The sequence below is a fragment of the Vicia villosa genome, linkage group LG6, assembly GCF_029867415.1.
Source record: "Vicia villosa cultivar HV-30 ecotype Madison, WI linkage group LG6, Vvil1.0, whole genome shotgun sequence".
In the NCBI taxonomy this organism is placed as follows: domain Eukaryota; kingdom Viridiplantae; phylum Streptophyta; class Magnoliopsida; order Fabales; family Fabaceae; genus Vicia; species Vicia villosa.
Genome location: NC_081185.1, coordinates 165,586,155 through 165,641,055, shown reverse-complemented (window position 1 = coordinate 165,641,055; position 54,901 = coordinate 165,586,155). Strand labels below are relative to the sequence as shown.

At 36.5% G+C, this 54,901-nt stretch overlaps 3 protein-coding genes across 10 annotated transcripts; all 3 read left to right on the top strand.

The window, feature by feature from the left end:
- Positions 1–10,243: 10,243 nt before the first annotated feature.
- LOC131611011 (uncharacterized) lies at positions 10,244–20,158 on the top strand. 5 transcript variants are annotated; one of them, XM_058883130.1, is made up of 5 exons: positions 10,244–10,445; positions 10,554–10,640; positions 16,071–16,189; positions 17,203–17,304; positions 17,646–20,158. In XM_058883130.1, the coding sequence occupies exon 5, from the start codon at positions 17,700–17,702 to the stop codon at positions 20,151–20,153; it is 2,454 nt and encodes an 817-aa protein (XP_058739113.1). In that variant the 5' UTR covers positions 10,244–10,445; positions 10,554–10,640; positions 16,071–16,189; positions 17,203–17,304; positions 17,646–17,699; the 3' UTR covers positions 20,154–20,158. The 5 variants fall into 5 exon arrangements, with proteins under 5 accessions (XP_058739113.1, XP_058739114.1, XP_058739111.1 ...); XM_058883128.1 differs by having other exon boundaries at positions 10,247–10,454; positions 16,027–16,189; XM_058883127.1 differs by having other exon boundaries at positions 10,248–10,454.
- Positions 12,354–13,873, top strand: LOC131615246 (uncharacterized). The gene is made up of 4 exons (XM_058886717.1): positions 12,354–12,740; positions 12,804–12,956; positions 13,062–13,154; positions 13,712–13,873. Exons 1-4 carry the CDS (start codon positions 12,354–12,356, stop codon positions 13,871–13,873), a joined length of 795 nt encoding a protein of 264 aa, XP_058742700.1.
- A 787-nt stretch (positions 20,159–20,945) lies between the features above and the next one.
- Positions 20,946–26,889, top strand: LOC131611012 (uncharacterized). Of its 4 annotated transcripts, XR_009286738.1 has the most exons (13): positions 20,946–21,227; positions 21,322–21,630; positions 21,715–21,831; positions 21,932–22,240; positions 22,317–22,574; positions 22,661–22,735; positions 22,815–23,101; positions 23,205–23,352; positions 25,953–26,069; positions 26,156–26,266; positions 26,366–26,447; positions 26,537–26,632; positions 26,718–26,889. XR_009286738.1 is itself a non-coding variant. In XM_058883132.1 (7 exons), exons 1-7 carry the CDS (start codon positions 20,958–20,960, stop codon positions 22,836–22,838), a joined length of 1,362 nt encoding a protein of 453 aa, XP_058739115.1. In that variant the 5' UTR covers positions 20,946–20,957; the 3' UTR covers positions 22,839–23,181. The 4 variants fall into 4 exon arrangements, 1 of the variants encoding a protein (XP_058739115.1); XR_009286739.1 differs by lacking the exon at positions 23,205–23,352; XR_009286740.1 differs by lacking the exons at positions 25,953–26,069; positions 26,156–26,266; positions 26,366–26,447; positions 26,537–26,632; positions 26,718–26,889 and having other exon boundaries at positions 23,205–25,944.
- Positions 26,890–54,901: the final 28,012 nt, after the last annotated feature.

Sequence of the window (54,901 nt, the reverse complement as noted above, 5' to 3'; positions counted from 1 at the left end):
ACTCGCAAAGAGCGACTTAGGCAAAAAAGAGCGTCTCGGTGAATCGAAAACCCGAAAGGGCGATTCAGGCAAAAGTTAGAGACATAAAAAAAAAATAATAAATAATCAATCCCGGTAAACTTAAAACCCGAAAGGGGTAGTTTACGCAAAAGTTAGGGATATATGGCAAGTAACTGTGTTCAGGGCAAACTTGATCATTCAAAATCCATAAGCGGAGTATTCATCAGCAGTAGGTCATCTTCTACAAAGCACGAATACAGCGCAACTTGGAGTGGAAGGGAGAGATAACGGTCGTCACGTTTCATCGTAGCCCTTTTCCCGAAAATTACCAATTTCCAACTTTGTAAATACTCCATGGAATCAAGCATTTGGCTGATTACCATTCCATATATAATAATTTGAGCCTTGTGCTTTTCCTTTGCAATCTAGTCTTATTCAGTTTCTTGAAATGCATTTTAAATTTTAAACAGTCATTTTCTTGAAACAAATGTTTTCACAAAATAAAAATGAATTTACTTGCAAAAATAAAGGTGAAATTTCTTCCTAAGGTTTACAAACAATAGGAAGAATGCAAACAGTTGCTCCGAGAACGGTTGAGACTCCGGGAACCAGGATTTCCCCATGAGGTCGCTTTGCGAACATCTCCCGATGACGGATCTTCACTTCAATTCATATTACTCACTTCGGACAGCGGACAACTGATAGCCAGGTATTCCCAACAGAGTTCGAACTACAAGAAGAGGACATCTTCTGATCCACAAGAATTCAAGTCGTATCTTAGGATTTTACATCCGCGACAATTCTATTCACATTCACTTTACATTTTATAATTGTCATAATATTCATGCATACATTACATCATAACTGCGTAGTCGAATTAGGCTTTTAATCATGAGAATGCCCGAGTCATGAGGGCATGAACTCAAGTTTCCCCTGCAAGTCCTGGAGAAACTTTTTCCTTCAAGACAACAACCCATGTAGAGAGATTTCCCCAAACAAGTCAACAGATGGTAGTCTCCCTCAAGGAGATAGTTTGTTCACTTTTGGAATCCCTCAACTGAGAATCTCCTGCAGAGCAACGCTCGACAGTCTTTTTCAGATAAGATAGTCTGCTTCACATTCCGGAACTCCCTACAGGTCTGGTATTTCCCCAGCAAGGTCAGGTGATGCCACTTCTTGTCAAAGAATAATCCAGAATCTCCCAGCAGATCGACAAATGATTCCCCAACAGAATCAGTGAATGGTAGTCTTCATCCAGAAGATAGTTCATGATCCCCAGCGGAGTCAACAAATGGTAGTCTTTCCCCAAGGAAAGACAGTTTGTCTGTTAAATACTCAAGAGATCGACAAATGGTAGTTTCTTCAAACAGTTTGTCCGTTTCAGGGATGTTTAGTTCCCCACAAAGTCAATAAATGGTAGTTTTCCCCTTTGGAAAACAGTTTGTTGATTCCCCAGGCACCAATCGACGAATGGCAGTTTTCGCCCCGAAAACAGTTCGTCCGCCTTAAAACAAAGTCATTAGCCCCTCAAAAAAAGCATGGGCCCATATGACAATCTTTCAAAGATGCCAGGTCAAAAGGGAAGATGGTGAAGTTTCTTTATTTACCGTCAAATGGTATCTTACCTCCAAGTGCTGGTAAGAAGTTTGATGAGGAAACAAACCTTTGAAGTTTCTTTATTTACCGTCAAATGGTATCTTACCTCCAAGTGCTGGTAAGAAGTTTGATGAGGAAACAAATCTTTGAAGTTTCTTTATTTACCGTCAAATGGTATCTTACCTCCAAGTGCTGGTAAGAAGTTTGATGAGGAAACAAACCTTTGAAGTTTCTTTATTTACCGTCAAATGGTATCTTACCTCCAAGTGCTGGTAAGAAGTTTGATGAGGAAACAAATCTTTGAAGTTTCTTTATTTACCGTCAAATGGTATCTTACCTCCAAGTGCTGGTAAGAAGTTTGATGAGGAAACAAACCTTTGAAGTTTCTTTATTTACCGTCAAATGGTATCTTACCTCCAAGTGCTGGTAAGAAGTTTGACGAGGAAACAAACCGTTGGAAATTTTCTCTTTATCTGAGATATTGTCCAAAAAACACAACTAAGACCAGTTTCGAGATATGGACATCCGAAACAAGGGGGAGGTTGTTTACCTTTTTCTAAGTATCAACACTTAGTTAAAGAAGATGGATTGCGCATCCTACATTGCCATCCATTCGCCAGAATCCACATCAAGTATTTCTACAGGAGTTTGTCTCCTCATCCCCGCCGAGTGCGACAACGGGATCAAATCATGCAAAGATTTTATCAATTACAACATCTCAGGAGCGCCCAAAATTCGGGCATTCTTTGATATTTAAGTCTCTTTTACGCAGGAGAGATCGAGATATCAATCTCTCTCCCTCCAGATAAAAGAAACTTAAATAGGGGCATCTGTCATACCCTAATTTTTGACCCCCCTGAGATGACATATCTTCAGGATTTTTCATCAGGTCAAGACGAGTACCCAGAGCAGTCATTTCTCCATCTGGTACCTAATCGAGGATGCTCAAAAGACAAGAAAGCTCAGGCAAAGGATCAATCAATACAAAGATTAATCTCTAATACAATCATGGGGCTCAAGAATTTCACTTTTCTCATCTATGATTGATTAGACATCCAGTCATATGAGTACAGGTCTACTCAAGTCACCAGATTAGGGTTTTGAGCCTATCAAGGACTGAAATCAGGGATCACATTTGGGAAACCCTAAAAAGCCCCAGAGGGTCATTCAAAGACATCAATCATCTTCAAAAAACTCATATTACAAGATCTACTGGACATCACACTTCAATTCAAAGTCTACAGTCATTATTTTCACATGGTCGACAAATTAGGGTTTTGACCTAATTCACCAAGATAGTTGACTTCTGATCAGGGCATGAATCCAAAACTCAAGACATGATTCAAGGATCTCTACTACCTCAATATAATCCATTCATATCATCCATTTGGGGAGAAGATCTTATTTCTACACAAAAGCCCAAAAATTCACTTTGTCAGGAAAAAGTCAACTGTGAAGGATCATCATTGACTTTTAAGATTTTTGATCAAAAAATGACTTTCAAGGATCAATATCATCCACATATGGATGTCAAAGTCATTTGGCCAAAGAAATTCAAAGAAATTCATCAAGGAGCAAAAAGTCGGGAATTAGGGTTTTTGAAGGCATGGTGAGATCTCAAAATTTCACCTACACAACTCAAAAAACTTCCAACATGAAAGTTGTAGATCTTGCAAAATAAAACAACATCTTACAAAGGAACTTTTTTCAAAAGATCAACCATTTATGAAGTTTTGGAGATTTTGAGGTTTAGGTCATAAACACTTAGAAATTTTTCTAAGTGTTTTAACCTAGTTTTCTTCCAACTTTGACCTCATTTTTCACAAATTTCCCAAGTGATTCTGAAGAAGACATAAACTAATGATTTGAAGTAGATGTTTAGGGCTTTCCAAATTGTGTTCAACCTTCTCCAAATTCAATTTGAGCTAGGAGTTATGCTTGTTCAAAGTTGGCCTCATGAAGTGAAATTATAGGTCATGGACACTTTTTGACTTTGCAAATTTTGTGCAAATAACCTCTCTTATGGATGCTACACGACCCATAACACATCTGAAACCATGCCATACATCCATTTTCATCATTGCATAAGGATTAGAGAAGATTCCAAAAACAAATGCATGTGATTATGTAATGATTGCATTTTTGAATTTATGACAAATTGGTGATTCATCAAAGGAATCTTCTCCCAACCAATTGGAGCTCATTTCTGCAGCAATTTGGTCCCCTAAGATCAAGCAAAATCGAGGGCTAGGGGATTGATCAAATGGAATCAAAATTCCCATCATTGCATAAGAGATATTTGCAAACTTTCTTCATGGCTAAGAAACCAAATCAACTTCACTAAGCAAGCTCACACTCTCACTCAGTACTGAACCAATTGCCTATAAATAGAGGCCTCATTCTCATTCAAAAAACACACCAAAGCAACCATATTACTTGCTTTCTCTTTCTCTCCTCTTGTTCATTGTTTTTCAAAGTTCTTTGGCAAGAAGATTCGTTTTCTTCAAACCAGAGCTTATCTTTGGGAAGTGAGCATTCTAACATCTCAAGGGAGGTCATTTGAGGTGATCCAAGCACCTGGATCACTTCTGTAAGTGGAGGAACACCATTGTTGCTCTCACTTTGGAGCATTTGCAGTTGGAGGTCCATGGAGTAATTCAGGAGGTTCTGAGCCAAGCCAATCATCCAGGCACACTCCTCAGGTCCTAGTGAAGCTAACCAGATGGCTGCAGCTCATCTGTAACTCCAAATTCAACAACCTCCATGTTCACTTGAAGCTGAAATCGAGGGAGGTCCATAGAACAATTCAGAAGGATTCAGGCTACAACAAGCATCCAGTTAGCATCATTGAGTCTCAGGGAAGCTATTGAGATCATTCATTCAAGCCCAGGTGCTCTCAATCATCCTCACGACCTCCACTTTCAGAGGTAAGTTTCTGAACTCCACCTCTCTAATTTAAGTACTCTTTGTGTTAAAGCTCGATTCTATCTTGTTCAGCATCATCAGAGGATTGAAAACCCTCTATCATTGTTCATTTATTCATCTTGTGCATCATTTAATTTTAAAATTAGGATTTATGTGTTCTTCGTGTTCATGATGAAATTCGTTAGTTACACTTAGAATAAATGAATTCTGAGCCCATAGTCATGTTCCTTGTCCAAAAACGAGTGAGATTGATGTTTACATCATGCCATTTAGTTGAGAAACCAGAGAGTTAGGAATTTGAAAATCTTTGAGCTCGAGGAAGAAGATGAACATGGCGCGCGCAAAATTTGAATCTTCTGGCTTGTTTTAAAATATATTATGTTGGATGCGTGTGAATAACAAACTGCGCGCGTAGCCCAGATGGTGGGAGTTTTGGCCAATGACTTGGAGGGCGCGAGTTCAAGCCCTCTAGGTGACAAAACCATCTTTTTATCACCTTTTCCACTTAATTTCTTCACAACTTTAACTAATTAGTTAACCTATCAAATTAACTCCTTTTTAATTCATTTTTTATGCACTTATTGATTAATATATATATTTTATAAATAATCAAAAAAAATCATAAAAATATTATTTATTTTATATGTTTTGATTAGGTTAAAAATGGTTTGTTTTAAGTATTTTAAAATATATTTCAATATATGTTTTCATTAAAGTTTCAAAACCTAATATTTCATAAGTGTTTTAGTGTTAAAAACCCTAATCATTTAGGTCTTAATTAGGTATAGATTTTGTCTGTACTTCAATTAAGTTGACTTTTGTCAAAATTCAAATTATGTTCAAACTTCAAAATAAACAGACGATCGAGGTTTTCAAACAACAGAACCCCGTATCTTTTCAACTGTTTTCATAAACAGTAAACCATTTTTTAACTGGGCCTCTAATAGAGTGTAAGTCCCAAAAAACCTTCTCTTCTTAGCTTGTTTTCAAAACTGTATTTTCAAAATCTTCTTTCTGTTTTCAAAAACATTCTTCTGGTATTTGAAGGGCATTATTCCCGGTGAAACTCTTCAGATACCTATGTGACCTTTGTCCATCTTCACTTCTTCTGTTTTCAAAAACCATTAACTGTTTATCATATACATTCAACTGTTATCAACAAAAACAATAAAAATACTGTTGAGGCTCTGTACATACTTCTTCAATGGCCTCCACTCCATCCAGGTTAGGCTTTACAAGCTTTCAATTTACAGTCTTTATTTAAATTACTGTCAAATATAAACTGTGCATATATTAGTTTAGAACTGCGTTTGAGTATAAACCTTAGGACAGTTAAACTATATATATATTATAGGAATATGACCTAGGATTGAGAATGTCTTCCCGGTGAAGGCTCTTTCCTAATTAGAGATCTGTAGTTCAAACCCCCAAGATGAATTATTCCCGGTGAAACATCTTGGCAAAAACCTTAGAATCCAAATAAATAGGACACATCCACCCAAAGAGGAATTATTCCCGGTGAAACCTCTTACCCATTTGCTTAGAGCCAAAATAAGTTCAAAACTACATAGCTTTCTCTTGTGCTATAACAAGGACCCTCGATTAGCCTCCTCTTGGGCTTTGTACAAGGACCCACAGGCTTCTTAAAAGCATTTCCAGCTTCCTCTTGAGCTTGTATACAAGGACCCATCAGGTTTCTTATAAACATAGGAACAGGTCTTTAGTCACCCTTTAGCCTACCCTGGTGAGTTTCTTCCAATTTAAACCAGACTTTAAACAAGCTAAGTTTGTCTCAATTTTGCATTGAGTACATTTTTGGAATGAGAGACCTGGACAGTCTCTGTCACCCTTATCTTCATCAATCCTCCTTAGTAGAGTCTAGGATCTATGTTTGGTCACCCTCAGCATTGAGTCAGCCTTCATCTTGGGCTTTAAACAAGAAGTCTCCACTAGATAATCTTTCTGCCAATCTTTTCATCCTTTAAATATTTAATGGAGTGCTACCTCAATCATTTCAATAAAATCCCTGGAAAGGGTTAGCTTCCACACATTCCTTCATTTTAATAAAAATCCCTGGAAAGGGTTAGCCTCCAAAGTCAATTAAAATCATTCCTTCATTTCAATAAAAACCCCTGGAAAGGGTTAGCCTCCAACATCTGTTTAAAATTAATTAATAAACAATTTCATTCTCTTAGGAGATAATTTCCCCAAAAGAGTCAAAACCCCTGGAAAGGGTCAGCCTCCAAAAACATGATAAAGTCAGTCTTTTAACAGACAAATTCACCAGCTGAGTCAAAATCCCTGGAAAGGGTTAGCTTCCAAAGAAAAACAGTCTTTTAATAAATAAAATCTCCTCAGTAGAGTCAAAACCAACAAAAACAGTTAGCCTCAACCTTGGGCTTCATACAAGGCACCAAACAATAAAACTCCCCTGTCAAGAGTCAGCCTCAACCTTGGGCATTGTACAAGGCAGATAATAGAGTCTCCCCAGTAAGTCCTTCATTACTCAGTAGCCACAACCTTGGGCTTTGTACAAGGCAGATAAACCATATTTTCATGTGTCAAAGATTCCTAACACTTAGGATCTTTTCCCCATAGAGTCATCCATACTCAATTCATTAAAAAGAGTCCGCCACAACCTTGGGCTTTGTACAAGGCAGAAAATAATGTTTTCCCTAACTAGAGTCATAGTATAAAAAACCCAATTTTTTCAGCAGTCAGCCACAACCTTGGGCTTTGTACAAGGCACACAAATAGAGTCTCCCTAAGTAGAGTCAGCCTCAATTCTGGGCTTTGTACAGAACACCAAATAAAAATCCATCAAATAGACTTTCCCTAAACAGAGTCAGCCTCAATTCTGGGCTTTGTACAGAACACAAAAATACCCTGTAATTAATCCCCAGTGGAGTCATCTCCCAGAGTCAATAATATTAATAAATCAATCAAAAAGCCTCAAGCTTGGGCCTCATACAAGCCAGCTAAAGTCAAATCTTTTATACAGTAGATAGACATAGCTTATCTCCATAGAGAGATATTTTTACTACTCTACCACATTCAAACAAACAAACATTTCATTTCAATTTTAATCAAGTCTCCCATTTAGGATTTTGAAAGGCATGAGCTGGCAGTAAAACCCAGACATGTGGTAACTTTCCCTAATTTGGATGAGCATCTTTCTTTCATTTAAGAGGCATTTGACTGGTATACTTGCACATACACAAGTAAGGTCCCCCTCTTGAATGAAATGAATTCAGTTATTCTGTCACTCCTTTAAATGTTTGTGGTAGAATAGTACAAATACCTCTCTGTAGAGATAATTTCATGTCTCTTTACTGTAAACAGAGATTTAATTCCAAGCTTCAACCTTGAGCTTCAAGCAAGGCACCAAAAAATAATTAATTTCCCTAGTTAGTTCCCCGAACTACATTAAGCTCTGACTTCCACTAGGGATATGTAGGCATGAGGTTCACAAGGAATCTCAGCGAGCTAATAAAATACCAAAATAGTCAGTTTGTCTGTCTGTCTGTCTTTTCAAATCAATTCAATTCTCTCTCCTAATACAAAGGAGAAACTTTCCCAATCATTAGCAATAAACACAAACACAATGACACAGAGAAGGTTCCTGTAGAGTACTACAGATATGTAGGGTGTTTAAACACTTCCCTATGTATAACCGACCTCCCGGACTCCAGAATTTCTAGTCTAGGTGTAAATCCCCACACTTAGCAAACTCCTAGGGTTTAGTTGAGATCTTTTTTCCCCTTTCCTACTCGTAGGACAAATAAGAAAGTTCGTGTGATATCGTAGGAAGAACTGAAATAAAATTCATCCCACCACGGGCGCATTCTCCTTCCAAATTTCGCGTGAAGGGTTTAGCGTGCCGTCCTCCCAAGTGAAACGGGGAGGTAAAAAAAACGACCACCACACCTCGTAAGCTATCGTTGCAACGGCCAATATAAGAATCACCAAGATTAATAGAAGAATGGAACTCACCAGACGAGATCGAATCCTCAGCCGAACTAGCAAAAGAGCCTCTGACATTCGCCTCCTTTGAAGAAACCTTTTTGGGAGCGATGCACGCAAAGTAAGAGGGTGTCGCACCTACTTCCTGCCCCAAATCAGCTACCTTCTTTAATTTAAAAGTCCTTTTCTTAATCTGCCGCGGAGAAGATTTTTTTGATTTGGTCAATAAGTCTCTGCAAGCCTTATCAAAGGAAATAGGCCCACCCAGCTCCTTTTGGCCCAACTCCTCTAAAACTCTAACTGGCCCATGTAACTCTATGTCCGGTCCACATACTTTAGATGGCCCCACATTAGAGAAATCTTTATCTATCGAATCCCCCACTCTACTAAAATCCTCACAAAACACATCATCATTAATTGCTTTGGACAAATCAGCCTCGGAAGAATCGCTACAAGCCCTATCAAAAGAGTAAAAAACCACCTTTTTCTCCCTAGACTGATTCTAAGACCTTTTAGGTGAAAGGATGCTACTAACACCTAGGTTTCTTTCTGCAACAGAGAAGCTAGCATCACCCATCCCATCACTGCTTCCAGACTTCGAAGGGTCAAACTCCGCCGCACACTCCTCCCCTACATCCCTCGCTACAAACTCATCCTCCTCCGACTGAGACGACTCTGAACCTTCATCATCCCTATCTCTCGACACAAACATCTTGGGATTCACCCAACCACAGTCTTCCAAAATAGCGATGGTGAAAACCAATCCTTCAATCTCCACATTAACACATTCTTCCACCTTACCAAAGCGACTGGTTTTTAAACAAATACGGGCAACATCCATCCTGGATTTAAGAGCTGTACCTTCATCACACTTGACATAACAACCAAACAAGTCAGCTATCATCTTGAAAAAGTTCTCCTCCCATGCATAACACGGTACACCTATGATCTTGATCCAAGTCAATCTTTCTTTATCAACATCAGAAGGATTCCAAGGTTTGATAGAACGGAACCAAAGCTGCCACCATTCTTTTCTCTCCTTAATGAACCCTTCGATCTCACCCTCTATCAGATCCTCCAGCAGACAGAGATTAGGACCCAAGTAAGTGCATTTTTTTAAAAATATGTCTAATTAGGTCTAATTTAAATATAATAAATTTACTTGTATATCATGCCCCACATTCTAAATTTTCTTGTTTTGTCCTTAGTTGTATGTGGTTTATTGTCTCCTTATTTTCCTTTATTCTTTGTTAGATTTTTTATGTTTCAATACGTTACTTCTTATACTATTTAAATAGTTAAATTTTATTTAATTGACGAGTTTTTAATTTCCTACTATTATATATTTATTTTACCCTTAAAAAAGAACTACGTCTTAAAGGTATTAACTCTCACACGTTGATTAATAAAGAGACATTTATAATGATAAAATATATTATTAATGTTTTGTTATTTTCATTTTTGAATTATAAAAGATAATAAAATGATTTAGTAATGTGTTTTTTTATTTTCGCTTTTGAATTATAAAAGAAAATAAAATGATCAAAATTTGGAAGAAGAAAATGATGATAATTTTTTTACACAAACTCCTAGTTAAGTAGCCCAAAGGATCAAAGTTAACTAATTAAAGATTATAAAATAATTTAAAATGGACATATTTACATCACCTCCTCTCTACGTATCTAAAAGATGAAAAATACAACACATTCATATATTTAAGAGACATTTAATAATTATAAAATCTAAGATATTTATTTTTACAACTCTTCATCGAAAAAAAACTCAATAACTGTTCAAAAACAACTATATAAGTATTGTAAGTGATGTATTAAATCTTAAATCATAGAGTAATACAATAATATCTTATTTGTTAGTTACGGTAGAAAATATGGTTAAAATTATTAATTTTGTTCTTGTGATCATCATTTTTTCTCTATTTCTTGTCATAACAAGCGTTGACGGTAACTTTGGTAACTTTTTTTCTTTTCAAAATTTCTTCTTTCCTACTTACATAATATTTTATCCTATTTTAGCAATATTAACTTTTATTCTCTTTTTTACAACTATAGAGTACTTATGTGAGAGTGATGATGATTGTCTCCCAACTAATAGTGGTTGCAAGACTCCTTTGATACCTATTTGTATTTTCCGTAAGTGTAAGTGTATTTGAATGACTTAACATATGAGATGATGATCAGGTCCTATAATAATAATTAAGTTGTCCTTAGTTATGGTATTGACATCTTAATTATAGTTTGATTTTTATTTAGTTATTTTTTAAAATATTATGGACTATAGTATATGGCTTTAAAATAAGGTATCAAAAATATTATGTAAACTATCTTCTTATCGTCTATTAGAATATTTTTCATATTTATGTTTGTTAAGAAATGTGGTTGGGCCTAACTCATCCCTACAAAACTGGTTTGTAGGGTGAGAATTGCCCCCACTTATAAGGACATGTTCAGGCCATATATTGTCCGATGTGAGACTCTTAACACACCCCCTCACGCCCAGGACTAGACAACTAGAGCGTGGAAATAAATGGTGGGTGGCCCGATAACGGAAACCATGGAAGGTGGCCCACCAGATCTTAAACGAGGCTCTTGATACCATGTTAAGAAGTGTGGTTAGGCCTAACTCAACCCTACAAAACCGGCTTGTAGGGTAAGGATTGCCCCCACTTATAAGGACATGTTCAGGCCATATCTTGTCCGATGTGGGACTCTTAACACACCTCCTCACGCCCAGGACTAGACAACTGGAGCGTGGAAATAAATGGCGGGTGGCCCGATAGCGGAAACCATAGAAGGTGGCCCACCGGATCTTAAACGAGGCTCTGATACCATGTTAAGAAATGTGGTTGGGCCTAACTCATCCCTACAAAACCGGCTTGTAGGGTGAGGATTGCCCCCACTTATAAAGACATGTTCAGGCCATATATTGTCCGATGTGGGACTCTTAACAATGTTGAAAATAGTTTTTGTGTTAATTTAAAGACTATCATTTAATATTTCTATCATTGTTTTTTATACTTTTTGGTTTTATTGCACTACAATTTATATTACTCGTACCTTTTAATTTATTTCACAATTATAAATACTTTGTTTTCCTTAATACTATATGGAAAACTAAAATGTCAGAGTAAAAATATAATAACGTAATAAAATAAATGCGCAAGTCTTGATTAATTTCTTTATTTTACTTATTCGACTTTAATTTAATAGATTTGGTCGTGACTCTATAAACTAACTGATACAGCTAAATTTGTAGATCAAGATTATAAAGGAAAAATGAATAAAAAAAGATGAATTTTTTACTACTCCTTATAAAGTTAAGGAGGTAATTTATCATAAATCACGTTTACCGATGAAATCTTGTCACGTGAAAGTAAAATTTTATAATCAAATATTAACTTAAAATATTAAAGAATCAAAATTAAATTCAGAAAATAATATTTAACTTGATTTTTGGATGAGTATAGACCGGGTCAGGTTGATGTGCATAAGGTATATCCTTATGCACGGTGCATAAGTCTCGTACGAGTAATATTTAAATTATTCCGAGTAACATTTTAGTTAGAAATGCGTAATAATATCATAATCCCAGAATAATATACAAATTATTTGTACACATCTATTAATTATGAGTAATTATTAATTATGAGTAATAATACACTATTCTGAGTAATATTTACATCATTCTGAGTAATATCGAATTTTAACTATTTTGAGTAATATATTCATTGTTTTGATTAATATTTATACTATTTTGAGTTATCTGTATATCATTTTGAGTAATAAATATAATACTTTGAGTAATATAAACAATATTTGAGTATTTATGCACCGTGCATAAGGATATACCTTATGCACATCAACACATCCCAGTATAGACCTATATGTTTGGTGGGATGCATGTACAAGGCTATTTCAAAACTTCTAGTTGGTAGGTTGAAAAAGGTTCTCCATGCGATTATCTCTCCTTCTCAAAATGCTTTTGTGTCGGGTAGACAACTTCTTGACGGAGTGGTGGTTGCAAATGAGGTTGTGGATTTAGTCAAAATAGAGGGAAGAAGGAGTATTTTATTCAATGTAGATTTTGAGAAAGCTTATGACAAAGTTTCTTGGAATTTCCTTAGGTATATTATGGATAGAATGGGGTTTGGTGTATTGTGGAGGACATGGGTGGATATCTTGGTTTTCCATAGTAAGATGTTCGTTTTGGTGAATGGGTGTCCAACAAAGGAGCTTGTGGTATAGAAGAGATTGAGGCAAGGCGACCCCTTATCGCCTTTTCTTTTTGTTTTGGTGGTTAAGGGCCTAGCGGGTTTAGTGAGGAAATCAGTGGAGAATAGTGAATTCAAAGGTCTTGATATTAAGGGGGAGTGTGAGGTGGATATTCTCCAATTTGCAGATGACACACTTTTAGTGGGTGAAGGGTCATATAGGCATGTTTTGGCTATCAAGGAGGTTCTTAGGGCTTTCGAACTTGTTTCGGGGCTTGGCATTAATTATCACAAGAGTAAATTGATTGGTTACAATGTTAGTAAGAATTTTTTGGATGCGGCTTCTTAGGTTCTTTCTTGCAAGGTGGAAGAGGGGATGTTTACTTTTATTGGTATTGTCATTGGGTGTAATCCGCGTAAGGTAGCGACTTGGAAGCCTCCTGTAACTAAGTTGAAGAAGCGGCTTTCGGGTTGGAAGAATCATTTCCTTAGTTAGGGAGGTAGAATAGTTCTCTTTAAGTCAGTTCTTAGCTCTCTCTAGATTTTTATTATGTCTTTTTACAAGATGTCGGCTTTGGTGACTAAGGAAATTACTAGCATTCAAGGTAATTTCTTGTGGGGAAGAGGGATGGAGGATAAGAGAAGAGGATCCGTTGGGTGAGTTGGAAGAGTGTATGTCTACTGGTGGAAAAAGGAGGCCTTGGCATTAAAAATATTGTGGACTTTAATTTGGCGCTTCTAAATAAATGTAGGTGGAGAATTATTAAAGGAGAAGAAGTTCTTTGGTTTAAATAGTTGAAAGCGTGCTATGGCGATTTAATCATGAAGACTTTTTGTGGATGTATGCTTCCTTTATCCTTTTCTACTTCATCTTCTTCTTCTTCTATCGCTTCTTATTGGTGGAGGGATTTGATTGCAATTGGGAAAGTTGGGGTTGGAGATCCTATGGAGTCATATTGTCGTTTTAAAATTGGGAATAGGTTTTCTATCCCGTTTTAGGAAGCGTTGTGGTTGGAAACGGTTTGTTTAAAGAAGGATTTTCCGGAATTATATGAGAAATCTAGTTTGAAGAAGGTGGCGGTGGCGGGTATGGGAGGTGGCGGTGGCGGGTATGGGAGGTTGGGTGAATGGGGTATGGACTTGGGGGAATTGTGGGATTAATTCGTTGGATTTAGCCGATCATAATCTTGATTCGGATATGGAATCCTTGGTTGTTTTGTTGGAGGGTCGTGGACCGTGTTGTGCAGAAGGTGATGGGTGAAATGGAGAGCCGAATCGGATGGAGTTTTCTCCGTTGCATCTTGCTATAATTTTTATGTCGGTTCTGGTATTCCTTATGGTCCTTTTAATAGATGTGATGTGGCATTACGTTTGGTGTGGAAAGCAGAAGTTCCATTCAAAATTAAGGCGTTTGGTTGGAGACTCCTTGTGAATAGGATTCCAACAAAAGGATTTACTCTCACATAGAGGCATTATTTTTTTGGTAGATAATTCCAAGAGTGTTTTTTGTGGTGTCGATTCTGAAAGTAGGAATAATTCTTTCTTTACTTGTTCTTCGGTTAAGGTGGTTTGGAGAGAGGTGGCTATGTGGATTGGAAAACCGTATGGAGGTGTGGAGGAAGATTATTTTTGTGGTTTTATGGATTGGTTCTCTTTTTGTAAAAAAAAAAATAAAGTTAAAGAAGGTAAACTAGGTGTAGTTTGGTTTGCAACTTTATAGACTCTTTGGCTATATAAAAATTGGGTTTGTTTTAGGAATGAAGGGTGAAATGTGGATAATACAATTTGGAGCATTAAGTTTTTGGTTTGGAAGTGGGCGTTTGTAGGAGATATTACATATCCCATTTGTAGTTTTTACGACTTTAACAAAGATCCTTTGTTATTTATTTCACAGTACTAATTGGTGTGTAATCTCTCGGTTTTGGCAGGGTCGTCTCCCCTTTCTTGATGTAAACAGGTGTTGAGAACCCTTAGTTCTCCTTTTAATATAACTTGCTTACTAAAAAAATATAACTTGATTTTTGAGTAATAAGATGTTTTTATATTAATTGTGAGTAATAATTTTCAATGGGTGAAAAAAAAGAATGTTGAATACTTTATAAGTGAGAGGAGACATAGACCAAATGCTTTAAGATTTTAAATTAATATATAATTTTAAAATTTTATTTTATGTGGCAAAATTTCATTAGTATATGTCATTTGAGATAAATTACCCCCTAATTTTACAAGGGATAGTCTAGATCTCACAAAAAAAAAAACATATGTTTTCATTAACCTCAATATACTTAAATAGTTAAAATTTTCTAGAAATAAATGATCATGTGCCATTTCTGAAAAATAACACTAAACAAAATAGTAAGGCTGGTATGTTTTGGATTGCTACCTGTTGGATTATTTGGATGGGGAGGGACTTTCCTTTGTTTCAAGATAAAGTATTTAGTTTAGAAGAAGCCTTATTTTCTATTAAGGTGATTACTTGGAAATGGTATATTGTAGGCAATAGTTTCTCCAGTACTTGTAGTAAGTATGATTGGTTTATTGCCCTATTATAATTTGTGTTAGTTTCTCCAGTACTTGTAGTAAGTATGATTGGTCTACTGCTAGTTTATAATTTGTGTTTATTTGTAAGGGTTAGAACACCTCTTATACTCTTTTTGATATTGAATCATCGCTTTTAAAAAAAAGTAATAAATTTATTTTAATTGCACCCCTTTTAAAAACTAATAGCAATATATAAGTAAAGCTATTTTTTTCTTTTTCTCTTGGGCTTTAAATTGGGCCTCCTAACAATACGCTTGGTCCCTTGAGGAACCTTGTCCTCAAGGTTCATTGTTGAATTGCCATATGAGATAATATAATTAGTTGGTGAAAGGACCAGAATTCACTACGCCAAATCTTTCATTTAGCAGCGCAGCTACGACAGCGCTTTGAGAGAAAGCGCTGCTATAGCTTTCGCTAAAGACAAAAAAAAACAAGCGGAAAAAGCGCTGGTATATGGGGGCTCTACGAAAGCGCTTTTTAAAAGCGCTGGTATAGCCTGGGATACGAAAGCGCTTTAGAGAAGCGCTGGTATAGGGTGGGCTACGAAAGCGCTTTCAAAAGCGCTGCTATAGGGGTAGGCTACGAAAGCGCTTTTCTCCTAAAAAGCGCTGGTATAGGGGGTGCTTCTAAAGCGCTTTTCAAAAGCGCCCTCGTAGGTATTTTAAAATTAAATTAATTAAACTAATTAACACAGAAACACGTTTTGCCCCAATTAATTTCTCGTTCTCTCTTCTTCTCCTCGCGTCTGAATCCCTAACCACTTTCATCCACAGTTCTCTGACTGTCCCTTCGCCATGACCTTCATCTTCAATTGCAGCTACGGCCATCACTCCACCACGTTCTCCCTCTTCCTCTGGTTCTCCGTCTCCGCCTCTGGTTTGTCGTCTCAGCCGCTGGTTCTCCGTTCTCCCTCCGCCTCTGGTTCGCCGTCACCAGGTACAATATTAGTGTGTGCTATATAGAAATTATGTCATATTTGTATGGTATTAGTGTGTGTTATATTTTCAATCAGTATTGAAGTTATGCTTGTAGTGTGTGTGCAATATAGAAATTATGGAAGGACAAAACCAGACTGAGAAAGTACATGAAACGCATACTTGCCTCATGGAATCTTCTTCAAACATGAGTAAAACAATTCTTTTCCATAATGAAAAAAATTATCATTTAGCCACAAGAGATTAACACTTCGACTTAATATTAGCATAGTTATGTTTGTGTTCTCTTCTGCTTCTATGTTGTAACTGGGAATTGGATAATGGCACTGTTTTTGACATTTGAAAGATGAATGCAATCGTTTTCTATGCTAATACTCACATTAGCATAGTTATGTGTCGGGTTTGAGTATAACTATTGGTGGTTCTTTTTTGCTAAGTGTTTGATAATCCATATATTGTATTAGATTGGATTTGAATGATATTGTGCTTCTCTTTGAGTTTTGGTTTTGGTTCATGTTCATGGCTGCCTGAGTTCGTTGTGTAAGACATGTTTGAAGTGAACTTAAGTCATATTTTGTATTGATTCAAAGGTGGTTGGAATTGATCTCATGTTTTGAAGTGGAATTAAGTCATATTTTGTATTGATATTATTTGATTTTGATTCTAAAGACATCGTTGAGCTTTGATATTTGAATATGCATGATTTTGGTTGATCGATAGATCTTTTGGCTATGGTTGAGTTTACTTTCTTTCATCTTGAACTTGTTTGAAGTGAATTTTCAGAGCCAATTTATACGTATATCATGGCTGTCCGGGATGTTGGTTTAGGGATTTAGAACTTGTTTTGAACCCAATTTATCATGGTACAATGTGACTTCTTGCATCTTGTTTCATTTTTTGTTTGAAAATTGTGTTAGTTTGTGAGTTTACTTGAATTTGAATTTGAATGCATTTGAAAAATCTTGTTCTCATTTTTATACTCTTCAATTAAGTTTTTTATTTTATATTTTTTAGGAATGTCTTTGCTAGAAAGGGGTTACTTGTGAAGAGTGAAAGTTTGATCTCATTCAAGAATCTTACATTGTGTGGGTCTAGAAGTTGCTTTCTACTATACAGGTAATTAATTGTTCTCTCTCGCCAAAGTAATATGTTGCTTTTTATTGCTTCTGATTCATTCCGTGTATCCTTTGCGTTTTGACAGAAACGCATTATACCGTTTTGTTCCTTAATAATTAGTTGTTTTTGTTTAGCTTAATTAATTAAGACATGAGTGTAATACTCATTATTCCGACATGTGAAATATTCTCTGATTTTTAAGTGATGAACTTACTAACTTTGTAACTTTTAGATTATATTAAGTAATACTCATTATTCCGACATGTGGAATATTCTTGATGTCAATTTCGTTAATCGTTAAGTGATGAACTTACTAACTTTGTGAATTGAATTCGCCATAGGGGTTACTTGTGAAGAGTGAAAGTTTGACCGTTTTTGTTTAGCGTAATTAAGACATGTATAAGACATGGATGAAATCAAACCGATTGTCGAAAGAGTACGAGAAAGGGGTATGGGAATTCGTTGAGTTTGCGGTTGCGCACTCCGAAGACCCGCTTCGAATGCTGTGTCCTTGCTCGGGTTGTTGTTATGGGGGTAAGGTTGACGGGAATAAGTTGGCATCCCATTTACTACGGTTTGGAATTGATAGAAGTTATACATGTTGGACAATGCATGGTGAGAAAAGTAACGGGAATGCTGAGTCGAGTTGTAATAGGAAGTATGCTTCAAACGACGATTGCACAGACACATACGATTGCGATCGAGTCGAAGAGATTGCAGAAGCGCTTGAAGAAGATCTTGCGGATTGTCCCAAAATGTTTGAGAGGTTGGTAAGCGATGCAGAGAAACCGTTGTATGATGGTTGTTCAAAATTCACAAGATTGTCTGCGGTGCTAAAGTTGTACAACTTAAAGGCGGACAATGGATGGTCGGATAAAAGTTTCACAGAGTTATTAGCCCTTATGAAAGATATGCTACCAGAGGATAATGTTCTTCCCAATCGACCGTATGAAGCCAAAAAGATGTTGTCCTCTATTGGCATGAGCTATGATAAGATACATGCATGTCCAAACGATTGCGTTTTGTTTCGAAACGAGTATGCCGCGTTGAATGAGTGTCCTAAATATGGTGCCCCTCGATATAATACAAAGTTTTCTCCTACTAAAGTCTTATGGTATTTTCCTATAATTCCGAGATTTAGACGCATGTATCGTAGTGAGACCGATTCAAGACACTTGACTTGGCATGCAGATGAAAGAATTATTGACGGAAAGTTACGACATCCGGCAGACTCACCACAATGGATGAAAGTTGATACTGATTATCCTGAATTTGGAAAAGAAGCAAGAAACCTTCGGTTGTCATTGTCTACTGATGGAATGAACCCGCATGGTATTCAAAGTATCTCGCATAGCACATGGCCTGTGATTCTTATGATCTATAACCTACCTCCGTGGCTATGTATGAAGCGTAAGTACATGATGTTATCTATGCTAATTTCTGGGCCTAAACAACCAGGGAATGATATAGACGTATACTTGGCACCCTTAATCGAAGATTTAAAGTTTTTGTGGGAGAACGGTGTGGAGGTTTACGATGGGTATAGGAAGGAAAGTTTCAACTTGAGGGCGATGTTGTTTGGAACAATTAATGATTTTCCAGCATACGGAAATCTATCCGGGTACAGCAATAAAGGTCAAAAGGCGTGTCCTATTTGTGAAGACGAAACCGATACGACACGATTGGAGCTTTGTCAGAAGAATGTCTTTCTCGGCCATCGTAGATTCTTAAATTCTAATCATCACTACCGTGGGTGGAGAAAAGCATTCAATGGAAAGGCCGAACATGGTACAACCCCGCCTTTTTTGTTAGGTGATCAAATTTTTGAAAAGGTGAAAGATATGAGCACTCAGTTTGGCAAGCCTTTTGCACATTCACTTGTCAAGGGTGGGTGGAAGAAGAAGTCAATTTTTTTTGAACTTCCATATTGGAAGTCGTTGTACGTAAGACATTTCCTGGATGTTATGCATATTGAAAAAAATGTATTTGACAACGTCATAGGTACGTTACTCAATATACAAGGAAAGTCTAAGGATGGCCTTAACATAAGGAAGGACATGGTAAACATGGGAATGAGAACTGAATTGGGACCCGTGACGAAAGGAAGACGAACATATCTGCCACCTGCTGTTTACACTCTATCTAGAAAGGAGAAGAAAACATTGTGTAAGTTCCTCAGTGAAGTTAAAGTTCCAGAAGGCTACTCTTCAGATATTAGAAGACTTGTGTCCATGAAAGACCTCAAGTTAAAGAGTTTGAAGACGCATGATTGCCATGTTATAATGGAACATTTTTTACCAATAGGTATACGTTCTATTCTGCCAGAAAAAGTAAGAAGCGCAATAACTAAGATGTGTTTCTTCTTCAGGTCTATTTGCAGTAGGGTGGTCGATCCCGCGATCTTACCAACATTGCAAAAAGAGATAGTTGTTACTTTATGTGATCTTGAAATGTATTTTCCTCCCTCGTTTTTTGACATAATGGTTCATCTAGTCGTTCATCTTGTGAAAGAGACACAATTGTGCGGACCAGCTTATATGAGATGGATGTACCCTGCTGAACGTTATATGAAAATATTAAAAGGGTACGTGAAAATTAGAAGTCGACCGGAGGGTTGTATTGCCGAACGATACGTTGTTGAAGAAGCGGTTGAGTTTTGTACTGAATATCTGTCAAATGTTCAATCAATTGGACTCCCCAAATCTCATATTGTCGAAAAAAAAGCAGGAAAAAGGCTAATTGGAAATAAAGTTGTGACAGTATCAATGGTCGAACATTGTGTAAGTTCCTCAGTGAAGTTAAAGTTCCAGAAGGCTACTCTTCAGATATTAGAAGACTTGTGTCCATGAAAGACCTCAAGTTAAAGAGTTTGAAGACGCATGATTGCCATGTTATAATGGAACATTTTTTACCAATAGGTATACGTTCTATTCTTCCAGAAAAAGTAAGAAGCGCAATAACTAAGATGTGTTTCTTCTTCAGGTCTATTTGCAGTAAGGTGGTCGATCCCGCGATCTTACCAACATTGCAAAAAGAGATAGTTGTTACTTTATGTGATCTTGAAATGTATTTTCCTCCCTCGTTTTTTGACATAATGGTTCATCTAGTCGTTCATCTTGTGAAAGAGACACAATTGTGCGGACCAGCTTATATGAGATGGATGTACCCTGCTGAACGTTATATGAAAATATTAAAAGGGTACGTGAAAATTAGAAGTCGACCGGAGGGTTGTATTGCCGAACGATACGTTGTTGAAGAAGCGGTTGAGTTTTGTACTGAATATCTGTCAAATGTTCAATCAATTGGACTCCCCAAATCTCATATTGTCGAAAAAAAAGCAGGAAAAAGGCTAATTGGAAATAAAGTTGTGACAGTATCAATGGTCGAACGGGATCAAGCGCACTTGTATGTTCTGCACAATGAGATTGAGGTTGAGCTGTATGTTGAAATGCACAAGGTTGTTCTCCGAGATTTAAATCCAAATAGAAATGAGAACTGGATAGTACGAGAGCACAATCGAAGTTTCATACCGTGGTTTAGGGATCATATTTATTCAAATTATCGTTCAGATCCAGCTTCAGTGACATAAAGGTTGAGATGTTTAGCCTATGGTCCAAGTGTAATTGTGCTTTCTTATAGCGCATACGCAATTAATGGATACAAATGCTCCACCTGATACTGAAGCAAAAGAAGTTGCACGAGGCATCACCATTATGAAGGGAATCATTCGACATAGAGACCAAGGATTAGTATACCGATTGGAATGGAATTCTGAAAATCAAGCAATTGGTCCTAATTCTGCAAAGTTGACAAGTTATATTGGTACACTTGTTCGTATGCATATTCTGGTCTCCGTAGATAAATGGAATATGAAAAGTTTAAAGTTGGATGCGAAAAAAAAAGCGATTTGGGACGAGCTTCAGGTATATATCATATACGGGTAATTGTTGTTATTATCTTGACGATAAATTGTTTAAATTACTTATACTGACACACTATGCGTATGTTTTTTTGCAGAGGACTTTTGAGATACCAGATGATCGTAGACGCTACATACTTAGTTTGGCCGGCAAAAGATATAGAGGGTGGAAAGCTTTTTTGACAAACACCTATCTTAAGGATAAAGATGGAAACTTTCTTGAAGAGGCACCGGGACGGCCAAAAAAGTATGAGATCTTCATTGGTGAAAAAGATTGGGCTGAGTTTGTAAAGCAAAGAGATGAAGACTTTCGGAAAAGGAGTGCCACGAATAGTGCGAGAGCATCAAAACCCGCGTATCCATACAAAAAAGGGCGTTTGGGATATGCACGCTTAGATGATAAAATTGTAAGTAAATAGAAATGTGTTTTAATTAATTGTCTAAATGTGCATGTTTTATTTGACGATTTTATCATTTGTGTCAATGCATAGTTAGAGGAGACTAAAAGTGAGGAACCTTCACTTCCTGTACATGTGTTGTGGAAGGAAGCTCGTGTGGGCAAGAATCAAGCTGTCGATCCCGATGTTCAGAGAGTTTATACTGAATGTGTAAGTATAATACTGTGTCTTTAATTAAATCAAATGTTTTTTAATATATAAATGATTTTTTATCTCCACTAATAATTATTGAAATGTAAATGAATTACAGGAGACCTTGTCGCAATCGGTATCCACCAGTGAGGGAAGCGTACTTAGTAGAGCACTAGATGCTCCTGAGTATCCCGGTCGGGTGAGGGGTAAGGGTCATGGTGTGACTCCAACTTCTTTTTACAAGAGTCCTAGGAGAAGATCAAATCTTACCAATGAAGAAGTGTTGCAAAAGTTGCAGGAATTGCAAGCACAAGTCTCTGAATTGCAAAGAGATAAAGAGATGTATATGAGAGAAAAGTGCAACACTTCATCGGTGAAAGAAACTAGTGATAAGGCTAGTATCAACTGTCAAAGGAAATTTCCCGAGGTAATTATAAATTTTTTTCCTTACAAATTGTTCTATTTTATTAATGATAATGACTTTATATTTACTATTGGTTTAGGGCATTTCATCTTGCCAACTATACTTATCGGCACCGAATTATCGACTAGTTGGCAAGGGAAAAGTGCACAACACTTTGGGAGATTTACTTCACCATAGACCGCTCCCGGATGGACACCTGAAAGTATCGGTGGATGTTGTAGTAGATCATGATGCGATGCTATCGGTACCTGACATGGTCTCAGAGACGACATTGCTGCGAGATGCAATAGGATCATTTGTTGAATGGCCCTCGGAGCTCATTACCATTAGTGATGAGGTATATTGAAAACGATTATGAATCATTTAGTTTTCGAATGTCAGTTCTAAACCGTTTATTAATTATTTTTTACATTTTAATTTTAGACTGCTCCTATAAAACCCGCAATTAAGGGTACAGGGATTTTACAGGAGGATGAGTCTGTTGCATCACTAAAAGAGGTACATTTAAAGTGTTAATATATAATCTGAATCTAAATCTGCATGATTTTATATTTTACTTAACTTATATGATTTTTAGGCATCCGCTCGGGACTCACAATAAGTGACGCAGCAAGTTCGTAGCGTACCACCCACTGGTCCTCCGAAGCCAGCGGCAAAAAAAGGCGGTGCTTTTGTGCCTCGATACCGGTCGACGCTCGCAACAATGATTGATATGTCTGATTTGAAGGATGGTGCTTTACGTGAAATCAATATGGATGAAAGTGTCTTCGGTATTGAATTCAATTCACTTATTACAATTGATGACTTGGAAGAGATTTTTAGGCATGATCAACTAGGCGTCAGTAATATGCACTCATACATCCGGTAATATTCACGCATCCGATATATTATTTAATTAGTCCCACAATATAATTTATTTACACATTTCAATGAAAATAATCTAATGTTTATTATGTTTTTATTTAAGGTTGTTGTATGACAGAGTGTTGCGCGGGACTCCATTGTCTAACAGAATCTGTTTCGTGTCTGTAGCAACCTGCCTAAAATTTTAACTTAGAGAGTCGCCACCTATTCTGAAGGGCGAATAGGAAACCCTACGCAGTATAGAGATCAGGGTAAGTTACTATATTCAGGTCGAGGGAAGGTGTTAGGCACCCTCAACCCTTTCCTATTGGCTTTGAATCTAAGGCAAAGGTTTGATGGCTAAGAGTATTAAGGTAAGGAAATGAATAAGGGGGAAAGTTGAGATTTTAGGGTGGGGGACTCGCCTTGTTGCCAAGTGCCTACGTACCTCCTTATGGAGGATCAGAGTCTACGTAGTTCGGGCACAGGATTGTACGCCTTAGAATTGAATTTGATTATGGAAGTGTTTGAAGTTATTTTGAAGTTGTTTTGAAATGCGAAGTTCGAAGGTATTTTGAATTACCTTATCGTAGTTGTGAACATCGCAGTGTTTGAAGGGATGTAAATCCATAGTATCGTGGTTTAGTGTTTTAGATGTGGTTTTGGGCGTACAACCCTGCTTTAATATGGCACTGTTAGATGCGGTGATCAATAGATTTGATCAGTATAGCTAACAGATTAATGGGCATTGCTGGTTACTCAGATCGATAGATTGATCGTCGCGGGCAGCAAATTGAATGTGTTTTAATTTTGTATTTTTTATCTCTTGTCTAATGCGACCAATAGCTTTAGTCGGGTCGAGGAGAGAATTGAATAAGAGTTAATGTTTTATTGTTTTATCTCTCGTCTAATGCGACTAATAGCTTTAGTCGGGTCGAGGAGAGAATTATTCAAGAATTAATCGAATTAATATTCTTGCCAAATGGCAATGGGATCGGGCAAACCCTAATGCATATTACCTTTATAGGGTTTTTATTGTGATTTTTTTAATAATTAAAATGGATTAAAACAAATTACTCGAATAATCGGAAAAATAATCGGGGAAATAATTCTAAGTCCTAATTATAATCCTAATTGTATTGTTAATATGATTTCAAAAATAAATTATGTGTATGATAATAATAATGGTTAAAAAACCAATTAGAATCATATAAACAATATGGCAAAAAATGAAATAAAATAAATAATAGATGAAACCTGGGTATGATTCAGTATGACGCGCTTTGGGAGGGTCCACCGTGAGCTTGCAGCCTGGGACGTTAGACCATGATCTGGGCACGATCCAGTGGCTGCTTGGTGAGGGTGTGTGGTAGGAACACGCACGCTAGAATCACTGGATCGGAAGGCATATGTTAACAAAGAAACTAAGAAAAATATATGTTGGACGCTGGGATCGAACCCAGGTCCCTTTGATCCCCAGTTTCTCTCCAAAGCCATACGGGCTACGTTGGTTTGTTGTTACTAACATAACTTCAATACAAAATATACTAAAATACGAATGAACCAACACTAAAAAAAAGAAACGCGCGGTACTGTTCTCCATCTTCACCAATTTTCTGGAAACGAAACCAGACCTTTAGCGATGGTTTTCCTTAGTGTAGCTACAAAGCCTGCAAGTTCCAAAATAAACAATATGCAATAGAAATTAAAAGTGAGAGCATGGTTCAATTCGTTTCGGTCCTCTGAATTTATTGGTGATATTCTTTTGGTCCAATTTTGCCTGGATTTTAAAACCCCAATTCGAAGCTTAGAACCCTAGCCATGGCGGATTCCTCTGTGTACGTTCAACGTCCAATTAAACTACTCAGATACCTTGCAAACATCGACCTGAACACAATTACGCATTTAAATCACGTTAAAACTGCATGATTATCGAAATCGAATGTAAAAAATATCACCAAACCGTGAATGCCATGGCCATGATTCTGGGCACTTTCATGTGTTGCAAATTGCTGGGATTAATCAGAGAGCACCGGGGGACATGTTAGAATGCCTTGTTTGGTTTTTGTCCGATTAGAACCATGACTGCAAATTGTTGTTTGACGTGAAATTTTTTTTGTTCTTGAGTCCGATTCTGCAGCGGCCAAATCCCCCCTCTGTATGCAATTGTTAGTTTCTTATATATCATTCCATTAGGTCAACAAAAATCAATCCAAATCCTTTGTAATTGAATAATCAAGATTTGATTTTCAGGGATTCCAAACTTACCATTCTTGATCCCTTCTTTCGCGTTTCTTAAAAGCTCCCTTTTTTATTTTTCCGTGATTTTTTGTATTTACTTAATATCTTAATCAAATAATTACAAACTAAAATAATAATTGACAACTAAGCTTTGATAATTCTAATCCTAATAAAATAGTTAGTAATAATATTTAATACTAATAATTCTAATACTAATTACTAATAATAATAGTTAATAATAATAAAACTAATTATTGTTACTAATAATAATAGTTAATAATAATAAAACTAATGATAATTATAAAACTAATAATACAAAACACTAACAAATCATAGTTAGTAACAATGAAATTAATAGTAATAATATTATGAGAAATAATAAAAAGAATAATAAAAATGATTAAATGAATAGAACAAAATGGGCCCAAAGCAAATTGGCTCCCGAATACTTGCTACTCACACCTCCATTTTATTTTAACCGGTTTATAAGGGAATTTTATAAGAGATCGAGTTTAATAATAGATATATTAAACCCTATGGCTCTTAATTTTTAACACCCTTAATAAATCAACAAAATGTAAATTATATCGGGTAAATTTTGGGGTATGACAGTGTCTTCCGCCCATTGCAGCGGAATGGCAATTGCTTCGGAACCGGAATCAGTTAGACAGCGCTTAGTCGATAGATTCATGTCCACCGGCAATACAGAAAGTCTGCATCTTTGGGCGTATAATACCCGACCAGTAGGGTTAGTTTCTCATTCTTTGTTCATCTAATCTCTGTTTCTTTTGTGTATAGCAAAATTTTCATATAACCTATTGTTTTAATTTATAGAGCACATTGGTTGCTGCTTGCTATCAACCCTATAAGGGAAGTCGTGTATTATCTAAATTCGGTAAATGGTGAATGGACCAATTATCCGGCTATGAAGGACATTGTTGATTTGTAAGTGGGATCGTTCTAAATATATATTCGTGTATATTTATATATTTACTTATTTGTGGGATTGATCTAAACATATGCTTTTATATATTTGTTAATTAGATCAATACAAGTGTTCCGAAGTCAACGGGACGCACAGGTATCCCGGACTAAATCAAACAACATTACTTGGATCCAAGTGCAGGTACATTATTTTTCACAATTTTGCTTATAATATTTATGCTACTTGATAAAACAAGACAACTATAGAATCTTATTTGTTTTTCCATGTAGTGTCCGCAACAGCGAAACAGTTACGATTGCGGATACTTTGTTTTGAGGTTTATGAAAGAAATCCTTCAGGCGAATCAATTAGAGATTCCGTTCACGGTATGAATTTATAACTTAAGATAATTTCATATAATTTATTACATTTAAATAAATATATCATTCATATTATGTTTTTGGTTTGTAGTACCTTGATGAATTCCGTGCTGCTGGGTACCCGAGACTTAAGTTGGAAGAAATCAAAGAGGATTTGTGTCAATTTTATATTAAGCAATTTTTCATGTAGGATTTGTGTCGATTTGAACTATAATATTATTGATGTTGTAATGATGTATATATATATAATTTTGGATATTATAATGGTATTATATTAGTATATATATTGTCTTACTGATGGCTGAAATAATATCGTCGAAAATAAATTACAGGTCGAAAATATTACAGGTTGAAAACATTACAGGTCGAAAATATTACAGGTCGACTGGGAGGATTAAATTACAGGCTGCACATTAAAATACCTCATTTAGCAACGACAACGCTTTTAAAAAGCGCTCTTAAAGGTCCACCTACTAAAGCGCTTCTTAGTAAAAGCGCTGCCAAAGATTATTAAAAAAGCATAAAAAATTAAAAAAAAACGCAACATACGAAAGCGCTTTTGGAAAAGCGCTCTTATAGGGGGGGCTATCAGAGCGTTTTTTCCAGAAAAAGCGCTTTCATAGGGGGGGCTATCAGAGCGCTTTGCTGGAAAAAGCGCTCTTAAAGGGGGGTCTACCAGAGCGCTTTTTCCAGGAAAGCGCTCTTATAGGGGGGGCCTACCAGAGCGCTTTTTCCAGAAAAGCGCTCTTATAGGGGGGGTCTACCAGAGCGCTTTCAGAACCGCTTTTGTATGCTACGCCAGCGCCAGCTTTTACAGCGCTTTTAAGCGCTTTAAAAGCCCAAAATAAGCGCTTTTAAAGCCCCAGCGTGTTGTAGTGATTAGAACACATGGCATAACATGGTGGGCTAAAGAGATGGCAAAATTAAAGGCATAGAGGGGTGGCTCACGTCTATGAAGTAATTTGTGTCTGAATGCAATGACATTGAATTTGGATCCAATAATATAGACTAATTGGGGGACAATAAAGTAGGATTGAATGGTATGATTAAGGGTTTGAGTTAAGAAGAGAAATTCCAGGTCTCTAGTTGCTTATGGTAGCTTGTGCTTGATTAAAGTGGATTTGTGAGTTGGAAAGAGGGACTAGTGAGACCGGTGATAGAAAAAAAGTCGACAGGATTTTGAATGAGTGGTAGTGGTGTAGAGTTAGGAGAAAGGATGATGTAGGGCTGTTAATCACGTGATCATGTGGTTGTAAATGCAAGGATCCTGTGGTGGTCTTAGTTTGCATGTTCTGAATTCTACTTGAAAAATATGATGAAATTACTATTACGAAAAAAAAGACATTACCTTGGTTGAATTAGGGATTTTACCTTGGTTGGGTGGGAGAAGTATCGTAGAGTGTAATTGAAAGTGCACTACTTTTCCTCTCGGGCCAATGACCTAGCTTGAAAGTGTGTCACTTTTACCCTCGGTTGAATATGAATAATAATAAATGGGACAATTCAAAAAATAAACAAAAGTAAAAAATACAAGAGATAGAATTCAAAGTGTGATCCCTAAGTCACTTTTCTTGTCGTCTGGTTCACCTAACTTAGTGAATAGATCGATTTTAAGAAAAATGGCGCGCCTAGGGATTATACCTCGGTTGTTTGTTGGTTGAGGTAAAAGTTTTGTCACGAAATATATTATTTATTGTAGTGAATATTTGGAGCTTGGGGGTGTTTGGTCATTAAAACATATTTTTATTTCTCTCTTATAAGTACAATATCGGGGAAATCCAAATCTGCCTTTAGTTTCTCTTCCTTATATTCTAAAATATTGTCTCCAAAATATTCAAGAACACTTCCTTCTCTTTTATTTTAGCTTTGATTTGTTTTTAAAAGCTAATGTAGTATCTTTCAAACTTCTTTTAATGAAATTATCCAGACTTCTTGTTGATTGATTTTCTGTTTGTGATTTTTTTTCCAGATTTTGTGCGATGTGTAAACTTTTTTCTGAATTGAGTATGATTTTTTCTGTGTCTTTGGAAAATATCACTTAAACCTATTGGAAAAGAAGAAAAGTAAATGTTTTGTTTTCTTCAAAAGAAGGCCTTAATACTGAAATTTGCACCATTTGATGTATTCTCGATGAAGGCATGAGATCCAAGTCGTAGCCATTTTTCCAACATAAATTTTCACTGTGAAGCATCCAAAAAATGTTTAGATAATATTTTTAGAGACCTTTCTAGAGATTGTTTGTTTCATATAAGGTTGTAGCCAAAGGAGTAAGTCTCTCCCACATAAAAAAGGTAAGATCCTTTCTCTTATAGTAACATGAGTGTTTCTAAGATTTTTTTAATAAGGTCAAAATTTCTTGTGTGTTTCGTAGAGTGGTATATGTAGAATCCAATGTTGTGTATCTTGATATATAGTTTGGGATTGTTGGTGGAGCCCGGCCCTGCATGGCTATAAACGTAATCCTTTATATGGAGGAGTGGTATGTTCTCTTGTGCCAAAACTCAACCAAGTGTAGAAACTTGTATCAGTTGCGAGGATGATAACTAAAAAAGCATCAAATGTAAATTTCTAGGAACTAGTTTACCACATGAAATTATGGTAAGGCAGAACTCAGATGTCATATAGAATGTCGTGACATCTGATCTGACATTAAGAAAACAGACAAGGTAGGAATACATAATCAGTGAAGATAATAAAGAACAAAACAGAATTGTTCACCCAGTTCGGTTTAATCAATCTACTCTGGGGGCATACCAAGCCAGGGATAAAGTCCACTATTAGCTGTATCAATTCAGAGCTAAACTCCCAGTTTACAACTCCTCACTTAATCACTACCCAATGACCCCTCTACCTAGGCTCTCCCTAGATATGGAATATCTCCATTCCACTCCCAATCACAACAATGATGTCTAGTAGCCAACAACTAAGCCACTGCATCGACAACCTAATTACCAACATTCTAAGCAAACAAATAAACATAACTTAGAGTTGCTTCAAAGCTTCCTCCAAGAACACAACTCCACTCATTGCTTCACAACCTCTGAGTGAGTAAAACAAACCTCTTATCTACAGGCTTCGAGGCACAAATCAGTGACCTTCCCACAAATCGGGAGGTTCACCTACACGGCTAACCCTAAATATTACATATTATCAATACTCGGTTAGCTTCCAAAACTAGGTTACAAAGCTTCTATTTGTAACCTATTCTCAATTGGACTTGGGCCTTCAATCACAACCTTATTTGCTGTTAGAAATCAGCAGAATTCTTCTGCTAAAAGAAATGTCTTCAATCATAAGTTTCCTAAATTATCTCCATAATTAGAAACTGCATAATCTTCAATATTTTGACTTGATTCTTTTGACCTTTAAATCGTGACAAACTGACATAACAAACTATTGCTAAAATTGCTCCACAATATAAGCTCCAAGATATTCTCCACAAATATCTCCAAGATATTTACCACAAATGTCTCCATAAAATATGCTCCAAATAAAAATAATAAGTTGTTACACTTTTGCAACAGATTCTCCTATGAAATCTTTCAACATTTAGTTTCCTAAATGTTCTCCTTATATATAGCTCCACATATGATTCAATGTTTTAGGAATATTCTGTTTCTGTTATAACAAAATCCAAACTGTCAGCTTAAATCCGGATGTCACGATATCGTCTTCGACATGTTATTTCAGCTGTTGAAATATTTCAACACAACATGTTTTTCCTTTAAATAGAACTTCAACCTGCTTTCTCTTACAAGTTATAATTCTATTTAACCTATTGCTACTAAATTAGTTTTACCAAACATAAAGCCAATTTGAAAACATCTACAATCTCCTCCTTTGGCTTATTTTGGCTAAAACTAATTTACATAACCTTTGTATTACAGAAACATAAAAAAACACAAGGTTTTAAACATTACAATTCAGTAGCAGCAATTTAGAAGTCTTCAGTAGTCAGTGTTTTTGATATTTCAAACTTTACAAGTGACAGTATTCAGTCTTCTTTTATGATGTTGACACATCATACTAGGACATCTTTCTGGCAGGTCCAGCTCCAATGTTCTCTCTTTCTTTTAAGGATCCCACAGATCACACAAAGTTTCTCCCCCTTAAAAGTTGCTCTTCAGAGATAACATAACATAACCACTTCTCCCCCTTTTTAGCCATAATAAGACAAGGGCTTGTTTGAAGGAGAACTCACTATAGCACAGGAAACATAGCATCACAGATATCATCTTCATAGAGAAAGAGAAAACTGAGACCATGATGCACATGAGGAAGAAAATACTAAATGCTCCCCCTCAAACTGAGAACTGTGCTACGACACAAATTGACACAACATCCTCTTTTAGAGCATAAGAGGATACTCACTAACAAAGATTTAAGCGCTTGGATTATCTATTTACAGACATAGAGAACCAGACCTCTATATTAGATAATTCAGAACAAAAGACAATCAGTATTCATGACTCTAGACTGATTCAATAACTTGGACTATCCATAGAGACAACAGACCTCTATAGAATGACTTAGAACACAAGAAACAATATGTGTTCATGACTCGAAACAAGACTCTAAAATTGAAAAGAATATCTTTGCAAAACAACTGCAAAGAATGACCTCAGACTTAACAATGTCTGAACACTACCCGAATACCCTATACTTGTCACAATTTGACAAACATAACCTAGACTCTAGACTTTTACTCATATCCAAAAGAAGAACGTGAGAGATGCACAAGGAATGACACAAAACAAAAAAACTCTAGAAACCTGAGAAATTAGAATAATATACCTAGACTTTAACTAATTTCTTGATCAAACGATGTTATATGAAAAGGAACTGCAACAGGTGGACTTGTGCTATGGTTGGAACATGCACTATATCAGAACAAGTGATATACACCATCAATACATGTTTTTAGGTGATACTTCAAAGAATGATCCTTGTTGGTTTTCAAGGATAAAACATGTCTTGAGTTATGTTCTGACATCTTGAATGACATTGTTCTTCTGGCTTAAAGATTAGTCTTTGAGAGACTTTCCATTTGATTAGAAGAAGAATAACATTGTCCTTGTTGATCTTCATACTCTCTTACTCCCCATGAGTTATACAAATTTAAGACATCTTTGATGTTTGTCCTTGAGCACCCTTCATTTGGAATTTGCCACAGTTTCCAAATTTAGAATCTTCAGTTTGCTTGCTACACAAGATTCAGATTGCCATACTCTGCAACTTGAAGTAGAAGAAACTATAATTATATAACCATAAATTAATCTTCAGTAGATAAGCCATAACCTTATCTCTCTGGTGTCTTCAATATTAGCGATTATGTATTTTCAAGTAGAGCTTTTTCTTTATCACATACTTCTTCTTTTCATACAATTATTGCAAATATCCAGCTCCCATCAAGATATTTAACAGTAATAGTATGCTGCAACAGATACCATTGCCAATCTTCCTAAACTTGTGAAGATAACAGTGAACATTAACATTTAGTTCACACTAGTCCATGAATTCTTCATACAAATACTCAGCTCCCGACAGAGTATAATAATCTTGCATTCAGGCTGCACATCTAATAAGTACTAAGTCTTCCATCAAAGTACTTACCAGTTAGTCAGTTAGAATTTACTACTCACACTAGATCATTCTGATTGATTATCTCTTCACATTTATATATTTTCCTCTTGGAAAAAACAACAACAAATATAACTGAAGACCTTGAGATTATGTTGTAACATCTGATATGACATCATCCTTCATGGTTCTTGGTTAACATCTCTAACATCTAATTCATAACACTTGGGCTGGAAACAATAGAGTGTAAATAGCAGCAACATCAATACATATCAAGGAATAGAATAGCCAACATCTCAATAAGCTTTTCTTCAGACTTTCATTCTGATTTTGAGATGATGGATGCCATAGTCTGTACCTATAGAGGAGATTCCCTCATTTAGGTTTCTGGAACAGACTTAGTTATGACATAACAGTGAATTTAGTCATATTCTTCTGAGCCATCTGACTTCATTGATTCCAAACAACACTACCCTTTCTAGATAACAACTAGGGCAATAAACATCTGTGACCATATTTCACTGTGGTTTAGACACAGTATTTAGCTCCAACAACTGTTCTATGGTCATGAATTAAAATTCACATATTTGGTTCCTTTGATCAGAGGTAAATACCAGATATAAGCTCATCTTGATTTAAACATAAAGGATCAGAAAGGAGTACCTTCATGAGTCTTCTTTAGCACTGAGCTTTTACTTCTAATCTCCCACAAAATAAGATTTGGAGTAGAAGTACATGTTGATCGTGTCCCGATCAACTTATAATCAGATGTCTCCTCTTCCAGATCAGGAGTAGGTTCCAAACCAATGTTCTCACACACCATTAGCTTAGCACCAGAACATCTATTCTTCAACTGATAGCTGCATACCAGTACTACATTAGTTCCATCTCCTTGGAACACATCATCCTTGAAACTCTTCAAGGTTCACATATGCAGATAGATATGGGAATCGTTGATCAATTGATGCCCATCAACTCTTATAAACCATGCCTTTATGAGTGGACTTGAGAGAGAACTCAAGTATATTTGACACTGTTACTATAGTTGTAAAGTTCTGCCATACGTTATGTTGGATATGCATACCCCTAGACTCCTTCTAACACGGGGTGGTTGTATCAGAGACTATGCAGCGGAAAATAGTCATATATCAACAGAACTTACGCAATGATTACTTCATGATTCAATTGTAAGCACGACATCCAAGGATTGAAAGTAAATCAACCCTACAATACGCTTGCTTTTGCACCAAGCAACAAACTAGACCTAACCAAAATTAAATCCTGATCATAATCCTTAATTACAGATATTACCTTATCAAAGTCTTCACTCCCGTATGAAGCTTTTGATAATACTTTTCTCTGTGTATAATTGTCATACCCCAAAATTTGCCCATACTATTTCTCTCATTCAAATTCAAATCAAGACACAGGGCTCAAAGACATCCCTCCTAAACAATGTTCAAGGAACTAGGGTTTTGTTGTTCTGAGGAAAAATCAATGGATAAAAAGCTCCAAGACATCTCATAGGGCTTATGATGTTTCAAACTACCTCCATGACAAATTTCAAGTCTCGATTCAAAAAGATTGATCACTCAATTGCTCAAACAATCAATAATCGACTGGTTGATCTAAAAGTCAAGCTGTGGTCAAAGTACAATCAAAACTCCTGATTTTTTGTCAACATCCCCATATTGAAGTATCATTCACCATTTGATCAATAATTGATCATGGTTCATCAAGGAAAGATCAAAAATCGACAATTCCAAAAGTTTCTAAATTAGGGTTTTCATAAGAAAAAGTCAACTGAACTTTGACCGGCCATAACTCCTACATGGAACATCAGAAATTTTCCATCCAAATCTCATTTTGAAGATAATTGAATTCTCTATAAATTTGTCTCTCACATGCTAAGTCTAAAAATGCTTCATTTGAGATATATGGATCAAAAGATTATAGGTCCTTTTTGAAAGTCAACCAAAAGCAGTTTTTTGTCAAAGCCAATATTATCAAGCTAAATTCTTCAAATGGAAAAATGTTTCCAAAGTGGCTTGTAAAGGACATCTTGAGGTTTCCAAAAAGTCCTAGAACGCCTCCATATCTTAAAAATTGAGGGAGATATGCCTTGTCAAAGTTGGCTAATTTTGGAGAAAATAAATGTGAAGTAAAAGGCTTCAAAATGGATTTTCTTGCAAAGAGTCCAATCTTTTTTGGCCCAATATTGATCCTCAAGTTATCCAAGACTTTAAATTCAATTATCACGAATTTACTCAATTTATTTGATTTATTATGGATTTTTATTCATATTAAAAGTGATTAAATTCAAAACAAATCATTTAAGGAAAATGGCAAAAAGATTTGATTTGCTTTTGTCTCCAATCAATTTCAATCATCAAAATATCTCATAATTGATGCAAAATTCGTGCAAAAGGAGATTAGTGAAAAAGATTGGAAATTTGGCCAATTCAGAAAGAATCAAGTAGACTTGGCCCAGAATTTATAACCTAATTCCTTCTATCATATAAGCACAACAAACCCTGATGACCAGGGGCGAAAATTCTGCAGTCCATAGCCTTGGGGAAGTTCTTAAAGTTTCAAGAAAAAAGCCAATTCGTTTTTGGAGTTGTAGTCGGATTCAAGAGGTTCTGAAGATTAAGTTACGTTCCTGAAGCAATAAGGAATCTCTCCCAAACGTTATTGAGCCCTGAAGCGTTGCAAACACAAGCCCAGAAGCCACGGTTCGTTCAAAATTTTTTTAACCCTATTTCAACAATTTGCAGGCCTATAGAAACACAAAAAAACCGTGGGCGTAGCTTCATGTCTTCGCGAGGAATAAGAAGACTGGCTGGCGCTATTTTGGTTTGAATTTTCAAACAACGTTTCTTTTCATTTATTTTGTTTAATGTTGAGACATTTAACAACGAATAACTGCAGTCTGGTTGGTAAAGGCGCTTCACATAAATCAAAGGGGGAGGGGTTCGATCCTTATCCCCAACATATATTTTTTCAAAAAACCTCTTTGCAGGATCCTACGCACTGAAGCCCCCATGGTCCATCATACGCCCTTATCATCATGATCGTCCAATCATAGAGCCAGCAGATCCAACGCCCTGGGAGACGTATATCTACCATGTGCCATCAAGGACCAGCAACACTGAATCCAAGCTGAGTTCTCTCTTCTAATTTTTATTTTTACATAGTTGTTTTTTATCTATTTTTTTTACCTTTTATTTTGATTATTTATTTTGCTTTTTTTATATAACTTTTTATATATTATTCAAATAAAACCCTTAACAAAAAAAAAACTTTCTTTTCTTTATAAAATTATTTTAATTAAATTAAGTTTTAATAATGTTTTTTTTATGTGATTCAATAATTAAATTAATTATTTAATTAGTTTAATATTTCTTTTAACTGATTACAATACTCAATAGGGTTAGGATATTTAATCGAAATTTTATTTCGGCCGATTTAATTAGTTAGGTTGAAAACCAATAATTAATTAATTCGATTTTATTTATTTATTCTATTAACTAGGGTTAACATGTGCCCTAATCAGGGTTTGTGAAGATCACGCCTACGCTAAAAAATATTTCTTTGTGCATTCTTTTCAGGGCAATCTTCAGATACCTCCCGACTATGCGCCATGCCTTTTACGAAGCTAAGTCCCGACTTTTATTTTCCTTTATTGTTCTTTTAATAATTATTTGCCTTATAGAATTATTATTAGGGTTAAACCCTCGGAATTCAATGAACTATTTTACACTCACGTGTCTTGCCTCTTTGCCATCTTTCAGGGTTAACCTCGAGGCTACCTTCGACTACAAACCATATCAGATCAAATAAAAAAGCTAAGTCCTTTTCATATTTTATTGTTATTATTTATTTTCTTTTCCCTTCCTTTTTTATTTTTATTAGGGTTAACCCTAATTATTATTTGAATTGATAATACACTCACTCCTTCTTGTTTATTTTTCCCACCTTTTCAGGGTTTGCCAACCGCCAGAGCTCAAACAAACAGTAACCCTAAAACTCTAACCTCTTTTATTTTTCTGTTTGATTATTACTTATATCAAACCTGTTGGTTTCTTTTTCCCTTCCCCATATTCTTATGTATCTGTTACTGGTTTGTATTGATTGGCCTCAAAGGCACTTAAGATTGTTTTTGTATTTTCTGCCATGGTTAGTAATTTAGGGAGTGCAACCTTGAACTGAATTAGAGCCATTTAATTATAAGATAATATATTTCGAATTGAATCACATGATTGTTGCACCCACGCACACTTTTTGGGTAACCCCTCTTGTTGCCTGTTGCCTTGTTGCCTTGTGTTTTTTGCAGAATAGCCATGTCCCTCGAATATGAGGATACCTCAACCATGTTGCCTCGATTAAGATCATAAGTACCTAATGATGCTGCCTTCGATACACTAAACATGATCTCGTCCCTCGGAAGTAGCCTACGAAAGGCTGAGGTATCCTCTGGTTGCCTAAACGAAAAAGGATATTCTGATCCTTTCCTTAGACTACCTGCCTTCTCAATGGCAAGGGACAGTCTTATGGTGAACGAACTCTCGATGACCCTTCAACCTCCAAATGAAAGGCTTCCTGCCCTCTTATGTCATGGATAGACCCTTTCACCCTGAAAGGCTAAAGAACATTTTTCATCTAACCAGGTAATTGCCCCTAATTGCTTTGCTCTGGATTAAAATTCTTTTTCTATATTTTTTTCATAAAACTTCAATATGGCTAAGCTCATTTACGAGCTAAAGTCCGTATTCTCTTCTTCTACATTTCTTTCAAACGAGCAAAGCAATTAAGAGCCCATGGAAAACCATGGATGCAAAGGGTGCCTTACACCTTCCCTTTGCATAATTACCCCCCGAACTCAAAATTTATTTAAAAGGTTTTTTTCTGTTCTTTTAGCCTTTCATTAATTTGGATAAAATAAAAGTCGGTGGCGACTCATGCTTAACCGTCACATTTCGATAAAAAGTCAGTTCACCGTATTACAATAATGATTGAACAAAATAATCCAAAGTCTTCACTCTTGCATGAAGTTTATGAATTTAATCTTCTTGTCTGAACATCCTTATCTTCTTTAATCAAGAAGGTACAATGGCTCTTGGTCAGGTTGGTCTAGTCTTCCACAAACAGGTCCATCCTCCACTTCAAGGGACCCTACAATATGATCACTCCTTGTTCAAAAAATCTTTTACCTTGTACACAACCAGAAAGTATCCCCCAGGGATCTCATCCAGATTCAGACAGGATGCCTGCTTTGATACCAATTGAAATTATGGTAAGACAGAACTCAGATGTCATATAGGATGTTGTGACATCTGATCTGACATTAAGAAAACAGACAAGGTAGGAATACATAATCAGTGCAGAAAATAAAGAACACAACAAAATTGTTCACCCAGTTCGGTTAAATCAACCTACTCTGGGGGCATACCAAGCCAGGGATGAAGTCCACTATTAGTAATATCAATTCAGAGCTAAACTCCCAGTTTACAACTCCTCACTTAATCACTACCCAATGACCCCTTTACCTAGGTTCTCCCTAGATATGGGATATCTCCATTCCACTCTCAATCACAGCAATGATGTCTAGCAGTCAACAACTCAGCCACTGCATCGACGGCCTAATTACCAACATTCTAAGCACACAAATAAACATAACTTAGAGTTGCTTCAAAGCTTCCGCCTAAAACACAACTCCACTCATTGCTTCACAGCTTCTGAGTGAGTAAAACAAACCTCTTACCTACATGCTTCGAGGCACAAATTAGTGACCTTCCCACAAACTGGGGCGTTCACCTACACGACTAACCCTAAAGATTACATATTATCAATACTAGGTTAGCTTTCAAAACTAGGTTACAAAGCTTCTATTTGTAACCTATTCCCAACTGAACTTGGGCCTTCAATCACATCCTTATTTGCTGTTACAAATCAGCAGAATTCTTCTGCTAAAAGAAAGGTCTTCAATCATAAGTTTCCTAAATTATCTCCATAATTAGAAACTGCATAATCTTTAATATTATGACTTGATTCTTTTGACCTTTAAATCGTGACAAACTGACATAACAAACTGTTGCTAAAATTGCTCCACAATATAAGCTCCAAGATATTCTCCACAAATATCTCCAAGATATTTACCATAATTATCTCCATAAAATATGCTCCAAATAACAACAATAAGTTGTTACCCTTTTGCAACAGATTCTCCTATGAAATCTTTCAACATTTAGTTTCCTAAATGTTCTCCTTATATATAGCTCCACATATGATTCAATGTTTTAGGAATATTTCGTTTCTGTTATAACAGAATCCAAACTGTCAGCTTAAATCCGGATGTCACGACATCGTCTTCGACATGTTGTTCCAGCTGTTGAAACATTTCAACACAACATGTTTTTCCATTAAATAGAACTTCACCCTACTTTCTCTTACAAGTTTTAATTCTATTTAATTTATTGCTGTTAAATTAGTTTTACCAAACATAAAGCCAATTTGAAAACATCTACAATCTCCCCCTTTGGCTTATTTTGGCTCAAACTAATTTACATAACCTTTGTATTACAGAAGCATAAAAAACACAAGGGTTTAAACATTACAATTCAGTAGCAGCAATTTAGAAGTCTTCAGTAGTAACTGTTTATGATATTTCAAACTTTACAAGTGACAGTCTTCATTCTTCTTTTATGATGTTGACACATCATACTAGGACATCTTTCTGACACATCATACTAGGACATCAATGAAATAAACATACTTTGCGAGATGATCAATAATCACCCAGATGACAGTGTGACCAAAAAAGTTAGGAATATGTGTTATGAATTCCATGGTAAATTTTTCCCATACTTGATTTGGGATTGGAACCTATTGTATTAACCCTTTTTCTGTTGATAGTTGTTATATTAACATGTTGAACATATTTTAACAAAATCTTTTGCATCCTTGTAGAGGCCAAGCCATGAAAAAGACCTTGATATTCTTGTGACTGTCGGTTTAACAATAGAATAGCCTATGGTTGGTGTGTTATGGTATTCATAAAGGAGTGTCTTTCAAAGTTCTTTGAAATCAGGTACAAATAATTTATCCTTGAAGTACAATAAATTTTGAGAACTTCTACCACTTTTGTTAATTGTTATCCTATTCTTTTATTTTTCAAGCACGTTTTGAAATTCATTTTGTACATAATATTGTTGGAGCTGATATACAAGATTCAGGATTAAAAAGAACAAGGATAGTAGAAAAAAGTAGTCATGTTTATAAAAAATTTGGAAATTAAATCCTTGTAGTTTTTAAATTTCCAGCTCAAGGTTTTTGATACAAGATTTGAGCTACAAGATTTCATCATAATTGTAACAAAGACCTTGAACACGTCATTCTTGTAATTGTAATTGTAATTGAAATTTTGATAGGTTTGTTGTGGGAAGTTTGGGTGGTTGGTATATGGATGTGGGTTTAGGATTAAGAGTATGTAGTGGGAAGGTTAAAATTTGGGTTTTGGAACTGGGGAATTTATTAAGGTGGGGTTTGTACATTTGAATATAGTAGAGAAGGGTTTTTTAACTTTGAATTTGATATCTTTCATTTTGGCTTCAATGAGTTTGACAAGTTCAATTTCTTGAGAGATTGGAATTTTTATATGAATAACCACCTCATTTCTAATTTAAGGTGGTAAACTAGAAATAAAAAAATTAAGAATAACTTCTTCAAGCAATCTCATGACATGATTTCCAGCCTTCTCAAATTTAGTTTGGTATTCCATAACAGATCCTTCCAATTTCAATGAGTCTGTGCATTTGAGGTGGGATTTGTGCATTAAAATGGATTAGAGAAGGGTTTTTGAAATATGAATTTGACATCTTTCATTTTGGCTTCGATGGTTGACAAGGTCGATTGCTTGAGAGATTGGGTTTGGTATATGAATCACCATCTCATTTCTAATTTGAGGTGATAAACTAGAAGAAGAAAAATTAAGAATAGCTTCTTCAAGCAATCTCATAACATGATTTTAGCCTTCTCAAATTAAGTTTAATAATTAACAATAGAAACTTCCAATTTCAACTTAAATAATTCTACCTGATGATTGGTAGATGTGGAAGGACCAAACCATAATTATAATGTTTTGTAAATGAAAACAAATATAAAAACATATGATTCTGGTGCATCCATTTAAAATATCATTAAATCTCACCCTTCATGTAAAGTGAAGTTAATGATATATAATTTTAAAAGGGGAGTTTATAAAAATTGAAAAAATATTCTACTTCTGTAGCGGGGAAAATCTGAGATTGAATGAGTTCTTTGCATCGCAAATGAAAGAAGGGATCCAAATCGGATGGAAATCGACGAGTATGCCACTAGCTCTCTCACGCGGAAAAGATCTCATTATATCAATCAATTTCAAAATTGTGGGGTATCGCAACTCACTACAACAATTAATCGTGTCAAAGCTTTGAAAGAAAAGCCACTAAGGGCAAACGATATCTTTTAAGAAAGGTTTTTAAAAGATATTTTACAAACATAAGAAGGTTTTGGAAAAAGGGAGAAGATTTTGAAAATCTAAGAAGGGGAGGAGATGAAGAGGCTATCCTAATGCGTAAAATAAAAGCTAAGGAAAGAAACGGTCTAACCAAAGAAGAAACCAACACTTGACATTAAGAGTCAAGGTAGATTTTCCATCCTTTAGACTATCAATACTAAACCAACACATTACCACTCGGGGATCCAGATGAACTTATTATCTTTAGTACCACTTTGCATTAAGCACATTAAAATTCTGACGAAAATCGGGCAGAGTAACGGCTGTTTTCGAGTAAAATCCTTATCACGACGCCTTGGAATTAACCATCAAGGGCTTTCAAGGAAATACCTGCACATACAAACAGACAACAATCCAATGCCAGACAGACAGAATAATGACAGAGTAACAACAGAATAACAGGGTCCAGGGGTACTAAGTCCAAAAGTCAAAGTTTCAAAAATGCTCGGGATAGTAACCAATAGTCCATAGGGCCTTAAGTATTTTTAGATTTTTGCTGTTTATTAGTGTTTTAGTACAAAAATAGAGTATTGTCCAAGTGGACAAAAAGAAAATAGCAGAAACATAAACAAAACATCCAAATGGACAAAGAGAAAATAGCAGAATGTAAACGTCCAAGCGGACAAAGAGAAAATGGCGGAAACATAAACATGATGAAATGATAAAATAAAGCATAAAGCGAGAAATAAAGAGCAATATAATAAAGTGCGGAAATTAAAGTCAATTGTTAGATGTTAAAGATAACCATCTTGAAACTTGTCAAGTATGTTATCAAAGTTAGTAATAAAGATCGATGGTGAGTGAAGGATGTTCTCGGATTTAAATTCAATGGAAATTTATCAGAAGCTTGATAAAATCATAGTGACTACACGATAAACTTCCATAAGTCTTAAATCAACTGCATAAAATTCTCTTCCATGTTTGATCTTTTTTATTCGGGACACGAAATATTGCGCTATGTTAAGCAGATCGCCAAGTGATTTATGTAGAAATCACCCTGTTAGAACAAGATTTGTTCTGATCAATATTCTTAGTTTTGATGATAACAAGGATATGAATTTTGTGTGAGATAATGTGGTACTCTAATACATTGCAATTTCCTTTTCAAGAAATATATAAAGAGTATGCACAAATCAGCGCTCAGAAGCTTTGTCTCAGAAGGTTCAGCATGCAACATCATAACATGGTCTGGCAAGACATCAGAAGATGGTCAAGGCAGAATCAGAACATGGGTCTATGGAAGCATCAGACGAACTTGACATTAGAAGCAGAAGCACTGAAGTTCTCATGGTATCACGCTCAAAAGCACTTCAAGGTCAGAAGACAAGAAGATGCTATGCACCAAGCTGTTTGACTCTGATGATATTCAAATGTTGTATACACAAACATCATATCATAAGAAAGTACAGGTGGCAGGCTACGCTGACTGACAAAAGGAACGTTGGAAGCTATTAAAGGCAACGTCAGTAGACACAGCGTGAACAAGGCTCGAGGTAGTTGACAAAAGCGTGAAACATTAAATGCAATGTTGTACGGAACACGCAAAGCATTAAATGCTCCCAACGGTCATCTTCTCAAGTGCCTATAAATATGAAGTTCTGATGAGAAGCAAGGTTGACGATTTTGCTAACAATTAACTTGATGAAACGCTGATCAAATTCAAAGCTCAGAAACTTCATCTTCACCAAAGCTCACTACATTGTTGTTGTAATATATTAGTGAGATTAAGCTTAAACGTTAAGAGAAATATCACTGTTGTGATTATAGCTTTACAGAAGCATTTGTAATACTCTTAGAATTGATTACATTAATTTGTAAGTAACTAGAGTGATCAAGTGTTGATCAGGATACTCTAGGAAGTCTTAGCTTGTGTTAAGCAGTTGTAATTAGAGTGATCACGTGGTGGTCAGGATACTCTAAGAAAGTCTTAGCTTGTGTCTAAGCATTTGTTCCTGGAGTGATCAGGTTGTGATCAGGATACTCTAGAAGACTTAGTCGTGGGCTAAGTGGAAAACCATTGTAATCTGTTGCGATTAGTGGATTAAATCCTCAGGTGAGGTAAATTACTCCGTGGGGGTGGACTGGAGTAGTTTAGTTAACAACGAACCAGGATAAAAATAACTGTGCAATTTATTTTTATCGTCCAAGTTTTTAAACTACACTTATTTAAACCCCCCCTTTCTAAGTGATTTTCTATCCTTCAATTGGCATCAGAGCGTCGGTTCTAAGGTGCAAGCACTTAACCGTGTTTAGAAAAGATTCAGGAAGAGAAAAACGCTTCAGTACAAGATGGCTGGTGAAATTTCAACAAATACATCTGCATCTACATCTGGCTCTGCTGAGCAATATAATGGTAACAATGGTTATACTAGACCACCAGTATTTGATGGTGAAAACTTTGAATACTGGAAAGATAAACTGGAAAGTTACTTTCTTGGTCTAGATGGTGAACTATGGGATCTTATGATGGATGGTTACAAACATCCAGTGAAAGCTAATGGTGTAAGGCTTACCAGGCAAGAAATGGATGATGATCAGAAGAAGCTTTTCAAGAATCATCATAAATGTATGACTGTTTTGCTGAATGTTATCTCTCATGCTGAGCATGAGAAGATATCTAACAGGGAAACTGCCTATGATATATATGAGTCATTGAAAATGACCCACGAGGGAAATGCTCAAGTCAAAGAGACAAAAGCTCTCGCTCTAATCCAGAAATATGAAGCCTTCAAGATGGAGGATGATGAAGATATTGAGAAGATGTTCTCAAGATTTCAAACTCTGACTGCTGGATTGAGAGTTCTAGATAAAGGCTACACCAAGGTTGATCATGTAAAGAAGATTATCAGAAGCTTACCCAGAAGATGGGGTCTAATGGTGACTGCATTCAAGATTGCCAAGAATCGGAATGAAGTTTCTTTGGAAGAGCTTATCAGTGCCTTGAGAAGCCATGAAATAGAGCTGGATGCAAACAAGCCTCAGAAGAAAGGTAAGTCTATTGCATTAAAATATAATGTTAAAAAATGCACTAACGCTTTTCAGGCTAGAGAAGAAGATCCTGAAGAATCAGAATCTGAAGAAGAAGATGAACTGTCCATGATCTCCAGAAGGGTAAATCAACTCTGGAAGAGCAAGCAAAGGAAGTTCAGAGGCTTCAGAAGTTCAAAGAGATTTGAACGTGAAGAATCTTCTGGTGACAGAAGATCTGACAAGAAGAAGGCTGTCTGCTATGAGTGCAATGAGCCTGGACATTACAAGAACGAGTGTCCAAAACTTCAGAACGAGAATCCCAAAAAGAAGTTTCATAAGAAGAAAGGTCTTATGGAAACATGGGATGATTCTGAATCAGAATCAGAATCAGACTCTGAAGGAGAACAAGCCAACTTCGCGCTGATGGCTACAGAAGATGATGGATAAGAATCTACATCAGAATCAGATTCTGAAGAGGTATTTTCTGAACTATCTAGAGAAGAGTTAGTTTCCACTTTAACAGAACTTCTGGAACTCAAGGCTCATCTTAGTATCAAATACAAAAAGCTGAAGAAGCAGTTTGAATTTGAAACTAAGAAGCTGGAAGTGGAAAATTCTGAACTGAAGGAAAAAGTTTTAAATCTATCCAAAGATAGTGGATCTCCTTCTGAAACAGAAAAATCCATTCCTAGCATGAATCATATTCTGAAAGAATATGACTCGAGCTTCAGAAAGTTCTTATCTAGAAGTATTGGCAGAAGTCATCTTGCTTCTATGATATATGGTGTTTCTGGAAACAGAAGGTTTGGTTTTGGCTATGAGGGTGATACCTCACATAAATTTGAACCTGTTGATGATCTGAAGATCACATACAAGCCATTGTATGATCAGTTCAAATATGGTCATGCTCATGATATTAGGCTCACTTCACATGCACAGAAGTTTAACACTGTTCACACCAAGAAGCATGTGACACATCCTAAGAAATATCATGCTGACAAACCTAAAGAATATCATGTTGTTCCTCCTGTTAAATATTTTGCTAAACCCAAGTTCAATCAGAACTTGAGGAAAACTAACAAGAAAGGACCCAAGAAATTGTGGGTACCTAAGGAGAAGATAATTTTTGTTGCAGATATCCTTGGCAGCAAAGAGGACAAAAAGAAAAATGTCATGGTACCTGGACTCTGGGTGCTCGCGACACATGACGGGAAGAAGGTCTACATTCCAAGACCAGGTGCTTAAACCAGGTGGAGAAGTCAAGTTTGGAGGAGATCAGAAGGGCAAAATTATTGGCTCAGGAACTATAAAGTTTGGTAACTCTCCTTTCATAACTAATGTACTTCTTGTAGAAGTGTGGTGGTCGTTTTTTTTACCTCCCCGTTTCACTTGGGAGGACGGCACGCTAAACCCTTCACGCGAAATTTGGAAGGAGAATGCGCCCGTGGTGGGATGAATTTTATTTCAGTTCTTCCTACGATATCACACGAACTTTCTTATTTGTCCTACGAGTAGGAAAGGGGAAAAAAGATCTCAACTAAACCCTAGGAGTTTGCTAAGTGTGGGGATTTCACCTAGACTAGAAATTCTGGAGTCCGGGAGGTCGGTTATACATAGGGAAGTGTTTAAACACCCTACATATCTGTAGTACTCTACAGGAACCTTCTCTGTGTCATTGTGTTTGTGTTTATTGCTAATGATTGGGAAAGTTTCTCCTTTGTATTAGGAGAGAGAATTGAATTGATTTGAAAAGACAGACAGACAGACAAACTGACTATTTTGGTATTTTATTAGCTCGCTGAGATTCCTTGTGAACCTCATGCCTACATATCCCTAGTGGAAGTCAGAGCTTAATGTAGTTCGGGGAACTAACTAGGGAAATTAATTATTTTTGGTGCCTTGCTTGAAGCTCAAGGTTGAAGCTTGGAATTAAATCTCTGTTTACAGTAAAGAGACATGAAATTATCTCTACAGAGAGGTATTTGTACTATTCTACCACAAACATTTAAAGGAGTGACAGAATAACTGAATTCATTTCATTCAAGAGGGGGACCTTACTTGTGTATGTGCAAGTATACCAGTCAAATGCCTCTTAAATGAAAGAAAGATGCTCATCCAAATTAGGGAAAGTTACCACATGTCTGGGTTTTACTGCCAGCTCATGCCTTTCAAAATCCTAAATGGGAGACTTGATTAAAATTGAAATGAAATGTTTGTTTGTTTGAATGTGGTAGAGTAGTAAAAATATCTCTCTATGGAGATAAGCTATGTCTATCTACTGTATAAAAGATTTGACTTTAGCTGGCTTGTATGAGGCCCAAGCTTGAGGCTTTTTGATTGATTAATTAATATTATTGACTCTGGGAGATGACTCCACTGGGGATTAATTACAGGGTATTTTTGTGTTCTGTACAAAGCCCAGAATTGAGGCTGACTCTGTTTAGGGAAAGTCTAGTTGATGGATTTTATTTGGTGTTCTGTACAAAGCCCAGAATTGAGGCTGACTCTACTGAGGGAGACTCTATTTATGTGCCTTGTACAAAGCCCAAGGTTGTGGCTGACTCTAGCTATGGAAAACATTATTTTCTGCCTTGTACAAAGCCCAAGGTTGTGGCGGACTCTTAAATAAATGAATTGAGTGTGGATGACTATATGGGGAAAGATCCTAAGTGTTAAGAATCTTTGACACATGAAAGATATGGTTTATCTGCCTTGTACAAAGCCCAAGGTTGTGGCTACTGAGTGATGAAGAACTCACTGGGGAGACTCTATTATCTGCCTTGTACAATGCCCAAGGTTGAGGCTGACTCTTGACAGGGGAGTTTTATTGTTTGGTGCCTTGTATGAAGCCCAAGGTTGAGGCTAACTGTTTTTGTTGGTTTTAACTCTACTGGAGATTAAAAAGACTGTTTTTCTTTGGAAGCTAACCCTTTCCAGGGATTTTGACTCAGCTGGTGAATTTGTCTGTTAAAAGACTGACTTTATCATGTTTTTGGAGGCTGACCCTTTCCAGGGGTTTTGACTCTTTTGGGGAAATTATCTCCTAAGAGAATGAAATTATTTATTAATTAATTTTGGAGGCTAACCCTTTCCAGGGGTTTTTATTGAAATGAAGGAATGATTTTAATTGACTTTGGAGGCTAACCCTTTCCAGGGATTAAAATGAAGGAATGTGTGGAAGCTAACCCTTTCCAGGGATTTTATTGAAATGATTGAGGTAGCACTCCATTAAATATTTAAAGGATGAAAAGATTGGCAGAAAGATTATCTAGTGGAGACTTCTTGTTTAAAGCCCAAGATGAAGGCTGACTCAATGCTGAGGGTGACCAAACATAGATCCTAGACTCTACTAAGGAGGATTGATGAAGATAAGGGTGACAGAGACTGTCCAGGTCTCTCATTCCAAAAATGTACTCAATGCAAAATTGAGACAAACTTAGCTTGTTTAAAGTCTGGTTTAAATTGGAAGAAACTCACCAGGGTAGGCTAAAGGGTGACTAAAGACCTGTTCCTATGTTTATAAGAAACCTGATGGGTCCTTGTATACAAGCTCAAGAGGAAGCTGGAAATGCTTTTAAGAAGCCTGTGGGTCCTTGTACAAAGCCCAAGAGGAGGCTAATCGAGGGTCCTTGTTATAGCACAAGAGAAAGCTTATGTAGTTTTGAACTTATTTTGGCTCTAAGCAAATGGGTAAGAGGTTTCACCGGGAATAATTCCTCTTTGGGTGGATGTGTCCTATTATTTGGATTCTAAGGTTTTTGCCAAGATGTTTCACCGGGAATAATTCATCTTGGGGGTTTGAACTACAGATCTCTAATTAGGAAAGAGCCTTCACCGGGAAGACATTCTCAATCCTAGGTCATATTCCTATAATATATATATAGTTTAACTGTCCTAAGGTTTATACTCAAACGCAGTTCTAAACTAATATATATGCACAGTTTATATTTGACAGTAATTTAAATAAAGACTGTAAATTGAAAGCTTGTAAAGCCTAACCTGGATGGAGTGGAGGCCTTTGAAGAAGTATGTACAGAGCCTTACCAGTAATTTTTGTTGTTTTGTTGATAATAGTTGAATATTTATGATAAACAGTTAATGGTTTTTGAAAACAGAAGAAGTGAAGATGGACAAAGGTCACATAGGTATCTGAAGAGTTTCACCGGGAATAATGCCCTTCAAATACCAGAAGAATGTTTTGAAAACAGAAAGAAGATTTTGAAAATACAGTTTTGAAAACAAGCTAAGAAGAGAAGATTTTTGGGACTTACACTCTATTAGAGGCCCAGTACTTTACAGTACTGGTGATAAAAGCAATTTGAAAAAAATGATTTGGAATGATACAAGGTTTTGTTGTTTGAAAACCCTAATCATTTGATTTTATCAGAGATTGAAAATAGTTTTGAGATTTGACAAAAGTCAACTTAATTAAAGCAAAGATGAAGATCTATGCCTAATTAAGACCTAAGTGATTAGGGTTTTATCATAAATTTATTTACAAAAATGATTAGGTTAAAACAAAGTGAAAATATGTATTAAAGTATTTAAGAAAACACCTAAAAACATACTATTTTAAACCTAATAAAAACATGTGAAATAAATAATATTTTTATGATCTTTTTTATTATTCACAAAATAGAGATATTAAATAGCATGTGTGTAAAAAATGAAGTGAAAATAAATTAATTTGATAGGTTAATTAATTATATGAAGTTGTGAGAAAATTGAAGGAAATAAGTGATAAAAAATAATGTTTTGGCCTCACCATGGTTTGAACCCACGCCCTTGAAGCCAACAACTCAAAATAACACCACTGCGCCAACGCGCGTTTGGTGTTAGTAAGTTGCCTCCACTTGGTCATATTTCAAAACAAGTTGTAATTCCTTAAAAAATAAAAGAATCAAAAAGTCTGGGGCGAGGGGGATTCGAACCCCAGACTTGTGGCATGATGATACTAAAGGCGCATGTGTGGCCACTAGGGCAAGTTGTTTAGTCGTTTATAAAACGCTTTCAGTTAAATATATTTTAAACCCTCCCCTGAGAAATTAAAAATGGCGCCACCACCATCTTCGTCTTCAACCTCAAGCTCCATGATTTTTTGAATTTCTGAACTCACTCGTTTCTCAATCATTTGCCATGATGTAAACACGAAACTTGCTCTAAATTCACTCACGATTCTAAATATGTAACTAACATGAACTAATATTAACTACATCTAATTAATTTAACAGAAATCGTGAAGAACCCTAAAATTTCAAAATCAAATTAAATGACTATACTGAAAGATAAATGAATGATGATAGAGGGTTTTCAATCCTCTGATGATGCTGAACAAGATAGAATCGAGCTATTTCACAAAGAGTACTTAAATTATAGAGGTGAAGTTCAGAAACTTACCTCTGAAACTGAAGGTCGTGAGGATGATTGAGAGCACCTGGGCTTGAATGAATGATCTCAATAGCTTCCCTGAGACCCAATGATGCTAACTGGATGCTTATTGTAGCTTGAATCCTCCTGAATTGCTCTATGGACCTCCCTCGATTTCAGCTTCAAGTGAACATGGAGGTTGTTGAATTTGGAGTTACAGATGAGCTGCAGCCATCTGGTTAGCTCCACTATGACCTAGGGAGTGTGTCTGAATGATTGGTTTGGCCTGAGACTCCCTGAGTTACTCCATGGACCTCCAACTGCAAATGCTTCCAAGTGAGAGCAACAATGGTGTTCCTCCACTTACAGAAGTGATCCAGGTGCTTGGATCACCTCAAATGACCTCCCTTGAGATGTTGGAATGCTCACTTTCCAAAGATGAGCTTTGGTTTGAAGAAAACGATTCTTCTTGCCAAAGAACTTTGAAAAACAATGAACAAGAGGAGAGAAAGAGAAAGCAAGTAATTGAGTTGCTTTGGTGTGTTTTTTGAATGAGAATGAGGCCTCTATTTATAGGCAATTGGTTCAGTACTGAGTGAGAGTGTGAGCTTGCTTAGTGAAGTTGATTTGGTTTCTTAGCCATGAAGAAAGTTTGCAAATATCTCTTATGCAATGATGGGAATTTTGATTCCATTTGATCAATCCCCTAGCCCTCGATTTTGCTTGATCTTAGGGGACCAAATTGCTGCAGAAATGAGCTCCAATTGGTTGGGAGAAGATTCCTTTGATGAATCACCAATTTGTCATAAATTCAAAAATGCAATCATTACATAATCACATGCATTTGTTTTTGGAATCTTCTCTAATCCTTATGCAATGATGAAAATGGATGTATGGCATGGTTTCAGATGTGTTATGGGTCGTGTAGCATCCATAAGAGAGGTTATTTGCACAAAATTTGCAAAGTCAAAAAGTGTCCATGACCTATAATTTCACTTCATGAGGCCAACTTTGAACAAGCATAACTCCTAGCTCAAATTGAATTTGGAGAAGGTTGAACACAATTTGGAAAGCCCTAAACATCTACTTCAAATCATTAGTTTATGTCTTCTTCAGAATCACTTGGGAAATTTGTGAAAAATGAGGTCAAAGTTGGAAGAAAACTAGGTTAAAACACTTAGAAAAATTTCTAAGTGTTTATGACCTAAACCTCAAAATCTCCAAAACTTCATAAATGGTTGATCTTTTGAAAAAAGTTCCTTTGTAAGATGTTGTTTTATTTTGCAAGATCTACAACTTTCATGTTGGAAGTTTTTTGAGTTGTGTAGGTGAAATTTTGAGATCTCACCATGCCTTCAAAAACCCTAATTCCCGACTTTTTGCTCCTTGATGAATTTCTTTGAATTTCTTTGGCCAAATGACTTTGACATCCATATGTGGATGATATTGATCCTTGAAAGTCATTTTTTGATCAAAAATCTTAAAAGTCAATGATGATCCTTCACAGTTGACTTTTTCCTGACAAAGTGAATTTTTGGGCTTTTGTGTAGAAATAAGATCTTCTCCCCAAATGGATGATATGAATGGATTATATTGAGGTAGTAGAGATCCTTGAATCATGTCTTGAGTTTTGGATTCATGCCCTGATCAGAAGTCAACTATCTTGGTGAATTAGGTCAAAACCCTAATTTGTCGACCATGTGAAAATAATGACTGTAGACTTTGAATTGAAGTGTGATGTCCAGTAGATCTTGTAATATGAGTTTTTTGAAGATGATTGATGTCTTTGAATGACCCTCTGGGGCTTTTTAGGGTTTCCCAAATGTGATCCCTGATTTCAGTCCTTGATAGGCTCAAAACCCTAATCTGGTGACTTGAGTAGACCTGTACTCATATGACTGGATGTCTAATCAATCATAGATGAGAAAAGTGAAATTCTTGAGCCCCATGATTGTATTAGAGATTAATCTTTGTATTGATTGATCCTTTGCCTGAGCTTTCTTGTCTTTTGAGCATCCTCGATTAGGTACCAGATGGAGAAATGACTGCTCTGGGTACTCGTCTTGACCTGATGAAAAATCCTGAAGATATGTCATCTCAGGGGGGTCAAAAATTAGGGTATGACAGATGCCCCTATTTAAGTTTCTTTTATCTGGAGGGAGAGAGATTGATATCTCGATCTCTCCTGCGTAAAAGAGACTTAAATATCAAAGAAATGCCCGAATTTTGGGCGCTCCTGAGATGTTGTAATTGATAAAATCTTTGCACGATTTGATCCCGTTGTCGCACTCGGCGGGGATGAGGAGACAAACTCCTGTAGAAATACTTGATGTGGATTCTGGCGAATGGATGGCAATGTAGGATGCGCAATCCATCTTCTTTAACTAAGTGTTGATACTTAGAAAAAGGTAAACAACCTCCCCCTTGTTTCGGATGTCCATATCTCGAAACTGGTCTTAGTTGTGTTTTTTTGGACAATATCTCAGATAAAGAGAAAATTTCCAACGGTTTGTTTCCTCGTCAAACTTCTTACCAGCACTTGGAGGTAAGATACCATTTGACGGTAAATAAAGAAACTTCAAAGGTTTGTTTCCTCATCAAACTTCTTACCAGCACTTGGAGGTAAGATACCATTTGACGGAAAATAAAGAAACTTCAAAGATTTGTTTCCTCATCAAACTTCTTACCAGCACTTGGAGGTAAGATACCATTTGACGGTAAATAAAGAAACTTCAAAGGTTTGTTTCCTCATCAAACTTCTTACCAGCACTTGGAGGTAAGATACCATTTGACGGTAAATAAAGAAACTTCACCATCTTCCCTTTTGACCTGGCATCTTTGAAAGATTGTCATATGGGCCCATGCTTTTTTGAGGGGCTAATGACTTTGTTTTAAGGCGGACGAACTGTTTTCGGGGTGAAAACTGCCATTCGTCGATTGGTGCCTGGGGAATCAACAAACTGTTTTCCAAAGGGGAAAACTACCATTTATTGACTTTGTGGGGAACTAAACATCCCTGAAACGGACAAACTGTTTGAAGAAACTACCATTTGTCGATCTCTTGAGTATTTAACAGACAAACTGTCTTTCCTTGGGGAAAGACTACCATTTGTTGACTCCGCTGGGGATCATGAACTATCTTCTGGATGAAGACTACCATTCACTGATTCTGTTGGGGAATCATTTGTCGATCTGCTGGGAGATTCTGGATTATTCTTTGACAAGAAGTGGCATCACCTGACCTTGCTGGGGAAATACCAGACCTGTAGGGAGTTCCGGAATGTGAAGCAGACTATCTTATCTGAAAAAGACTGTCGAGCGTTGCTCTGCAGGAGATTCTCAGTTGAGGGATTCCAAAAGTGAACAAACTATCTCCTTGAGGGAGACTACCATCTGTTGACTTGTTTGGGGAAATCTCTCTACATGGGTTGTTGTCTTGAAGGAAAAAGTTTCTCCAGGACTTGCAGGGGAAACTTGAGTTCATGCCCTCATGACTCGGGCATTCTCATGATTAAAAGCCTAATTCGACTACGCAGTTATGATGTAATGTATGCATGAATATTATGACAATTATAAAATGTAAAGTGAATGTGAATAGAATTGTCGCGGATGTAAAATCCTAAGATACGACTTGAATTCTTGTGGATCAGAAGATGTCCTCTTCTTGTAGTTCGAACTCTGTTGGGAATACCTGGCTATCAGTTGTCCGCTGTCCGAAGTGAGTAATATGAATTGAAGTGAAGATCCGTCATCGGGAGATGTTCGCAAAGCGACCTCATGGGGAAATCCTGGTTCCCGGAGTCTCAACCGTTCTCGGAGCAACTGTTTGCATTCTTCCTATTGTTTGTAAACCTTAGGAAGAAATTTCACCTTTATTTTTGCAAGTAAATTCATTTTTATTTTGTGAAAACATTTGTTTCAAGAAAATGACTGTTTAAAATTTAAAATGCATTTCAAGAAACTGAATAAGACTAGATTGCAAAGGAAAAGCACAAGGCTCAAATTATTATATATGGAATGGTAATCAGCCAAATGCTTGATTCCATGGAGTATTTACAAAGTTGGAAATTGGTAATTTTCGGGAAAAGGGCTACGATGAAACGTGACGACCGTTATCTCTCCCTTCCACTCCGAGTTGCGCTGTATTCGTGCTTCGTAGAAGATGACCTACTGCTGATGAACACTCCGCTATGGATTTTGAATGATCAAGTTTGTCCTGAACACAGTTACTTGCCATATATCCCTAACTTTTGCGTAAACTACCCCTTTCGGGTTTTAAGTTTACCGGGACTGATTATTTATTTTTTTTTTTTTATGTCTCTAACTTTTGCCTGAATCGCCCTTTCGGGTTTTCGATTCACCGAGACGCTCTTTTTTGCCTAAGTCGCTCTTTGCGAGTTTTCAACTTAGCGAGCTGTTCTTTTTGTTTATTTAGGCGAAGTATTTCTTGACTCCGTCGACGTTCACAGGACGGGTGAATTCTTCTCCATCCATAGTCGTGAGTATTAAGGCTCCTCCTGAGAAAGCTCTCTTGACCACGTAGGGGCCGTCATAATTGGGAGTCCATTTCCCTCTCGAATCTGTGAGAAAAGATTGAATCTTTTTGAGTACAAGGTCGCCTTCTTTGATTGTGCGAGGTCGAACCTTTTTGTCGAAAGCTTTCTTCATTCTTTGTTGATATAGCTGTCCGTGGCATAAAGCTGTCATGCGCTTTTCTTCGATTAAGTTCAACTCATCGAATCTGCTTTGACACCACTCGGCTTCTGTTAATTTTGCCTCCATCAAGACTCTCATTGATGGAATCTCAACCTCTATAGGTAGGACTGCCTCCATGCCATATACAAGGGAGAAAGGAGTTGCTCCGGTCGAAGTACGTACCGATGTACGATAACCATGAAGAGCATACGGGAGCATTTCATGCCAATCTTTGTAAGTGATGACCATCTTCTGAATGATTTTCTTAATGTTCTTGTTAGCTGCTTCTACAGCTCCATTCATCTTTGGTCTGTAAGGAGATGAGTTGTGATGTTCGATCTTGAATTCTTCACAAAGCTCCTTCATCATTTTGTTATTCAAATTTGACCCATTGTCAGTGATTATCTTGCTAGGAATGCCGTAGCGACAGATGATGTGATTCTTGATAAACCTGACGACAACTTGTCTTGTAACGTTTGCATATGAAGCTGCTTCAACCCATTTGGTGAAATAGTCTATGGCTACCAAGATGAAGCGATGTCCGTTGGACGCTTTTGGTTCGATCATTCCAATCATGTCGATTCCCCACATGGAGAAAGGCCAAGGGGAAGAGAGTATGTTGAGCAGAGATGGTGGCACATGGATTCTATCGGCGTAGATCTGGCATTTGTGACACCTCTTCGCGTACTGGTAGCAATCTGACTCCATTGTCAGCCAATAATATCCTGCTCTCAGTATTTTTCTTGTCATGGTATGTCCATTGGTGTGAGTACCAAAGGAACCTTCATGTATTTCTCTCATGAGTATTTCTGCTTCTTTTCTGTCAACGCATCTGAGCAGAACTATGTCGAAGTTTCTCTTGTACAGGACATCTTCATTCAGGAAGAATCTACAAGCTAACTTTCTCAAAGTCTTTCTATCTTTCTTTGATGCCCCAAAAGGGTACTCTTGCTTTTGAAGAAAGTTCTTGATATCGTGATACCACGGTTTGTCGTCGATGATTGCTTCTACTGTGAAAACATGAGCGGGCCTATCCAGGCGCATAACGTCGATCCGAGGAATGTCATTCCAATGATTTATCCTAATCATGGAAGAGAGTGTGGCTA

Coding starts and splice junctions, on each gene's coding strand:
- LOC131615246 (XM_058886717.1), top strand. CDS start 12,354: ATGCACATCAACACATCCCAGTATAGACCTATATGTTTGGTGGGATGC. Junction 12,741..12,803: donor GTCCAACAAAGGAGCTTGTG/GTATAGAAGAGA, acceptor TTGGTGGTTAAG/GGCCTAGCGGGTTTAGTGAG. Junction 13,155..13,711: donor TAGCGACTTGGAAGCCTCCT/GTAACTAAGTTG, acceptor ATCCCGTTTTAG/GAAGCGTTGTGGTTGGAAAC.
- LOC131611011 (XM_058883131.1), top strand. CDS start 17,700: ATGTATAAGACATGGATGAAATCAAACCGATTGTCGAAAGAGTACGAG.
- LOC131611012 (XM_058883132.1), top strand. CDS start 20,958: ATGGATACAAATGCTCCACCTGATACTGAAGCAAAAGAAGTTGCACGA. Junction 21,228..21,321: donor CGATTTGGGACGAGCTTCAG/GTATATATCATA, acceptor GTTTTTTTGCAG/AGGACTTTTGAGATACCAGA. Junction 21,631..21,714: donor CACGCTTAGATGATAAAATT/GTAAGTAAATAG, acceptor GTCAATGCATAG/TTAGAGGAGACTAAAAGTGA.